We start from the raw sequence: 72,089 nt of genomic DNA, 5'->3' as shown, positions 1-72,089 counted from the left end.
ACCTTTGGGAAGTTAAATGAGACTCTGAAAGAAATTGACCCCAATGAAGGAAAAAAGACAAAAAAAACAAAAACAAAAAAAACAAAAAAAAAAAAAAAAAAAAACAAAAGATGGCTACAATTGCATATGCCATAGTAGTTAGTAGCTTGATGTATGTTATGGTGTGCATTATACTAGATATTGTTCATCTAGGAGTGTAAGTCAGTTTATGTCTAATCTAGAGAGAGAGAATTTAGGAAGGTGTAACACCCGCAGGTTCGGGTTAGTCAATTTAGAGATAATAAGCATCAAAAATAACTTTTTTGATATAAGATTATTTAGAATAAATAATCTTGACTAAGTTATAGTGTCACAAGGGTTACGTACATATAAAGAACGCTGAAATCCGAGTTATAACAAAGAAGTTATGACCCGTCGAAGTTTTACGGCAAAACCGGCACGACACCGGGAATCGTAAAAAGTAAATTTACGATAAAATACTTTATAGCCTTAGCGATCTAAACAAAAGTCGTAGTATATGGTAAACCGAGAGTGTGCATAAAAATAACGTCCAAATCTGACTTCGTATGAGGAAGTTATGATTTTTCTAAGATTTAGCATAGCAGTGCACAGCCCGAAATTTAAATTTTAGATCGATCGAATTTTGGCCAAAATAATCTAAACAAGAAATGAAGATATCATTAATAGGAGTTCAACGATAAAAAGACAGTCGAAAACAGAGCTCGTATGCGAAAGATATGGATGAAACTTAGTGTTTACTCTTCGAGCGCGGCGAATTCGATATAATTTTGTAAATCTTAGATAGAATCAGAATTAGCCGACATGATCTAAATGAAAGTTGTAGTAATCGTAAATACTAATGTGTGGGTGTAAAAACGTCGATAATAGAGCTCGTATGTTAAAGATATGCATGAAACTTAGTCCCTACTCTTCGAGCGCGATAAATTCGATACAGTTTTGCAAATCGGAGATAGAATGAGAATTAGCCGACAGGGTCTAAATGAAACTTGTAGTACTCGTAAATGGATATAAAGAACATAGAAAACGGATCTTTTACATGGAAGATACGGATGAAACTTAGGGCCTACTCTACGATAAAACCACTATAAATAAAGGGTGAATCATTTATATTTTCTTCGCGCTATAAGCCTTTCTTTCTCTTTCTAACTTCTCTAGACTCCCAGAATCCCTATGAACCCCTAGTAATCTCAAGTTGCTAGAGGAAAGACCCAGAGTGCCCAAAGGCTCCGAGAAAAAGAGCTTTTCGGCTCAGAAGCTCTACTCTAGCGGAACCTATTTTTCGCAAAACTCGTTGTAAGTGAGATACGCCTACCCTACTTTAAATATAGCTTATATTTAAATATAATATTGTTATTATGAACCTATAAATAATATTTATCAGTTATTCAAAGTCATTATACTGATTGATCTACTTACGGGGATGATGTCTAGGTTGTGATTTAGTGAGGTGTTTAAAGTGGGATTTCCAAACAGTATACTTCGTATACCAAACGGACCCTACCTCCGATATGATCCTACCTACTTGTTCCTTACTTGATAGATCATGAAGTAGACTTTGATTTAATGATGAATCTAGACTAATAATTAGTCGCAATAAATATTAGACTAAATCTTAGCGATAATAATCCTAGGTTTCGTCGAAGGAAAATAGAATCGTTAGAAGCGAAGCACTGTCCGAGTTTGGAATCATCACTTTGGCAAGTGGGTGCATAGTCCTTTTCATGAACATGATTTTAATACAAGTATTGATTGAAGTATTAAATATATTTTTATGTGCAACTTATTTGATGTTGCCTGAAATACGTGTTAAAGAACATACCTGATTATATATGATGATTTAGGATAAAGAGTAAACCTAAATTAATTATGGGGAATATTGGGTAGTATCTTCTTATGAGTACGAGGAAGTTATACACAGAGAATAGAACTTTAAATTATGTCATTGATCCGGGAGCATGGAATAGACATAGTCATTGTCCATAGTCCGAGAGTATGGATTGGACGTAGTCAATTTTCATTAATTCGGGACTATGGATTAAGACATAGTCAATTGTCATTTATCCGGGAGTATAGATTAAGACATAGTCAGTTGTGCTTAGTCCGTGAGTATGGATAGGACATAGTTATTTGACATTAATCTGGGAGTATGGATTTAGCCATTTGTCCCTAGTCCGAGAGTATGAAATGGACACAGAAACGCTAACGGAGATGTTAACGGAGATCGACATGGTAAGACCTCGAAGCGGGCTCAGAAACGCTAACGGAGATGTTAATCAGCGACCTATGATTGAACGTGCACCAGAGGAAACAGCTGCACCTGAACTAATCACAATGGCTGGAGTACAAGCCATGGTTCGAGCTATGATTGTCGAACAATGGGAAGAGATGAGGAAATTGTTGCTGAACAATAGGGATGAACCTACAATGCCTGTTGAACAACCATAACTGAATGACGGAAAGTTGGAGGAAGGGATCTACAGTAGGACTGTTGGTCAAGATAAACCGCCAGTGGTTAGGAGGAACAACCAAGACGACGAAATCGAGAGGAACGAATGCAAGTATAAGGACTTCACAACTTGCAAACCATCAACTTTCACTAGGAAAGAGGATCCAATCAGAATTATGGACTGTGTCTCGGAGATGGAGTTGGTTTTCATAACATGTGGATGCAAAGACATGCTACAAAACACATATGTGGTGCATCAGTTCAGTGGTGGCGCTGTTCGCTAGTGGAACACTTTGGGAAAGATCATGAACCCTAATGAACCACTGCAACTGGCTTGGGCAAAGTTCTTGTTGCATTTCAAACGAAAGTTCTGCTCGACCCAAAATCTATTAGAGTTAGAGAACCAATTCCTAACTTTGAAAAAGGGCAGCATGTCTATTGGCGAATACACCAATGCCTTCACTGACAAGATGGAATTTATTTTACGCATTGTACCTGAAGAGCTGACAAAAATCGATAAGTATACAAAGGGACTACCATGGGAATATGTTGTGCCAGTACGCCAATCACCTACTCTTGAGGCAGCTATCTGGGCTGCTAAGTCTGTTGAGGAAATGATCAAGAGTAGAGCCACCAACATGGTTGAAGTTGGCGAGAAAAGAAAGTTTTAAGGATCTTCAAGGTCCGATGAGAAGAGAAAATTCTTGAAGTCTGGTTCGAAGAAGTTCGAAGAAGGAGCACAACGGTGCAACAAGTGTAGAAGGAAACACATTGGGAGATGCTCTAAAGAGGTGACCTGCTTCAAATGCGTGAAGACTGGTCACTATACCGACGAATGCATGGCCAAGAAAGAAGTCTGCTTTAAGTGATGAAGAAGGACACTTCAAGCAAGACTGCCTGAATAAGGAAGGGGTTGCAAAGCCAAATGTGCCACCAAGGCTAAAGGCAAGAGCATTCCAAATGATCCTTGATGAAGCAGGTAGCAATGCAAGGGATCAGTAATAAGGATCTATGAAGTAACCATGTGGATAGTATCACATGGTGTAGCCTATTAGAGGCCAAGTATAGGTTGAACTTGAACATTTATGTAATCGTTTCAAGAAATAATATAAAGCTTTGTTATGTTATCTGTTGTGTTAAATGATTATGTGAAATTATTGAATGGTGACTTGGATAAACTACAGGACAATGCTTGGGACGAGTATAAGTAGGTGTGATTGGTAGTAGAGGCATATACTACCGGAAGCACAGGACTCACGCTTAGATCAAGGAAAGTCACAAGGTTACCAATGCACTAGTAATTTATTATGTTTTGTTCATGTCTGTCGTTACCATCGTTTCGGTAATGACGAAGAAGATGATTATTAATCTGAACCTAGTGGTCATATCAAATCGAGTCCGACTAAGATGAGTATGTTACGTGGTTCAAAGAACCAAGATCGATGTAGCATCTGACTTAAGTCAGAAGATTGAAGTGAAAGAGTGATCAATAGAAATATCGCAACCGTTGTTAAGGTTAGAAGCTTGTACCTAGAAGTGTTACATTCTAGAATGTGATTATATCATATTAGAACATGAAGGAAGGTATATTTCGTTCTGGAATTTGACTCTAAAACACCTGAGTCTAGGCGTTGCATCATACGACGAGATGTCATTAGAACATGTCCCATTGGTCTGTTACGGTAATCGAAGTAAAGATTGTTTCCGAAGGAGAGATAGTCTCTAATAAGGATTGAGATTGTGACTTGAAGGTCACGATTGAAAGTCCAACGTGAGATAGAGAGCGGGTGCAAGATCGAGCACCGCCTTTAGTCCAGAAGTCCAAGAGTTCGATACTCATTCGAATGAACATAGGAGTTACAGTTATTACCTAGTATGAAATGATAATGTATGGAGTCATTATACAAGCCATATTTCATTGATGATTCTAGGACATAATCATCTTAATGGGAAGATAATTGTAACACCCGCAGATTCGGGTTATTCATTTTAAAGACAATACACGTCAAAAATAACTTTTTTGATATAAGATTATTTATAATAAAGAATCTTGACCAAGTTATAGTATATGTTACAATGGTTTTGTACATATAAAGAATGATAAAATCCGAGTATTAACACAGAAGTTATGACATGTCGAAGTTTTACGGCAAAACCGGCACGACACCGAGAATCATAAAAAGTAAGTTTACGATAAAATACTTTCTAGCCTTATCGATATAAACGAAATTTGTATTATATGTTAAAATGAGAGTGTGCATAAAAAGAACGTCCAAATCTGACTTCGTATGAGGAAGTTATGATTTTTCTAAGATTTAACATAGCAGTGCACAACCTGAAATTTGAATTTTAGATCGATCGATTTTTGGCCAAAATAATCTAAACAAGAAATGAAGATATCGTTAATAGGAGTTCAACGATAAAAATACAGTCGAAAATGGAGCTCGTATGCAAAAGATATGGACGAAACTTAGTCCCTACTCTTCGAGCGCGGCGAATTCGATACAGTTTTGTAAATCTGAGATAGAATGAGAATTATTCGACAGGATCTAAACTAAAGTTGTAGTAATCATAAATACAAATGTGTGGATATAAAGAATGTTAATAATAGAGATCATATGTTAAAGATATGGATGAAACTTAGTCCTTACTCTTCGAGCGTGATAAATTCGATACAGTTTTGCAAATTAGAGATAGAATGAGAATTAGCCAACAGGGTCTAAATGAAAGTTGTAGTACTCGTAAATACCAACGTGTGGATATAAAGAACGTAGAAAACGGAGCTCGTACGCGGAAGATACGGATGAAACCTAGGGTCTACTCTACGATAAAACCCCTATAAATAATGGGTGAATCCTTTATATTTTCTTCACACCATAAGCCTTTCTTTCTCTCTCTAACTTCTCTCTAGACTCCCAGAACCCCTATGAACCCCTAGTAACCTCAAGTTGCTATAGGAAAGACCCGGAGTGCCCGAAGGCTCCGATAAAAAGAGCTTTTCGGCTCAGAAGCTCTACTCCAGCGGAACCCGGTTTTTAGCAAAACCCGGTGTAAGTGAGATACATCTATCATACTTTAAATATAGGTTATATTTAAATATAATATCGTTATTATGAACCTATAAATAATATTTATCAGTGATGCAAAGTCATTATACTGATTGATCTACTTACGAGAATGATGTCTAGGCTATGATTTAATAAGGTGTTTAAAGTGGGATTTCCAAACAGTATACTTTGTATACCAAACGGACCCTACCTCCGATATGATCCTACCTAGTTGTTCCTTACTTGATAGATCATTAAGTATACTTTAATTTAATGATGAATCTAGACTAATGATTAGTCGCAATAAATACTAGACTAAAACTTAGCGATAATAATGTTAGGTTTCGTCGAAGGAAAATAGAATCGTTAGAAGCGAAGCGCTGCCCAAGTTTGGAATCATCACTTTGACAAGTGGGTGCATAGTCCTTTTCATGAACATGATTTTAATACAAGTATTGATTGAAGTATTAAATATATGTTTATGTGCGAGTTATTTGATGTTGCCTTAAATACGTGTTAAAGAACATACCTGATTATATATGATGATTTAGGATAAAGAGTAAACTTAAATTAATTATGGGGAATATTGGGTGGTATCTTCTTATGAGTACGAGTGAGTTCTACACAGAGAATAGAACTTTAAACTATGTCATTGATCCAGGAGCATGGAATAGACACATTCATTGTCCCTAGTCCGAGAGTATGGATTGGACATAGTTAATTTTGATTAATCCGAGAGTATGGATTAAGACATAGTTAGTTGTCATTAGTCCAAGAGTATAGATTAAGACATAGTCAGTTTTCCTTAGTCCGGGAGTATGGATAGGATATAGTTATTTAACATTAATCCGGGAGTATGGATTTAGACATCTGTCCCTAGTCCAAGAGTATGGAATGGGCACAGTTATTGATCCGATAGCATGGATTAGATCCGGGAGTATGGATTAAGTAAAGATATAAATTTTAAGGTCCGAGAGTATGGATAGTGTCGTTGTGAGGATTAAAGGGGTGGGGTAAAAGTTGATTATATATATATATATATATATATATATATATATATATATATATATATATATGGTGAAATTGTATATTTTGAGTTCTCAATTATATATATGATATAACATTGTGGGATATAAACGCTTATGTACTCACCATGTTTCACAACCTAACCCACTCAGTTTATTTGTATCACAGGTGTCGATATGAAGCTACATTACACTGAGAGACTGAGGAGATGTAGATCACTAGTGTAAATGAATGTAAGGTCTGTTTATGCTTATGTTTCTGTATTGACGATGATATCCCAATGTTTTAAAAAGGAATAAAATACATTTCTTCGGAAATGCTTTGATAATATATTTATCATGTTTTTCTGGGAACAAATTTCACAACATATATCTTTAAAAGATACTCTGATTTTCAAAATAAAGCATAAACAAATTGGTCTTTTCAGACCCTGAAAATGGGGATGTCACAGAAGGTGTCAAGTGGTTTTTATGCTACTTGAAAGGTACCTCTTAGGCTACATTATTGTAACATCCCAAAAATACGGACCACAAATTTCATTTTTGATATAGCAATTTATAATACAATTTATAGAAAAACAACATCAAGTTATTTCATTTCATAAAAAGCCATAGATCATAAGTCTTAAAATCATGTCATAACATGGTGTCACACCCCCAAAACGGAACGCCGGAAAGGTTCGGGGGTGGTTGACGTCATGCGTAGTATCACAATAGTTGTATCATAGCAAGCATAGTAAACACAACCAAACATTGAATACATATATGAAAAAGGTTTACACTATCTTAATACAAAGATTTGGTCTTATCGAAAGTAAAATAGAAAGACGTGACTCTAACATGCCGACTTCTCCAAAAGTATTGGAAGTACCTGTCTACTAATTCCCCTTAGAATACAAGCAGTTTTGAAAGAATATCAGCATAAAGCTGGTGAGTTCATAAGCATCTAGTTTTGGTAGGAAAATGTTTCTTTGATCTTTTTGAAAAGTGTTACTCAAGAAAATCCTATATTTTCTTATGAAAAGCGTGTTTGAAAGCCCATTCCTTCCATGACTCCCATATTCATACAAGGTATGTACAATCCAAGGGGTCGTGGAATGAATATGAATATCCGTTAGTTTCATGTTAAACAATCTATTTATGAGAAGCCGAGTGATCCCGGGAAAATCCTATATTTTCCCTAAAAATTGATTGTTGGTTATCCATTCTAAACTGAGGTGTACAAGTATCTACCATACTTATATCAATAAACATAGTTTTCATTTAAAAGCCCTGGTTACTCCTAGTGAGGTATATTAGCCTTATTACATAAATAAAACTAATAAATATGTGGTGAACTAAATCCTGAAGGTATTATTAATACCCTCTAGTAATCAAATCGGTTATTACTTTGAGGTTAGTTCACTAGATTCATTATTACAAAAGTAAATCTCTACTATCTAAATCCTAATATTGGATTTATGGACTTTGGACTTATCAGGACCCACATTTGGGCCATTGGAATTGGACTATGTATTAAGCCCAATCACACCATATGATTTATCTAGTAGAGTGGTGGACTTAATGGATTAATTCCTTAATGGGTTAAGTGATAAACACTTAACCCTAATTATCATTTTATGTGAAACCCTAATTTCACTTGGGCTATGAGTTGGGCCTTTGTATTGGGCTTTACTGATTGGGATATTGATGGGCCATCCAGGAACAATCATATGGACTATAATAATTTAATGGGCTTTAGGGTAAGGCCCATGTGAAGGTTTGGGCCTAATTTGGAAAATTAGGCCACAGATGGGGCATAGCTTAGGCATTTATGATTATGCGATATTGGGCCATTAAAAATGCCAAATGTTTGGACTGGACTAAATGGTTGGGCCTTTAAATGATACCATGTAAAGGTTGGGCCCAATTTGGAAAATTGGGCCATATGTTGGTCTTTGGTCCATTTTTTGACTTTTGGGCCTTTGGATTGGGCCTTGGATTGAATAAGGTTGAGTTAGGGTAAAGTAGTCTTTTACCCTAAGTATGGAGTTGTGGTTATGCAATGGAACCTAATTATTAATTGGGTATTGTTTGATGTTGGCAGTTCGAGAATCTGTCAACCAGCAGCTAGAAGTTCATCCATCGGACTTTAGCAGTGTGAGGTGAGTCTTTTCACCATATTCATGGGTCTAAGGCACCAAGGCCGGCCCATTATGTGATTATGGTATATGTGTTGGTAATTTTGTGATTTGATATGCTATGTGATTGTGCGTTATTGCATCGAAGACCCCGGGGGGAGCCCGTGGCATTGGATGTAAGACCATGTGGGGTAGCCCATGGCATTCCTAGGTAAAGACCATGTGGGGTAGCCCATGGCACAATGGTGTAAGACCCTGGGGAGACCACGACATCCTTACAGGTTTATTTGTGTTATGTGTAGATATTTATGTGATATATGATATGTTTATGTGATGTGTGTTATGCTAGTTGTCTTTGTGATACTTGCATGGATGACCCCGGGGGGAGCCCGTGGCATTTGGCTATAATACCATGTGGGTACCCCATGGCATTCCCAAGTTAAGACCATGTGGGGTAGCCCATGGCACAATGGTGTAAGACCCTGGGGGAGCCCATGGCATCCTTACAAGTTTTTGTTTGCATGGCTTATGTGTTATAGGTAGCTTCTATAGCTAGCAGGATATGTGGTACAGGTAGCTTTTATAGCTAACAGGATATGTGATATGTGGATTGTGTGTATGGTATGCTCTGGGAAACTCACTAGGCTTCGTGCTTACAGGTTTTGTTTATAGTTTCAGGTATCATCATTTTGTAAAAAGAAGGGCTTGGATTGATCGCAATGCACACGCCTATGATTCCGCAATGTATGATTTTGGGATAAACTATGATAAAGGATTTACTTGACTATGAATTGAAATGTTTTAATTAAATGGTATCAATGTTTTAGTTATATTAAAAAAATGAAATTTTTACCCTTGATTTTGGGTTGTTACAAGTTGGTATCAGAGCCTTAGTTTGAGAGATTTGGACATACTTTTGGGTGTGCCTAAACTCAAACTGAGGATCTGTAAAATTTTCAAATGAAAAATGTTTGAAGTAAAGAATTTATAAGACAAGAAAGGGTGCGGTGCATGCAATCAGCCGAGCTCAAGTAAGTTTCCCAGAATACCCACATATGTTGTATGTTATGATTTGATTATGAGTATATGAACCGCATGCTTGTTAGGGCTAGGGAGATGTATGTGTATGTTGTATGAGTTGGTAGACTTGCATGCTAGTGTTGAGTAGCCAGCAATAGGTTGGCATGATATGTGATGCTTGTAGCCGCGAGAATATTGGATAATCCTAAAATTGATTTAATAAATTAATTAAAATTTTAATTAATAAATAATTATTAAATCATTTGGTTTGATTTTAAATTTAAATTAAAGATTTAATTTTCTAAATTTAAATAATTAAACCTAGTATTTTGAAATGTTGAAAATACACCTTATCCTATATGTAAGATTAAATGTTTAATATTTACTATATGTATAAGACAAGTCAGTCAAACTGCTAGTTCGCCTCATTCAAAAGCCAATCTATAAGGGGAGTTTAAGGAAGCGGTCTATAAAATGATCGTCATTGGGTACCCTCTCTTACCCACGGTTCCCTTGATTGGTGAAGGGTCGTTAGCCGAACGGGTTTTGATAGGAAAAAAAATTCTCATTAATTAGTATAATGAATTATAAAGTAACTAAAATGTTTTTTAAATTCCCAATTTTAGTTACTTTAGGAAAAATGTGAATTTGATGTTGATCCATGAAATTGTGTTGCACTTTATAAGTCATTAGTGGAGCGTGTGTGGTTAACTGGCACACTAATATGGACTAATAAAGTGTAACATCCCGGTTTCCAGGTATGAAATTTATTCCTTATTAAGCAAGTTTCCCTGGGAACTCGGTGAGTTGATGGCCTCAACTCGTCGTGTTGGAAGGTTTTGGGTCACACATCTTTTTGGACAAACTCGACGAGTTGGTAAGGAAAATTCGATGAGTTGGCGACTGGTTAAGAAACCCTAAATTTTAGGGTTTGCACCCTATATAACATCCTTAAGTCCTTGAGGTTGATCTTTTATCAGCCTCCAAACCGTATTATTGTCCTTGTAAACCATAATCTTCATTTCCATCTCATATTGTGAGTTAGTGTGGCTTTTTGCAGCAAAAGAAGGAGAAGAGTTAAAGAAGGAGGCGAGGATCTAGCAGGCTAAGCTCTCATCTTCAGTTTGGCACTCTTTTGGACCGTTGTAAGTATTCAAGATGTGATTTTTATCTATCTATGTAGCTAGATCTTGAGTTTGGTCCCTTTTTATCCATATTCTTGGATGTTGCAATGGACGGACTTCATAAAGTTTGCAACTTTATGAATCTCCAGGTCATGGAGTTTAAGTCATATTTTACCCTTTTAACCCATTTTGGGTTCAAGACATGCATTGTACATGCATGTTTATAAAGCACCAACCTTTGGGACGTTTTTGAGGCTTGAATCTCTTCTGGAAAAGGTTGGGTTCCAGATCGCAAGGCTTTGGTGCTTAACGGTTAAGTCTTTGAGTTTTCAAGCCTCATGGAAGGGTTCTTGAGCATTTGGAGTAGCCCTAAAGGATAAAGTTGGAAACTTTATCCTTTTAGACACATTTGGAGTTTAGATCTGAGCCTTAGAGTCCCTGGAATCGAAGAATCAGTTGTATATGTTAAGATGGGGAAAACCCAGCGAGTTGGCTAGGGTAATCCCCGATTTTTTGAGTACTATAGAACTCGATGAGTTCGAGAGGTGCAATCGATGAGTTGGGTCAACATGGACTGTTGACCTTGATCATTGACTTTGACTTTGACCATGGTTGACCAAGTTGGACTTTTGAGTGCATTTTGGGTATTTCGAGATTTTTATGGGTTAGTCATGATGGTTGTAGGCATTAAGTCAGGAGCTAAGATTCGGAGTTAGACCTTATCAGTTATGCACTACTTGTGAGGTGAGTTTTCCTCACTATACTTACGGGTCAAAGGCACTAAGGTCGGCCCTTTGGATTGTTATCCTGATTATCGTATGATTGAGTACTGTAGTGATCTGTTAGATCTAAATCCTAGTAGATAGGATGTTGTTATGCTTATTGACCTATATGGTATGTGCTTGCTTGTTGATTGATTATGTGTTATGAGTTATGTATATGTCGACATGTGAGTGGTTGGGTTGAGGTGGTCATGCTTTGTGTTGAAGGCCAATAGACCCAGGGCGGCCCAGATAGACTGAAGGTCTACGAGGCAGACCAGTCAGCCTGAAGGCGCGGATAACGGTCCAGACAAGCTGAAGGCCCAATGTGACAGTCCAGACATGCTGAAGGTTCTGCATGCGTGTTGTTGTGGGATAGTTACGATTATGTATTGTGGTGGTATTTCGGGGGAAGACTCACTAACCTTTGGGCTTACAGATTTTGATTATGTTTCAGATACCTAAGATGATCGCGGGAAGGCGAAGGCTTCATCGTGCACCTCCTCGTGTTTTATGTTATGATTTCTAGGAATAAAATTTGTGAAACTTATTTTGAAAACAAATTGTAATTAATGATGTTTTGTGGCTATTTAAAAAGTTCAAAATTTTCAAGAATTTTTCGAATGTTACAAGTTAGTATCAGAGCCTTAGTTTAAGTGAATTGGAGGAACACTTGTGTGAATTCAGTCTCAAACTAAGGAAAGAGTTTCAAAATGATATTTTTAAATGGTTTTCAAAATACTTAAGGAGGATGCGGTGTATACGATCAGTCGGAGCTAGTAAGTAGACCCCATACCATACTATTATTTGATATTGTGATATGTTAGAACAGAATGCTAGTGATAGGCTAGGGATCTTCAAGAATTGTATGATAGAATTACCTGATTATATGATGCATGATACAGGACCTTTCTTTTATGGAATTGACATCAACTATAGTTTCTTAGTGTATGCGTCATGGTTATATATAACTAAGATCTTATATCCTGAGAATGTCTGGTTTGGCTTTATTTCCTGTTCTTGTTTGATGAAGGCTTAGGGTAGGATCATGTATAGGGTCCAGTGTTATGTATGGTTAGCATACACGAGTGTTGCAGGGTTGGTGGAAGTTTCATGGGTGAGTCGTGTGAGGACAGTCGGCCAGTTGTGAGACATTTAACCTTTCCTCTAGGGAGTGAGGATTAAGTGTTCGTCTATGCTTATGAGTATTGTTAGGGCGTTTTGATGATCCTTGAGACAAATACGGGTATGTGTGGAAGGTAGTATGGGCTCGTACTACTGAAAGCACAGGACCCATACACGTAGAAAGGAAGTCACAACCCCTAGGGCTTCGTTGGGAGTTGGTTCCCCGTTATGATATGCGGATTATCTGATATCTTCCTGGTGTATTTTCAGTATGGTGACTACGAGACGAGTTGAGATTGGATCTGAATCAGGATTAGGAGCCAGCAGACATGGTGAGCTGGTATTATCAGAGGACCGCGTCAGGGAGATCATTCGCGAAGAGGTGGTTGCTATTATCCGGGGTCAGGTTCTGGAGATGGTCGGGTTTATCAAGACCACGATGATGGAGTTCTTTGATGATCGCTATGCAACCATTACGAAGACGACTGTTGTTGCAGCATCCGCAGCCGTGGCGGCTGCAGGTATTGGAACAGGGCGGGTCTTTCAGTATCAAAACTTCGATAATACAAAGCCCGCGACCTTCGATGGAGTTCAGGAACCGATCATAGCCATGAGGTGGCTATCTAATGTGGAGGGATGTTTCTTCACTTGTTCATGCCCTGCTGACTAGAAGGTCAGGTACGATCTGAACCTTCTGAGATCCGGAGCGAAGAATTGTCAGAGTCTTGTTACGGGATCGTATTCTACTAAGCAAAGGGTTGCTATATCTTGGGATCAGTTCATGGAGATCTTTCGTACTCGCTATGTTCCTTGGGTCGAGCGAGAAAGGTTGGCTCAGGAGTTTTTAGACCTGAGGCAGGGATCGGAGTCGATGACGGAGATCACCCGGATGTTTACTGAAAGGGATATGTTTTGCCCTGAGTTTGCTTCAGAGCAGGCTTAGATGACCCATTATCTGATCATGCTAAAGACGGACATCAGACACTTTTTTTTCTACTCAACGGTGTAATACTTTGCTAGAGTTGCAGGAGGCCTCCAGGCGGCGTAAGCTTGAGACAGAGCTTCAGTTGAGAGAGTAGAGGCAGGCCCCAACACAGCCGCAGCCAGCGCCGAAGAGGTTCGAGGCCGCTGATTTAAGAGGCATACCATTTGAGTTTTCCAAATAGCCTATTTGTCCCTGCCACTCAGCTTCACACTAATAAAGCTTGTTGCTGAAAGATTTGATGGGTATGGGTATAGGTATGTGTATGTGTGTGAGTATTCTTCTTCTTTAACTTCTATTGTGGCATACTTATTAGAGCTTGAGCTTGCCATCTTTGTATATTGTTTTTTGGTTTCTTGAATCCTCCTTTTAATTATCTTCTTACATATTTAAGCTACAAAGATGACGATTTATGGATTTGGTATGCTTTTTTCGGAGTTACGGGTTCGAACAACGACGTGAATGTTCCTGATCAATCACCAATATTAGACGATATTTTGTCAAGCACCAAATGCTCCTTTCAGGATGAATAGAAATGAATATAATTTTAGGTATTACCTTACAAATGGAATATATCCAACATATTCCACATTCGTGAAGTCGTTTCGACACCCACTAACACCGAGAGACAAATTTTTCAAGAGAAAACAAGGAGCACGTAAGGATGTGGAACGTGCTTTTGGAGTTCTAAATACATAGTTGAACATGCGGCACGACCATATCAGTTAGATGTTCTACAAGATATTAGGTATGCATGTATCATAATGCATAACATGGTGGTTGAAAATAAATGACGAAACATTGTGAAATATTCGGCTTCGGAGCCCAAACACATGCAATTTCAACCCGGGGCAACGCAATATTTACATAGGGTCGTAGATATTCAAGACGCATGAAAACACAGACAACTTCGAAAAGATTTGGCTGATTTTATGTACGATGGAAATGAAAATGAATAAATTATGGGCAAAATGTAATTTTTTTTAAATGTCAGCTTTTTGTAATCTTTTATATATGTTATGTTTAATTAAAAAAAATAGGTTTTATTTAAATAACATGTTTTAATTAATTTTATTTAAAAAATAAAAATTAAATCGAAAAAAGATGATGACATTGAGTGTTATAACTAGTTGCTTATTTCATTTATTTTGTATTAAAACACCATATTGACATTGTGTTATAACTAGTTGCTCATTTCCTCTATTTTGTGTTATAACACCACGTTAACAAAACATTTGAGGTAACAATTTTTGGGTGTGATAACACTACTTAACTAATTGTTCACTCACTGACCTAATCCAATTACATCAACGTATAAAGAAAGCTTTTCATATTAATAAAATATTCAAAAAATTATACTATTTGTCGCGATTCAAATGTGTTAAATTGAATATTTAGTCCTCATTTTCAAAAATTAATTTGAACTATCCTATAATATTATTTTTACTTGCCAGCGGACCATCCTGGCTCATTTAGTCTGTTTCTATTTTTTATATTATAAATAATAAACAAATCAAAAGAAATAGAAAATGACAACTATAGGTTTGACAAAAGAAAAATCTCCCATAAATCTCTATATTTTGAATTAGTTTTTGATTTAATCCAAACATTTATTTTTTGAGCCGAAAAGTCTCAATGATCAAATTTTATACGTTAAACTATCATTTTGTATTAAAAAAAAAATTATGGCTATTCTTTAATTTGAACAAAATATAAAATAATCAGAATTTTTATATTCAAAAAATAAAAATTATGATTAAACCATAAACTGACCCAAAATATTAAGATTTTATTGGAAATTTCCCTTTGCCAAAAACCAAACATGCAACTTTTAAACTTATACCAGAAATTAATTTTTCAAAATAGAAACTAAAGATGCAAATTTCATCACTTTGAACCAAAGACGAATCATATAATTTTCTCCAAAATATTTCTTAAACTAAACTCTCATAGCTTATCTTTCTACAAAACCCAAAAGATGAGATTAAATTAGCAAAACAAAAGAACAATCAAATCTTATAAAGTCATTACACATATTATCATGAATTCCAAATATGCAAATTATTAATTGATGCAAATTGCAACTGCATTTTTCATGCATCCTATCTCACCCTCAAAAATTTCCCAACAAACAAAACTTAGACATAGTAACCGGTGAATGTGAACCCCCTTCCAACAATCTCACCAGCACAAAACCATGCAAAGCATTCCAGCCCAAACAAAGCTGCAATTCCCGCTTGTTCCACATGCAATTCTTGTTTGTTTTTCCATAAACTCTTCACGTGCTCAAGTTCCTTCCAGAATGCTTCGTTACGCGTTGGAAGACTGCAAAAACCATGGATGAAATAGATATTTGAGGGTTTTCGAGGGTAGTTTGGTAATTTGTCACACTTGGAACCAAAACTTTGAATTACAAGAGTGTATCCTATTTCTACCTGAATTACTAGTTTAAATAAAGAAAATGTGTATTCCATTTCATTTCCATGTCTATGTATTGAAGTTGAAATAGATATTTTTCGAGGGTAGTTTGGTAATTTGTCACACTTGGAAGTTGGAACCAAAACTTTGAATTGAAAGAGTCAAGAGTGTATTCTATTTCTACCTGAATTACTAATTTAAATAAAGAAAATGTGTATTCCACTCCATGTCTATGTATTGAAGTTGAAATAGATATTTGAGGGTTTTCGAGGGTAGTTTGGTAATTTGGCACACTTGGAACCAAAACTTTGAATTGAAAGAGTGTATTTTTATTTCTACCTGAATTATATATTTAAATAAAGAAAATGTGTACCCCATTCCATGTCTATGTATTGAAGTTGAAATAGATATGTGAGGGTTTTGGAGGGTAGTTTGGTAATTTGTCACACTTGGAAGTTGGAACCAAAACTTTGAATTGCAAGTGTGTATAGTATTCTACATACATTAGTGATTTAAACAAAGAAAACATGTATTACATTCCAAGTCTTGTATGTATTGAAGTTGGAACTATTGTAATTTAAACAAAGATAATGTATATTTCTACACACATTTACAATTTTATGTTCTTTTATAAATTAAAAAACTTCAAATTTTTATAGATTAATGTTTACTATATGAATTGTTTTTTTAATAAAAGAAATAGTATGTTTAATATCATTACATAACTACAATAAAATTTCACAATGTAGTCCAAATATCATAACAATGGAACACTTATGAAACTTAGTTACACTAGTAAGTGATATATGAATTATCCCTTTAGTGCTTCAACATTTTCCAATGTGAACAAAACTAAAAAGTAGTTATTTATTGAGATTGTTTCAACAAATCTGACATGTCATAGATCCATGTCAGCAACAAGGCAATAAGCCATCACCACATCATCAAGAGTCAAGACATCACTAAAACTCAAAACTCCTTTTGTAAAAAAAATGGAACAAAAAGATACAAGAATTGAACAAAAATTGAAAGTTAAGTGATGGTTTTGGAGGGTAGTTTGGTAATTTGGCACACTTGGAAACATAGAGAAGAAACAGGAATAATAAGAAACAACAGAAGGTCAAGAAAGTAAACCTGGCAAGACGAGTGTAGAGCAACTGTTTGGACAGTTCATTGCATTTCTCAACAGTTGCAGGCTCCTGAATATATTGTTTGTTCTGCTCCAACATTTGCTTGTAGTAAGTGGTTCCATGTTTAGACAAGAACTGTGAAGCTTGGCATGCTTTTGATTGCAATTGCTTCAGTTTTGATGCCATTCTATCTGTAATCTCACACATTTATCAGTGAATTGAGGATCCAACATGAATAACAATCATACTAATCATCTGATGAATACAATTTAACTTTCTAATGCACCAAGAAATAAGTAATACATAGATGAAATATGAGATCACAGATTATTAATCTGTCAAAATTGAATTTTTTTTCATTACAGATTCAACGAAACCCTACATAGAAGCAAATTATACATATCAGATGGATAATTTATATAGTATGGTTTGTTGTAAGCTAAAATCTATGTTTAGTTGAATCCATTACGTAGTAGGTTGTACATTCTGTTCATATCGTTCAATCTAGCAAAAAATACAAATTGAGTTTGAGAAGTCGCGATTAAATTTGACTACGACTAAAACCCTAATTTGGAAGTAATAAGCCGCCAACAAAATCAGATGAGAAAACGAACAAGATATGGATGAAGTTCATACATTTAAGAATCGTAATAGTAAGTAGAATGAAAATCTAACATGTCGAAAAAGATCGAAGCAATATGAATCGAAAACCCAGCAAAAGACGCAAATACGAAAGGGGTTAAGGATAAGCGTGATAACATGTGAGATGACGAACAAGAAAATTACCTTAACACTCTGAATTGATGGGAGTGAAGCCGATCAGGGGCTTTTGCTTCTCTCGCCGATCGGAATTTTTTGCTCCAACAAGATAGAAGCTTTTGGACTAGGGTGAGATGTGTGTGTGAGCTGTGGAGGTGATTTTAAGCTCGTTTTCACATCAAATGTTTTTTCGATTTTGTTTATGATATGTAAAAATAAAAAATAAAGGTTAATGTTTTTTTTTCAAAGACTATGCATGTAGCATAAGCTATAACTAATAATAAAAATAATTTTTATTTTTAGTGGTGCAAAATTATATAAAATCAAAAGTTAAAACTTTATAAGTTTTTTGAATTTTTTGGATTAGTTTGGTCATCCGAGGGTAAATTGTTCGTTGCTTGCAAAGGGTACAGTGCAAGCTCTAACACCTATGACTCTAAGGATTACAGATGGTCGTTAGGGCAAAGCGAAGGTCTTGAGGGCCAATGGTCACTTTTTTAGTTTACAACTAAGGAGGCCAGAGCGGCGTCGGACGTTATGACTGGGACGTTCTTAGTTAATATCATGTATGGCTTAGTATTGTTTGATTCAGGAGTTAGTTGTAACAGCCAAAAAATAATAGTAAAAATTTTCTTTTAAAAAAACTAGTCAACTCGTTCATTAAGTTGTTTAGAATTAGCATCAAGTCATAACATCCAAAACATTAGAGTATAAATATATCAAATGCATAAATCGTAAGGGGAAGAAGTTGTATCATCATATTGGGTCCTTCCCTTTGTAACTGGATGTACCTGAAACCATAAACATAAACAATAAGAATAAAGCTCAGTGAGTTTTCCCAAGTACCACATGCCACACATGAAAGAAGATAATATTATAGACCAAAGCATAGTCATATAATCATTTCCTGCCATGGGCCAAAACCATGGTCTTTTCATTCAATACCGAAGGCCAAATCTCGGTCTTGCATACAAAAGCCAGGGGCCAGATCCTAGTCTTTCATATAACTATCAAGGGTCATACCCTGGTCTTTCATACAAATGTCAAGAGCCAGATCTGGTCTTCCATATAATTATCAAAAGGCATCCAACATTATATACAACAAACAATAGGTTGGCATTGGTGCCTTCGACCTATTGATCTAGTGAGGAAACTCACCTCAGCTGCTAAAAAACCAGATAAACGCTCGGGCTGCTAAACTCTAGAAATCCCCATGCTAACTAAACAAACAAAGCCCCAATTAATAATTGGTACATAATCCAAAGCTAAATACCTACATTACTTGCCTAATGTCCAAGGTAAAAAGGGACATGTTATCCTTTTATTTTAAGCCCAATAAAATCCTAGGCCCAACCCCGAAGATCAACCAAAGTCCAAGATAGGCCCAAAATCAGAAGTGGCCTATTACAATGAGAATCTATGATCCATCCCAACAAGCAAAGCCCAAATATTAAAGGCCCAAAATCACCCAAGTTGGACTAGGCCGTACGCCCAACATACCAACTGTTACGCACAACGTACTCGGCTAGAGCGGGAAAGGGTCGTGACTGAGGTGCAGTAGCCATGACGTAATGGGAGTTACGCCCAGCATATGCACCCCTAGGGCAAAACTCATTACAAGATCTTAATGACTTAAGACCTTACAACCAACATTTAGATATGAGCTTAATAAGACCCCTAAGGCCATAATGTTGCAAACTTTATGTCATTGTATGGCTACAAGAATCCCAACACTAAAAACCTAGCTTACTCAAACCTTTTCTTCACTATAACTCTTGTGTGGGGACAAATTAAGATCCAAGATTGCATTTGTATGACTTATAAGGGCTTAAAATGTCTAAAAGGACACCTTAAATGCTTTAGAGCACCTCCTACTCACCAAGTTGTTGGTTTTGGGACAAAAGGATGAAAATTAAGGCTTAACTAAGATCTAAAGAAACATAAGCCAATTATGGAGTTTTATACCTCTAAATGGTACACAATGAAGATAAGATGCTAATCCAAAGTCTTAAGAGCACCTTATTCACACACAAAGAAGCACACAACTCACTCAAAAGCTCAAAATGCTCAAAATGGACTAGAGTTTGCCTGGAGGGTCAATCTTGGGATGAAGGTTGATAAAGGGAAAGGTTTTGGGGCCATAATGGTGTTTAAATAGTGCACAAACCCTAAATATTAGGGTTTTTGTCTAGACCTCATATGCCCAATGTACTAGAGTATGCATAGCGTACTGACGTGGGGCTCAGTACACCCAGCGTACTCAAGCTGCATCCAAAAGTCACGGAATTGCCCTTGGGGACCTATTTTGCAAACAATTCATAACTCAATGGTCTAAAAGCAAATACCTAAAAAATAGATGTTACATTAGCCCACCCTCTTGTGGTTGAGATAGCCCATGATCGGAAGGTTAATGCATCGAGAGTCTACTGTGATTGCATTTTGGAGATTTACAATGTTTGGTTTCTAATTGATCTCATACCCATTCCTATGGTTGAGATAAGTATAGTGATGGGTATAAATTGGCTGAGTCATTTTGGGGTTCTAAGTGATTATGAGTAGTAATTTGTGCGAGCTCGAACTCCAAGTAAGGAAGAGCTGACTATTCAGAGCGAATGTGTCAAAGGTAGATCAACATTTTGCTCCACTGCAAAGGCAATGAGATGTTTGCATCATGGATACATGAGATACTTAGTTTATGCATTGGATACTTTATAATATAAGAATATTGTTTTAGATGTTTTAGTGATTCGGGAGTTTCTTGAGGATTTGTTGAGTGTACCTCTGGAAAGGTGGATTAAGTTCATGATTGAATATTTTCGGGGTGCAACTGTGATAACCAAGGCACTATACCGCCTTGCACCGCCAGAGGTGCAAGAGTTGTCCTCTCAACTTTAGGAGTTGTTGGAAAAGGGGGTTCATTTGATCGAGAAGTTCGCCTTGCAGAGCATCAATTTTGTTTGTCAAGAACAAGGATGGTTCGCACAAGGTGCTTACTGACTACATCGAGCTTAATAAGTCTGCGGTGAATAACCGTTATCCCTTAATGAGGATCGACAATTTATTTAACTAGCTTTATGGTGCATCTTGGTTTTCCAAGATTGATATGCGCTCGAGGTATCATCAGATGCGAGTGAGAGAGGATGGTGTATCGAAGATGACATCCAGGACTTGAGATGGTTGTTATGAGTTTGTAGTGATATCTTCAGGGCTTACTAATACACCCACATCATTCATGATCCTAATGAATTGTTTGTGCATGCCTATGTTAGATTGTTATGTGATTGTATTTATTGATGATATCTTAGTCATCTAAGATTAGGGAGCAACATGATGAGCATTTAAGGGATATACTTGAGGTTCTGAGAAGGGGAATGCTTTGTCCCAAATTCTCTAAGTGTGATTTTTGGTTACGAGAGGTCCAATTTATGGGGAATCTCATTAATCAATTTGGAATATTCGTTGACTCAACCAAGATTGAGGCAATGATGCAATTGGAGGTTCCGACGACTCCCTCTAACATTCAAAGTTTTCTTGGTCTTGTAGGGTATTATAGGAGGTGCATTCATGATTTTTCTAAGATTATAGTTTTGTTGACCATTTTAACTAAAATGAGTGTTGCTTTTTGATGGGGGACGGAGTAAAAGACGACATCTGAGTCTCTAAGGCAAAGACTTTGTGAGGCTCTTGTATTGACCCTATTGAGGCTTTGTATGATATGGTGATATATTGTGATGTGTCAATTATGGGTTTGAGAGTTGTACTTATGCAACAAAGGCGGTGTGATCACTTATGCCTCGAGACAGCTGAAGCCTCATGAGGCTAATTATCCGACACATAATTTCAGAGTTGGGAGCGTTCGTCTTTGTCCTCATATTTTGAGGCATTATTTGTATGGGTTTTGGTGTACCATTTACACAAACCACATGAGCTTGAGATGTTTTATGGATTAGGCAAAACTAAACATTCGACAACATAGATGGTTAGATGTAGTGAAAGATTATGATTGTGAGATTATTTATCATCCCGACAAGGCCAAAGTGGTGGTTGATGCATTGAGCTGGAAGTCGACCGGTGCACCCTTTTCAGGAGCTATGTTTGAGGACGAGTGCTCACATCACTGTTAGATTTGATTTGAGGGACGCATGTTGAGATGTTAAAAGAGGAAAACTAAAAGAGCGATTGAATAGTATAGACAATTTTAGCTTTTTATGTAAGTAATTGAAGGTTGTTAACCATATATAACATAGCTTGGGTTTTGTATTCGTATGGGGCCCAACATATATTGATGGTTGATGCCCATAAATCCAAGTTGTCGATCCATCCTGGTGCACCAAAGATGTTAAGAGACCTGAGACATAACTATTGATGGAAATCAAGGTCAAGCATCATAGGCCTCACGACAAGTTTCAGTCGTTAGATATCTTGTTGTGGAAATCATAGTAAATTACGATGGACTTTATAACAAAACTACCAAAGACTCCTCATGGTGTGGGTACTATATGGGTTATAGTGGATGGTTGAGCAATAGTGCATACTTTATACCAATTTAGGAGAGCTCTTCAGCCAAGAAGTTATAAGATATTTATGTTAAAGAAATGATTTCCCATCATGGAGTACAAGTTTCGGTGAACTACAACAGAGAAGTTTGTTTACTTTTATGTCCTGAATGAGATTCCATGATGATATCGAAACTTGATTACATTTCAACACAACTTATCATCCTCGTACTGATGGAGTGAGAGGACGATAAAGATTCTTGAGGATATGTTAATGGCATATGTGCTTAACTTTGGTGGAAGCTAGGATTCATATCTACCACTCGCAGAATTCTCCTACAAGAACAGTTTCCACTTCAACATTAGTATGTCTCCCTTTGAGATGCTTTATGGGAGTAAATGTCAAACCCTAATGTGATGGGAAGAGGGTGGCCAAATGGTTGTGGGGAGCACTAATGTGATGTTCAAGACTACTAAGCTTATTTAGCAGGTCTGTGGGAGACTGCAAACTGCGTAATGTTGGTAGAAACATTATAAATACTGGCTATGGTTTGGTCTTAAGTTCGAGGTTGGGGATTTTGTACTTCTAAATGTGTCGCATTGGAAAGGTGCCATCCACTTTCTGAAAGTGAGGAAAACTTGTCCCCAAATATATTGCATTTTTCACGGTAGCTATGCTTGTATGCAAGGTTGCAAACAATTTGGATTTGCCCAAGAGCTTAGCCAGATACACAACATTTTCCATGTTTCGCAGTTTCATATGTGCTTAATGGACGAGTCCGCAATCATTCCATTGGATGATATCCAGGTAGATCATTGATATTTGCATATTTAGCTATATTTTTATGTTGGATTTTTATCATTTATTGGCTAATTAATTGCATATTATGGACAAAAGATACTTAATATTGTTCAAATTAATTATATTTTCAGTCAAAAAAAGAAGCAAAAGGAAGCAGGAGATATGGACAGAAGCTCGGGAACAAAACAAAGAAGAAAAAGGCTTAATTTTGAAGCTACTTGGCGAGTAGGGTCGTCTACTCGACGAGTAGATGTGAAGGTTCACGAAGCAACACGTGGAATCCTTGTCGTACACGAATTTTAAGTGAAGAACTTGCCGAGTAGGTCACCGGACTCGGCGAGTATCCCCTGTTTTGAGAAAACTATAAATAGAACTCACAAACCCGAATTGAGGACTTTTCTGGAACCTTAGGAGGCTGCTGAACGATTAAGTGAAGAACTTGCCGAGTAGGTCACCGGACTCGGCAAGTAGCCCCTGTTTTGAGAAAACTATAAATAGAACTCACAAACCCGAATTGAGGACTTTTCTGGAACCTTAGGAGGCTGCTGAACGATTGGAGGTACTGCTAGGACGTGAGGAGCTGCAGAATCAACCCTATATTCATTTGTGAAGAGAATCAAGACAATTTTGGTTTATTCTTAATAACCTTTTGATTTGAATCATGTCTACATACTTTGATTTCGTTTTTTAGTTTATGTTTATTGCAATCATGAGCTAAAACTCATAACTTTTGTTTAGGGTAGATGAATTTGTGAACATTGATTGATTTGATTAGGATTAATTTTAATTGGTGATTATATTTTATTAAGCTTGTTAAAGAACCTTATGTGTTAGCAATAATTATTCTCATGTTAATAAATCAGTAATTAAGTTGTATGAACATCTCTTCATTATTAATTTCATATAATTTATGGTGACCACATATTTGTATGTCTAGGAATAGCGAACGTGAAACTAGAATTAACTAGAAGATAGTAAATTAATATGTGAGCTTGTTTGATGAACATCAACTAGAGGTTAATTGAAGGACCAATTTAATTAACCATTACAAATCTTATTTAACCCGAATCAATAACTAGCAAATTCGTTAATTTTGGTAACTGGCCAATGCTTGAGTTAATTTGTTTTCTAAAGATTAGTAATAGCGAACATGAATCTAATCATCTTAATCGGTAGCCAATAAAGAATTAATCCGATACATTGAAATCATCCATGGGAACAAATGAGTCGAACCTAAACATAAGTCCTCCTTATTATTGAATTTAGTTGGTAATTTCGTGTTCTAGTTGTTAGTTAGTTAATTTGAGTGTTAGTTGTTTTAATTAAGTTTCCAGTCTTGTAAAACTAGAGAAAACCTTTCATTTAATACTTGTTTTTAGATAATATTAGTTTTTAGTCTTAATTTTCCATTTCCTGTGTTCGATACCCTACTTATTTAACTACACCACAATTGATAGGTCCACTACCTTTGTGTGTCAATTTTATAAATAAAAGTAAGATTAAAACTAGTTGAGTTCAGACACATCAATCATGTATGAGCGCATGGACTATGTAGAAAGGCTAGTTGTGATATTGGATATGAAGATGAAGACCTTTTTCAACAAGATGGTTGGGTTAGTCAAGATGCAGTGGCAACACTCGAAGGGTTCCGAGGAGGAGATAGGAGAGCACAACCCTAAGTTATTTTTTAGCAATGGATTTCGGCAAAGAAATCTGATTCAAGTGGTGGAATGTTGTAACAATTCATTTATGGTATGCATTTATCAATATTGTTTGTCCTTTAAATCTTTTTTGGAATGATTTTGGAATGATCGCGACACGTGTCATCTTATTAAGTCGCGACACAACCATCTTTGAGTTGCGATGCAGAGCTGCATTCAACCCAGATCCTAATCTCACACTTTGAGCCATATTTTAAGGCACTAACTTCTAGGGTTTTGTCTTACATCGACATACATTCCCCTAAAATTTAGATAAAGAAACCCTAGCTCCATTGGCCTCCCTTATTAAGTGTTGGTACCCTTTTAATGTTCTTGAGCTTCCTTTAGTTTCATGTTTCATAATTGGGAGTCCATTAATGGTCCTTTTGAGGAATATCCGTGGAGTTTAAGCAACTCCAAAACCTTAGGACGAATTGGTGGTGATGTATGGACTTAAAATGATAGCAAAAGGTGTGTGCTTGGAGTTCGTTTGAGTTATGCACACATTATTGTCTTTAAGAGCTTTTAGAGAGTTAGGGTTATGAGTATTGAGTTTGTTTTGGTTGGGAAATGGATAAAGTTGTAAACTTTGTCCATCCATTCCATTAGAAAGATTAGATATGAAGTTTGGGCTTTGGACTTAAGGGGTTAAGAGCTTAACAAAAAGTTAGTTGAATACCCGAGAATCATGACACGACCATAATGGTGTCACGATGCGAGTCACAATGGTCAGTCACGACTATTTTGTCATTTAGTGACCGCCACACAATTTGGGCAGGGTTGCGACGTGTAGCTGTTTGGTGTGTCAAACCAACAAATAAAGGGATAAAAGTAATAACAATTTAACACAAGTCACTACCACTAAATACTAAAGATAGTATAGAGTAAGCAAAGTCGGTCCATAGGGATACGGGACTTAATGTTTGACCATGTTCTCACACAAATTCATTACCAATTTATAAAGTAAAAGGGGGGTTTGTCAACATGAAATTAAACTTTATAAATAAGCAAAATATAGATTAAAATTAAAGAACTAAAATGCATTTTTAGTTTCAAATCCTATTCAAACACTATGTTGAAAGATATTATATGACTTAGATTTATGTTTACTCTAGGTTAGTAATTAAAATATTAATAAGTTCTAATATCTTCAAGGGAAATCTCCGGAAAAGTCATAATATTTTACCCTAATTTACGAAAAAGTCCCAAAGTAAAATTGGTTTATGAAAAAGTCCAAAAAACTGGTAAAAATGACGATTTGACCCTATTTTCCCGGTTTACCGGTTTTGTTACTTACCCAGAAACATTAAAGTCCCATTATTTTACCATAATTTTCATTAAAGTCCTGTTATTTTACCATAATTTGGGACTTATTCGTAAATTATGGTAAAATAATGAGACTTTATTAAAACCGGTTAAGTAATGAAACCGGTAAATCAGGAAAATAGGGCAAAATCATCATTTTTACCGGTAATTAGGATTTTTTCATAAACAAATTTTAGTTTGAGACTTTTTCGTAAATTAGGGTAAAATATTGGGACTTTTCCGGAGATTTCTTTATATTCAAATTGACAAAAGTGTTTTACTTAAAATATGTTCTTTAAGTAAAACTTCATTTAGTTGATAAAATCCAAACAAACTCTTAGATTAAATCACTAAAAAGACTTTAAGTTCATGCAATTATTACCAATAATGTTCAATATTCCTCATATGCTTGGGAGTATGAACAATTAATATTCGATTACACTAATTTTGATTCCATTGAAACCAATTAAGTGTTTTTACCAACATCAAAACATAAAACATATACGGATTTCACAATTTGACTAACAAAAATGAAAGGAAAAGTTAGCCACACATGACTAAATTAAAACACAAATTCAACAAGTTTAATCTCCAAACAAACTTACAAATTCAAAATCGAAGAGTTTCGAAAGTGCTAAATGATGGTAAAATATGTGAAAATTGTCCCTTGCTTCCTCTTGGTCGAAGTTGTGTTTCAAATGGCTACAAAACCTATTTAAAACGGAAGTTGTAAAATCACATAAAACTATCGGCAACGAGTCCACACCCTCGGAATGATTCCACGCCCCTTATAATGACAAAATACTAAAACGCTAAAATCTCCATTCCACGGTCATGGAATGGTATAGGCATGACATTCCACGTCCGTGGAATCCCCTCAATAAGCCTTATTTTCCATTTTTCTCGTTTTCTTCGATCTTGCTCCGATTCTTCTGAAATTTTGCATACAACTTCCCTCGAACATCCTAAGAATGCCCAAATCCTCAAATGCCTCTGAAACATCCAAAAAAACAGTGAAAAGTATATTTATCCGCGAAAATGTCCCGAAAATGCAAAATGAATGCAAAGTTATACCAAAATGCAATGTAATGCTATGCATAAACATGATGTTGACCTATGAAAAGGGGAAATTTATGCACCTAACAGTGGCCATTCCATTGACCTTTGACTTATGGTCAATCTTAATGAAATTAAGTTGTAGCCCAAGGTTTGATGTTTGTTTGTTATCTAGGTGGTTCATGAGATTGATTTTTGCATGTTCGAGTGTGTAGCTATGTTTTGTTAGTTTTTAGTTTAGGTGATATCTTATCATACTATATGTTACAATATATATCATATGTAGGTTAGGGTGTAGAGGTATTATAGACTGCTGATTAGACAAGTATGCTAATATAGTCTTTTGCATGTTGATTGTATAATATGTTAACATACTATATTTAGTGGTTGATGGTAGATTAACTATGAAGTTGAGAGTTGAAGTTGAGAGTCTAGATACTCATGGTTGATGGTGGATCGATACTGAAGCCGAGAGTTGTTGATTAGGTGGGTTGACATTGGAGTCGAGGGCCTTGTTGGTATGCATTGTTTGTATATTATGGTATCTGGTATTTTGGGGAACTTAATAAACTTTATGCTTATGGTTGTTGATTTAATGTTTTTCAAGTAGTTCCTCTAATCAACGAAAAATTCTAACTTGACTATAGATCATACGCATCACTAGTTATTTATCATAGATATTCATTGTTATGTTATGATGATCTAATATATTTTGTTACTACAGCATGATGATGTTTTGAAACAATTTATCACCGAATCTTGGTATGAAAACACTTCGGAAATGTTTACTTATAACTTTAAATGTAAAAAATTGGCTTGAATTTCTAGAACATTATAATTTAGGACCAAGAAATAGAAACCAACTAATTGATTATACATGTATGTGTAACAATGGACATGTATGCATATACCTCACTTCAAAAAACACACATTCTAGATTTTTTTTATAACTCTTATAGTTAAAGTATTTCACATATTAACTGTTAATTGATCGAAAAATCTACCAAACGATCGATCATGTTCCTATTACCCGTTGATTTCAAGTCAAAGGGTGTGTGATATACATCCAACTATGATGCTTACAGGTTTTTTTCCCAATGATAGTGATTTTAAAGAAAAATAAGTATGATATTTTTAAAATAAAATATGTATAAGATTTTTTTTTTTTAAAAATTTTTTTATTTAGCTTTTTAAAAGAAAACTTAGTGATGGTCTCTTACTTTTAAAACGTATAAATCCCAAACAAGTAAACACCCCCTACATCGCACACAAAGTTATGTCGATGCAAGTCCCCGAACAATTATCTTTTAGTCATTATCTTTTAATTTTAAAACCCATAAATTGACACAAGTGGATGAATTGCACACAATAACAGCGAGCTCCATAAACCCTAAAACCGAGCTCTCTTTTCCTCAGCCCCTCTTTACCCTAAAACCCTAAAAAAAGAGCTCTGAAGAGCTATCAATCCAGAGCGAAACGCAGACAGCCAGACACTCGAAACTCAACTATGACCGAAGCCATTCCATCAAAGGTCATGTTTCCGTACGAAGACGCAGATGAAACCTTAGAAGAAGCAGCCACCGCCAGCTCCAACTTGGAGGAGGACTCCGCCATGTGCGAGCCCGAGGATGCTTCAGTGGCTGGTGGCGATAAGACCAGCGCTGATTATTACTTCGATTCCTACTCCCATTTCGGTAAATAACTGATAGTTAATTCTCTTACTTCTGTATTTGTTTTTGTCTATGATTTTACATATAACAGCAAAAGGAAAACGTATAATTTGGTTAGTTTTTGAGACTTTGTTTTAGCGTATTCAATGGTATGCCGATTGATTAGTTCTAAACTTGGGATAAGAAACATATCATGGTCTAGCTCTGTTTAGGTTGATGACCTCATGATATAACAAAGAACTGAGTATTTTTAACCTTTTATCTGTTTGATTCCATAACATTTTATGACAAATCTCTTTCTTTGCTTTGTGGTTGAAGGTATTCATGAGGAAATGCTGAAGGATGTGGTGAGAACCAAGACTTACCAGAATGTTATTTACAAGAACAAGTTTTTATTCAAGGACAAGATTGTTCTTGATGTTGGAGCTGGAACAGGAATACTATCCCTCTTCTGTGCAAAAGCTGGAGCAAAGCATGTTTATGCTGTAAGGATTTTGTTTTCTGTCATATAATCTAAATCAACATTCAAATGCTATTTGTTTCTCTAATATATCAATCAAACTACTTGTTTCCAGATTGAGTGCTCACAAATGGCTGATATGGCAAAAGAGATTGTTAAAGCAAATGGTTTTTCAGATGGTAATATGTCAAAGATCTTACATTTTTTAAAATCTTGAGTTGATTAGTCAAACTGATTCATCTTCTTTCTGTTTTAATATAACAGTTATAACTGTCTTAAAGGGTAAAGTTGAAGAAATTGACCTTCCTGTCCCTCAAGTGGATATTATAATTTCAGAATGGATGGGGTACTTTTTGTTATATGAGAACATGTTAAATACAGTTTTGTATGCTCGTGATAAATGGCTGGTAAGTTGCATCTTCCTGTTCGATTTGGTAGAATCATGTAATCACACTTGCATGTGAAATTCCTTTTTTACCCTTCTTAAAATTTTCTGTTTGTCCTTGACAGGTTAAGAATGGAATTGTGCTACCTGATAATGCATCTCTCCATCTCACAGCAATCGAGGATGCAGAGTACAAAGAAGACAAGATTGAATGTAAGATAGTAAGATACTATCATTTTTATACAAAAGGGTAAAATGGTCATTTACCATCTTCCATTCCAAACTAAAACTAAATTTGTTTTTTTTATGGCAACAGTTTGGAATAATGTATATGGATTCGACATGAGTTGTATCAGGAAGCAGTCAATGATGGAACCTCTTGTTGACACAGTTGACCAGAATCAAATTGTAACAAATTCTCAGTTACTTAAGGTATGACATAAATACCCTTTACACTTCCACTTCTGTCAATTTTTATTTTTTTTATTTTCTGACAAATGGTATAATAAATTATTTATACAGACAATGAACATTTCCAAAATGACATCAGGGGATGCATCATTTACAGCTCCTTTCAAGCTTGTGGCTGAACGTGATGATTACATTCATGCCCTTGTGGCATACTTTGATGTCTCCTTTAGTGTTTGTCACAAAATGACAGGCTTCTCTACAGGTTAGTGGTTGACTATTAGTCAAATACCTAAAATACCCCTAGGTCTATTACTCTTTGCACAAACAAGCTTTCTAGTGTTAATTTTGACAATGAGGATGACAAGGGTGTTCTCGTCTTTTTACCAAACCAAATTTTTTCTCCAAAACTTGGATTAATGTATTCATACACCAACCTTTTTACCTATTTGTCCTTTTTTTCTCCCAACTAACATTAAAACTGATGAATGTTGGAAATTTGTTTTTTGGAATCTAAGGGTAAAATGGTCATTTAACCGACTTTATCTAGACAGACATCATTACTCATTTAGCCACTTTATCCATACACCAACCTTTTACCTATTTGCCCTTTTTTTCTTCCCACCTAAAAAACCGAGAAATTTTGTTAAATTTGTTTTTTGAAGTGTAAGGGTAAAATGGTCATTTAGCAGACTTTATGTATACAACTTATTACTCATTTAGCCACTTTATCCATACACCAACCTTTTACCTATTTGCCCTTTTTTCCTCCCAACTCAAAAACCGATAAATATTGTGAAATTTGTTTTTTGGAGTGTAAGGGTAAAATGGTCATTTAGCAGATTTTATGTATACATTACTCATTTAGCCACTTTATCCATACACCAACCTTTTACCTATTTGCTCTTTTTTTCCTCCCAACTGACGATAAAAATTGATGAATGTTGTGTGAAAATTTGTTTTTTGCAATGTAAGGTTAAAATGGTCATTTAGCTGACTTTTTATGCATACAACAACTTTCTCCAGACAAACATCATTACTCATTTAGCCACTTTATCCATACATGAGTTGATGGAAAAAAGAAACATCTAATTTTTAATTTTTAATTATTGTTGGCATTGTTTTAATGTAAAAATTAGGGCCAAGGTCAAGAAACACACATTGGAAACAAACGGTTTTATATCTTGAAGACGTGTTGACTATTTGTCAAGGAGAGTTTGTTGTTGGGACAATGACAGTCACACAAAACAAGAAAAACCCGAGAGATGTTGACATCACTCTCAAGTACACGTTAAATGGACGTCGTTGCAATGTCTCAAAAACCCAACAATATAAAATGCGTTGAATGGACACAAGGGTATTTTGGTCATTTCTTGGGGTGTTTTTTGAAACTTGTTTAAGAATCCCGATTTATGTGACACGGTTATTGTAACATCTCAAATTGGTTTTTTTCATTAATGGTTTCTTGGCATTCTAAATTCTAATGGTGTGTCACCTCTTGATGTTTTTATATATAACATTTTTTGCTTGTTGGTGTATTGTTACTTATTATTTAATAGTCAATTGTGTCCATCTTTGAGTGCACATGATAGCTTAATTTGACTTATTATGCTCGAAGACATGATCTATGAAATCTGAAATTATGCAAACAAATTTTGAAATAAGAAATTAATAGTGGACTAAAGTAATCTGAAATTTGAAGTAAAAAATTTAGATAAGTAATATGTAAGATATGAAATATGATACTAATACCTCAGGACAAGTAAATGAAATCTAAAATCAATACTTAAATAAACTAATATAATAAATTAATGTATAACCTGTGGGAACTACGGTTATAGAATTAATTAAATTTTTATAGTAAAAATTCAACATTATTAATCAGTTATTTTAAATAAATTATTAATTTAAGAGATATTTTTTTAGTTATGTGAAGTTATAATTGTTGATTCAAATAAATATGTAAATTTAATTTTTAATATATATTAAACATTTTTTATATGTGAATTAATGAAAACATTAATATAAAATTTAAATTTTAAAATAGAAAATAAATATATTGATAAATACCATCACATTAATGAGGAGGTCTAAAAAACTTAAAATGAAGAATTAATATATTGAAAAGTAGCAACATATTAATTAAGAGGTCTAATATGATGACACATGGCAAAAGAACTACTATTTTATTAGTATAAGGAGGATATTAATACATACATTCATCCATTTTACAACAAACATGAAATCATACATAAATTTTACAGTAGAGACATCCATATGTGATTTGGCCTTGTTGGGATGAGATTAGTCCCAATTCTTAAAATAACCCTCATTTCATACTTTCAACTTCATGAAACCCTCTGTACTCGTTCTAATGGCTCAAAAGCATCATTATCTTGAAAACTTTGTCAGCTATATACTTATTTCACGTTTTAGTAGTGTTACATTAGGTTTTATACATTACGATAAGTTTATATATGATTTGTGATAAAGAATAGAAATGTTACATTTTTTTAGAGAAATTCTCAAATGGCTAGGAGGAAATCTTAGCCCATGGGGCCAACCAAATTTCATACTTTTTAGATGAGAACATACAACTCACTGATGCATAAGTCTTGCATTAGTGACTTGTACATTCACATGTAACTTTTTACCATCCACATGTCATTAATGTAGAACTTATGTATCGACAACTTGTACCTGCGGTTTATCATGTACCATATGAGAATGTACTAGTCATTGTTGCATACGTCCTGCTTTAGTGCCCTGGAAGCAACTAAGGTGCAATACCGAATGCAAAGTGATAAGGCCAACTTTATACATAAAGGCACTTGGAATGTTTGAAAGATGTCCCGTATTTCTAGGTTATAGTTTTTTTTGTTAGTTGTTGAATGTAATAATAAGTAATGATAATAATTGTCTATTTATCTAATTATGTATGTCCATTTTTAGCAATAGTTTTTGTAACGTCCCAAATTTTCAAACAAATTTCATTTTTAAAATAAGATTAGACATCCAAAACCATCCTTTGAGTAAACAATATAACAACCATTTGTTTCAAAATCATAATTTATAATGTTAAATCATAAAAACCAAGAAAAGTCTCAAAACAATATCATGACATTGATGTGAGTTTATAGTCATGTCAAACCATCATTTTCTTACCTGAACAACCTGAAAAACATTTAACTTTAAAACATAAGCACAAGACTTAGTAAATTCCCATTATACCACATATTCCATCACACATACGATGTATACAACCATAGGCTTACAGTCTAACACCTCAGTGGGTCATCATCTCATTAGACTCACAACATCCTCATACTGGGCCCAAAGGCTCTTGGCCAACCACCCATGTATAGTCTATGTATTGTAAAAGTCGAAGTAGTTGTTTCTTTTGAGTTTCGCATATTAGTTATGCAAAGCGTATTGTAATAGACTTAGTATATTTTTTGTACACTCAGGTCTCCTATAAAATAGGGACTGAGGATAGAAGTAGAAAGAACTTTTGGAACTCGAGTATTCTTTCTGCTTAAAGCTTTGTAATCAGTCTTCATCAATATAAGATCTGATTAATATTTACTCGTTGTGTTCTTACTTTTCAATCATTCAATCATAATTGCTTTCATAATCTCGATAACAATTCTCTTCAATTGATATCAGAGCAGGATTCAAACTGCATCGATTTGATTTTCGTGTTAGAATCATTTGTTTTTTGAGTTGTAACTTTACTCAAAATTTTCCGTGCATTTTGGTTTTGAAAATCAATTTTGATCTTCAGATTTGAATCGATTCTGCCTTTGGATTGTTTAGTCGAGTGATCGATTAGCAATTTGTGATCATTTTTGTTGATCAATTCTCAAATTCATCAAGTTTTTTAAGCTTTCTGAAATTTTCGTGTTCATCAATGGCGAACTTCAACATGAATACAATGGCTTCTTTCTCTCATTTGCTTGGTTCTTCAACCAAAATTATGATGTTAATCCCTGAATACTATGATCAATGGGCTGACAGAATGGAGGATTACTTAAATGGAATTGATGAAGAACTTTGGAATTGTATCAATGGAACAGTTCAAGTTCCTGTTAATGTTCAATCAATTGGACTGTCTACTACTTCTGCTGAAGTTGCTGAACAACAAAACCATCTGAAAAAGAATGAAAAGAGGTGCATGAGGGAACTAAGAGGTGCTCTACCTCCTGTAGTTTACAATTACATCCGTAGTTGTAAAACAACCAAGGAGATCTGGAACACTCTGAAAGAGAAGTATCAAGGTAGCGAAAAAACGAAGATCAACTCTGTGAAGCAATGTCTTGTTGATCTAAAGGAATTCAGACAAAAGGATGCTGAAACTCTTGAAAGTTATTATGATCGTCTGAATGAGCTTGTGTATCACTGCAATAGGTATGGAATCACTAGGTCTCTCATGGAGTTCAATTTAACATTTATCAAGGGTCTTCGCAAGGAATGGCGAAGTGTAAGTATGATGATAAAGAATCAACAAATCTTTGATACAACTAGCCTTTATGATCTCTACAATCAGCTGAAAACACAAGAAAGTGAAGTCTCAGAAATGTATAAAGAATCAAAACAAAGTATAGGAGGTCCTTTGGCTCTTGTTTCAAAGGTATCTGAAGTTGATACTAATGAAACAGATGGTTCAGAAAATGTTGGTTTCTTAATGAACTTTGATGATGAAGCTGTAGCATTCTACTCAAATAACAAAGTTAAGAAATTTTTCAAAAAGCCTTGTAATCCAAAAGGAAAGGCAAATGATGCGAAGAGTGGAGTTGCTAAAACTGGAGGTGAAGAGAAAAAGAAAATGGAAAAAGTTGATGAAAAGCAAAAAGATGCAAAAGATGTGAAGAAACTGAAAGGTGATTCGGGAATCTATTGACACTACTGCAATGGTGCGAATCACTTCGCAGCAGATTGTATGTTGCGAAAGAAAGAGGAGAAAAAGAACAAAGTGAAAGATGAAGCTTACTATTCCGAAAAGCTCGAAGAAGTGCGTGCGAAGGCGAAAGGAATGTCACTGGTTGCAAAGGCTGAGTCTGATGAGGAAGAAAGTGGAACATATCAGATCTAGTCTTCAGTATCTGATGATGAAGAAATGAGGCATCCAACTCATGAAGCAATGTTCGCAAACTTTGAAAATGATTGCGAAGAGAATGTTTCAGGTCGGTGCTTCGTATCCAAGTCCACAGACAAATCACCAATGACTACCAAGGTACGTGCTATTCTTGAATCTTTTAATATTCCTTTATCTGCTTATGATGCTGAAATTACTTCTTTTGATGATAATGTTGCTTATTTTGATTCTATTATTGTGTCTGTTAGTACTGAAGCTCAAAATTTAAATATGCAACTAGTTGAGACACGAAGAGAGTTAGAAATAAAACGAAGCAGAGTAGACAAACTTGAAATGCAAATCAAAAATGTAAATTGTGATAGGGAAAATCTTGGAAATGAAGTTAGGTTGTTACTAGCACAAAGAAACATATATTGTAACTCTGCTAAGCGTTTGTATGCAAAATTAACTGCTTTACATCATTCATCTGACATTAGCAAAGAACAACATAGGAAACTTTTACCTTTTCTTGAATATGATCGTGAAAAAGTTGATGTTGTGTCTTATGATTGCGAAAACACAATTGCTCAATTTGACAAAATACCTGATGATAGATTTGCATATGGTATTGTCAAAATTGATGAATACTTGAATGCTGATGAGTTGGTTAGTATTGTCAATGAAAGTTTGCCAAAGAATGAACTAGTGAAAATCTTAAAGAAAACTGAAACCTCAACTCTTGATTCTCAACTCAATTATGCTGATGTCGATGACAATTCAGATAATGTGAGTGAAATCAGTGAGATTGAAGAGGAAGAAGAGGTTGATTGTTCACAATTGTCAATCATTAATATCACATCTAAGATCAAAGATAAAGAAATTATAGTTGATTCGATAGTCAAAAATGACATTGAAAACCCCTCTACTTCGCAACATTGTAATTTTGATAATGTGGAAGTTGAAAGCTGGAAATCTGATGACACTGATGAAAACAAAGAAGATGTGAAGGATTCACATGAAATACCTCCACGAGTTGTGGTTGATCAAGTATTTGGTGATACAAAAGAATTCGACAAAATTCTATGTGACAAAGGTGCACATTATTTGGAAACTAACACTGTGGTTTATCCAAATTTTATATGCACAGATAACACAATTTTTCCAAATCAAGTATTTGTCACTACTGGGAATGCTGAGAAAACTAATCCTGAATTCAACAAAATTGTTGAAAATGATAATCAAAGGTCAACTACTGAAGGTTTCTTCGCAAATCAAAATACTGAAGAAAACAATTTGACTCAAAATTCTTATGTTTATCGAAATAAAAAATCATCACAAAAATGGGTGGTTAAAAAGGAAAAACCAAACAAAGTTTTTGAGAATGTTGCAAAACCAAAGATTGAAGTAAAATTAAATTCTCATGAATTTAAATTGATGGTTGGAAATTATTCAACATAAAATAATGTTTCAAAAAGAAAAGCAAGAAAAGAAATTTTTTGGCAAGTTGTGTCCAATGACAAATCAAAAGTTGAAAAAGAACAGATTTCAAAGTCAAAATCATCAAAATTTCAAAGAATGAATAAACAAAAAAGATACAAGTTTTCACAAACCAATATATTCTGTTAACAAAATTCCAATGACAAATAATTATAAATTTATTCGCAAATATGACAACAATCGAAAACCTGAGACTTCGCAAAAATTTGTGAACTATCATAAGTTTCATAATGTTGACAAATTCATGAATAATTCATCAACTTTGAATGTCACAAATCAAACCAAAATGAAATTTACACCTAAAAAACCAAATTTTCCAAATCCTTCAATTTCAAAACCGACCAAAGTTTTGTATACAAAAGGAAAATCTGATGTATGTATGATCAATCGTTGGCTTGAAGGGAAAGGAAGACAATATCAAAATGGAAAGTTTTCAGAGCAACAAATAAAGAATGTATTTGACAAGTTCGCAAATCACTCTTCCAATGCTAGTTCATCATCTTATAATTCGCAAGTTCAGGTACAAAAATGGAAACCAATTATCAAAGTTATGAATGTTGTGTTTTTATGCTTTTAACATGCCAAGGGAACTCAGATCTAACATTTCTGGCCTCTAGAGTTGCTCAAACTCACAAGAGAGGATCCATGGACCAAAAATGGACTTATAACCAAACCTTAACTTAAACTAACAAAAGGATAAGAAAGGTTTGGACTTTTTACCTCCAAAAGTTCCCCAAATTGAAGTAGATGCAGGATTTCAAAGCTCAACCACGTCCAAGACTTGATCACCACCTTCTCCTTCTTGCAAACCCACTAAAATGAACACCAAAATCACTTTTAAGATCAAGAATCACAATCTCTTGCAAACTAGGATTTAGGGACGACAAAGAGGCAATGGAGGCTGTTTAGGGTTAGGTCCAAATGACATAAGAGTGTTTAAATAGGGTTCATGGACCAAAAATTAGGGTTTTGTCTTAAGCCACATACGCCCCACGTATATGGTGCATGTCCGCGTCTAAACCACCCTAGTATGCTAAGTGTACACATATGTACGCCAATCGTACATAAGGACCTCATTTGCAAAAAAATTTTATTCCAAGGGTTAAAGGGTAAATATCAGCATTCCGAATGTTACATGAAAACCCTATTTTTCCGGGTTTGCTCCTTATTTAAAGGAATGAAGAGACTAGGGTTTGATCATCCTTAGCCTCCATCAACCCCCTCAATCCCTAAAAAAAACCCTAATCACTTTCCTCCATTATTGAGCTAATTTTGGTGTTCCTTGAAGCTAAAGAAAGAAGAAGTAGGAAGAAGGAAGAAAAGATCGAGAAAACAAGTCTCTATTCTTTACCTTGGCACACTATTAGACCTTTGTAAGTGTACAAGACTCGATTTTTATCATGCTAGGTTGCTAGATCCTGAGTTTTGTCCCATAAACTTCTTGTTCTTGTTTGTTGGGATGGTGAGATCTCATAAAGTTTGCAACTTTATGAATCTCTGGACATTTGGTGTAATTTGTGCCATGGATATGGAGTTTGGTTGAGTTTTCAATCCATGCATGTGATTTAGGTCATAAACCCTCATTTTGATCTAATATGGGTTCAAGACATGCATTAGACATGAATGTCTATAAAGCACCAACTTTTAGGTTAGTTTTGGTTCTAGAATCACTTTTGGGAAGGATAGATTTTAGACCTTATGCTATAAGTGCTTATTGGTTAAGTTCTTGCATTATTAAGCCTTTTGGGACTTAGAGATTTGGGTTTGGGACCTTTGGATGGTCCTAATGGATAAAGTTAGAAACTTTATCCTTCAAGATCACATTTTGGACCAAATCTGAGCTTTGGGGCTCTTGGAATCGAAGAAAACAACTTAATGCATTAAGTTGTTGGAACCTCCACAACCATGATGTGGTCCAAGGTTACCATGACATGGAGGCTGGGATTTTACCGACTGTTTGGTGGTATACGAACCATGGCGTAGCCAAGGAAGACCATGTCGTGTTGGTTGGCTGGAGTCAACATTGATCATTGATTTTGACCGTTGACCTTTAGGGTTGACTTTTGACTTATGGACTTTTGTCCAATTGTTAATAGGTGGATTAAGGTTTTGCCTTATGTGATTATCTGAGTGGCGTCTAGAACATGTTGTGGGATTTTAAGGGCGTGTTGACTTTCGAGCTGCTTTGCGAGGTAAGTTTGCTCGCTATACTATAGGACATTAGGGATTGTATCTGCTTGTAGTCTTTGTGACTCCTACTATATGTGTTGTATGCCTGTGTGTCTGTTTGCTATATATATATATATATATATATGTGTGTGTGTGTGTGTGTGTGTGCGTGTGTGCGTGTGTGTATATGTGTGTGTGTGTGTGGGGGGGTGGGGGGGGGGTGAAATAGATCCTGTATAGCCTTGTGATGACATATGAGTTGAAATAGGCCATGAGGTAAAGTAGACTTGGTACAAAAAATCTGGTTCTAAATTTTGGGATGTACAAGGATGATTGATAGGGATTGATGATATAAAAGGGAATACATAAAAATACCATGGCATGGGTGTTTTTCTTACTTATATGGATTACATAAATGGTATATAAAACAATAAAAAAGGCAAATTGATGATCATTCTACATACATATGAGGTTGTATTTTTAAAGACATTTGTCACAGAGACCAACCATGTAAGAAATTAAAACTATATAAATCACCTTTACTAAAAATAAATTCCAATGAGAACTATTTGTGGTATTTGTTGCTAACCATAGGGACCATTTATAGAATTTTGTGTAGAAACTTTATATATGCAAAATATTTAGTATTTTTTTAAAGAAAATTGGTTCATGAGAGTGTATTGATTTCACGTTTCAAGTCATCAATCGTCGCCGACCAAGCACAGGGTAACTCCGATCACCTTCATTAGTTCCCGTCTGTAGATTTAATTACTTTAACAGCAGGCATGCATTTCATTTATTTTCCACAAAATTATTTATATCTTGATTTGCAGTTAGATCACATATATGTATAGAGAGAGAAACCACAAATTCATTGAGAGAAAAAATGGGATCGAGAGGAAGACCCGCTTTGTTGTATATATATAAGCCACAAATGCTTGCTTCTTATAAGATGATTGAAAATTTTAGAGAGAGAAAATAGTACCCAACATAAGGACGAAGGTAGAGAGAGAGATCGAGAGAGGGAGAGGAAGGGCTTCTTGAGTTCCGTCGGACACAGAAGCCGTCGGCCATGGCCTATTCCCGTCCTTCCCTCTCCGTGGAAACGCCAACTATCCATCTTGACGGGAAGGTTTGTTTTATTCATTTTCTATTTAATTTTTGGAGTTCTAAATTCAAAGTTTGTGTGATATGATCAATTTATTGAATATCTTTTTTGAATATGAACTCACATATTACACAATTTCCTAATCGCATTTTGTCAAATACCTATTGGATACCTTTTTGAATATGAACTCACATATTACACAATTTCTCAATCGCACCATTTCTTCTTTGAGGTCTGCCTTAACTAAGATTTGATACCACTTGTCACGGGGTGAAAATTTGACCCGTGCGACAATCGTCAAGGTTCAACTAAGCTGTTTTCCAGTCCCGTTGTGGACATGTGTGAAATTAAGAACTAGTTTAAGAGTAGGTTAGATTTGCTGTTAAAAAAAAATAGAACACACTAGTTATTAGAGAAATATATATAATTCTATTCTTGTAATTATCTAGTTATAGCGATAGCATTAGATTAGGACTTTATTTTCCTTATATTTATCTTACCCTCTTTATATATAGGGATGTTGAGAATTCAATTAGGCATGAGAAATTATTAATCCTTTCGTTGTATTAGAGCATCCATCGACCTACAACTTCGACTGCGGGGGACTATTAGATAATTATATATAATTCTATTTTTGTAATTATGTAGTTATAATTGTAGCACTCTATTAGGAATATATTTTCCTTGTGTTTATCTTACCCTCTTGTATATATAGGGTAGTTGAGAATTCTTTAAGGCATGGAAATTACTTATCCTTTCACTAGTGCTAATATGGCCCCATTTGAGCGATCAAGTAGGTTAACCAAATGACACTTCTTCATTACTCGATCAACACGATAATGGAAAATCTAGGCACTCCTCATTTTCATATCCCTCCTCCAAATTCTACCTTCCTTTGTTGTAAATTTTGTCATCAACTCCTTGAAATCTACCTCCATATCACTCTTGTTAATGCTGCCATCCAATCCAACAGCCTTATTAACTCCACTCGTGTTCATCAAACAAGAATTTTGAGATATTAATTATAATCTTTCCCTTGTTTTCTAGATGAAATGTATGTTTCCCCTTGAATCTTTATGATGTTTTGAAAGATGGCAGTGGGCTTCAGTGCTGGGCACTGAGGCATTGACTCAAAGTCACTAAACCAACCAAAATATAATTCTTTGATTGGAAAAAAATAGTAGTACTAGTTAAGCCATAAAACAACTCAAGATTTATTTATTTGTAATTTTCCCTAGAAAAGTGAATAATTCTGGTAATCTGTATCCAAAACGGATTGACTTGGATATCAATTCGATTTAATCTACTTTTTTGAGCCCTATCTAAATAAAAACGGTAATTTGTACCACTAAACCAACAACTAGGGTATCTGAAGTTCTAAATCCTATGTATGTGTTGGTATATATGGATAGAGCACAAATTGAGTTTCCTTATCATATATACATCTGATAACATCTTTGAGCTATTTGAACTCTCGAAATCAAACTTGCATTATCGAGCAGAGATCTTATAGTTCTTATCGAGCTTCAGAGTGCGTCAAGAAGATATTTCAATCTATTAAAAAGAGTTTGGGATTAATCTTACACAATCAAGAGTGTTCACACCATGAAAATGCAACATACTTTGGGTCAGGGTTTATCTTGGAATCATACTCTGAAAACATACATATAAGAGGCAGCGGTTTGAAAAATGCCTGTTTTGGGGATACAAAAACTACTGGATCTCCAAAACAGGCAACCTTCAAACCATGACCCCTTATATCTAAGTAAGTCTTACAGTAAGGTCCCAAAAATGAAACCTGACTTCGCATTAGTTACATTTCCATGTTATTTTCCCTTTATTATAACCCATTTTGTGTTTTTGGAACATTTTGTTGGACATTTCAGTTTTATATGCAAAAATACTAGGTATTTATTGTATTTCCATTTATATTCGGATCTTGTTTTCACGTTGTTTCTTTCATTCATTCTTATAATCTTTCAAGTATTTGGGATACTGGAGTTGATGTGTTGAAGTCAAATGTTACAATTTTATAGGAGGCAGCAGCATATAAGTTGTTTCCATTAATAAAATAGATAACATGAAAATAGTAGAATCTTATATTGTCTATAATAATCGACAATAAAGTTAGACCAAATTATTATTATGTCAATTTTTATTGTGGTGGAATCTTAATGCAGGAACATATCATTCAGACTGGCTGCGGTTCTGTGTCTGTTACCGTGTATGGAGATCAAGAAAAGCCACCATTGATTACCTATCCTGATTTAGCTCTAAATCGTAACCAACACTAAATCTTCTCATTTTTTTCTTGTCTTTTGTTGCTTTATTTACTTTTGATTGATCTTTATTATTATTATTTTTTTTGTGCAGACTCGTCATGTTTCCAAGCACTATTTTTCTGTCAACATTCAGCTTCGTTGCTACTCCAAAATTTCTGCATATATCACATTACTCCACCCGGTCATGAGGTCTGTTTCTCAATCTTTTGTAATGTCTGGATTAATGATGTTTAAAAAGTATTTGAGAAAATATGGCACACGAAGGAAAATGTAAAGGGAAAATTTGTAAAAGCTTACCACTTATTGTTGCATTTTCATAACTTCCTCTATTAATTCGTTCTTTATGTATTTACATATTGTTAACATAAATGGGGTTTGTACAAGAGTTGTTGCAGTTAGGAGCTGCAACGATTTGTATGGATGATCCGGTGCCTTCTGTTGAGGATCTTAGTGATCAAATTCTTGTGGTCCTCAATCATTTTAGGTAATCACAATGTTAAATCTTGGTGCTTGTATTTTATCAAAACACGTTAGAGCAACTCATTTAGAGGTTTCTCAAAGGTTATTAATATTAAAATTAGCTATTAAAGTGTTTTTTTAATCCTTGGGAGCTTGTTTTTGTTTTGGTAATATCCGTTAACCATTTATTATTTACTATTTTCTTTTTTCTTTTTTCCGGTCACCCGTCATTCAATAATATTATATATTCCTCTAATTATATTCAAACTTCAAATCTCTATTATTTTTCGAATATTAAATTATGGCCAAATTCCATAAAAACCATTGTTGTTTGAAAATTTTCCCGACTAACCACGGGAGGTATTATTTTGATGTAACTATTAAAAATTTGACTTTCTCTTCTTAAAAACCACTATATAAAACTTTGAATTTTATAAATACAATTGTAGTTTGGAACTTGTTCCCTTTAACCGCCGGAATATACATATATATATTTTTAAAGATTTAACCATCAAAGCTTTGAAACTTAAAAAAGGCAAACCAGAAAAATATTTGTGCTATGGTTTTTTTGCAGTCATTACCAAGCAACCCTTATAGTGGTTTTTATGGAAAAAAACAATCTGTCAGTGGTTAAATCTGAACTTATTTTATTAAATATTCTTTAATATTTGGTTTTAATATCCAATATCCAATATTAAATTTGTAATGATTATATAATATTTATATTGGTTTTTTATTTTATGACTATATATATAATAATTTTGTAATCTTTTATATTTTCAGAAGAAAAGCCCGATTAAATTCTTCCAGTATTGTAAAAAACTGCAAAAAAAGTCCTTATATATTGGTTTAATCATCGATTTAGTCCCTATATCTTTTTTTATTCAATTAAGTTCCAAAATCAGGTAATCATATTCAATTTAACCTTTTTAAGTGGTCAACAGGTCATCCAACTTTCAAAAATTATACTTTTAACCTATATTTCAAATTTTATTACAAATTTGTTCCAAAATTTACACTTTTGGCAAAGATTTTAAATTTTATTACAAATTTGATCCAAAATTGACTCATTTGGCCTAGATTTTAGAATTTTGTTATGAATTCATTATAACTTTAGTTTTTTACAACATTTTTTCTCAAAAAAAAAAAATGAACATGTTTTTTCTTTAAAAAATCATATTTATACAAAAAAAGAACATATTTTCACATAAATAATCTTATATTTTCTATATAAAAACTTTTTTGTATACGAAATACATGTTTATAAAAATAGGTATTTATTAAGCACATAAATATATACAAATCCATTTTTATAAAAAAAATTGTATACAAACGCATATTTTACGAAAAAAAATCTATACAAACACCTATTTTGTTATAAATACATTTGTATACAAACACCTATTTATAAAAAAATGTATACCAACAACTATTTCATAGTAAATGTGTATGTGTTGGGTGTATACATATACACTAGCCTTTTATCTGCGTCAAGCGATGGGTGCAAATAGTTTCTTTCGGTATTATCTCTATTCGGTAACAAGTATGATTGGACACCCAACTTTGACACGAAGGTAATGAAAAGGTAAACTCCTAACAGTGAAATCTAATTTGTTTTGGAAGATGGTAACTTATAACTTGGAAATTAACTCTTTTTGATAGATTATTTTGGGTTTAAAACAAAAGCATGTATATATATATATATATATATATATATATATATATATATATATATATATATATATATATATATATACACACACACATTTATTTATAAAACGTGTTTGAATATATTTTTATAAAATACGTGTTTGTATAAATTTTATATATAAACGTGTTTGAATATAAATGCGTTTATTATAAAATAGGTGTTTATAAAAAAATATAAATATGTTTTTGCAAAAGAAATGTATATAGACACTTATTTTGGTGCGTATAAATATGTTTTTTTACAAACTATATTTATAATAAAATAGATGTTTGTATACATTCTTTTTTGTAAAATACGTGTTTGTATATTTTTTTTTTATAATAATGGATTTGTATATATTTATTTACTTAATAAATACCTATTTTTATAAATAGGTATTTCGTATACAAAATTGTTTTTAAATATTTTTTATCTAGAAAACATAAGATTTTTTATGTGAAATTGTTTTTTTTTTTTTTTTTTTTTTTTTTTTGGTATAAATATGCTTTTATAAAGAAAAATCATATTCAAATTTTTTTTTGAGAAAAAAAACTTGTAAAAAAAAAATTAAAGTTAGGATGGATTTATAAAAAAATTTGAAATTTGGGCTAAAAGGGTAAATTTTGGACCAAATTTGTAATAAAATTTAAAATCTAGGCCAAAAGTATAAATTTTGAATCAAATTTGTAATAGAATTTGAAATCTGGGCAAAAAGTGTAATTTTTAAAAATTAGATGACCTGTTGACCCGGTAAAAAAGTTAAATTGAATACGATTACCGGTTTTTGGGATTTTATTGAATAAAAAAAAAGATATAAGGACTAAATCAATTATGAAGCCAATATGTAAGGATTCTTTTGCAGTTTTCCCGTATATCTATGTAACTAATAAACTTTCATGATGTTAAGCATTTTGAGTTTCCCAGGCTCGGTTCAGTGATGTGTATGGGAGCAATGGCGGGTGCATACATACTTACACAATTTGCGGTATGATTTCTTGTTAAGTTATTGATACTTACAAAACTGATTTTTAATTTGTTTTCCATGTCTGAGGATTTTATTTATTTTTTTATTATTTTTTTTTGCAGATAAAGTATAGTGAAAGAGTTACCGGTTTGATACTTATATCCCCTATATGCCGAGCACCCTCTTGGAATGAATGGTTTTACAATAAGGTTAGTTTTTTTTACAACCCATAATGACTTCTGACCATGGTTGTAAGTATAGACTGATGGACCATGTTTCATCAATCAACAACTATGTTTAAAAATTCTTTTATTTGTAGTTCATGTCAAATTTGCTCTATTATCACGGTATAAGTGATTTGTTGAAGGAGTTATTGATTCACAGATACTTCAGTAAGGTATACTCAGACTTCTTTCCTTACGATATTTTTGCTCAAATATCTTTCTTTATCTTATATGATCTCGATCACGAGATACTTTTTGAATAAAATCAGGAAGTTTGCGGTAATATTAATCTAGAAGTCCCAGAATCAGATATAGTTCGATCATGCAGAAAGGTTAGTTTTCTGACGTTGCTTTGATTCTAAAGGTTAATTATGGTTCTTCTTTGGTAAATTTGAAGATTCAGGTAAAAAACACCACTCTCAACTTCACGATTGATATAAAATCTTCGATTTTTTGAGTAAAAATGAGAATCCTGCGAGAATTGCATTGTTTGACTTTGTATAAATGCAAAGAAATAGCAAACCACTTTCAGTTATTTTTTTTATTATAACATCTTATTTTCATTTCATTTTATTATAGCATTGCACTTCATTTTTGTTTCTTATTACAACATTTTACATTGAAAAATCTATCGAATCACAGCATTGTATTTTTCTAATATACTAAACTGTAGCAGTGACAACTGCTTTGTATTTGGATGACATGGCTATAATTGGGAAATCATTCTTGAAAGTACAACGTAGAACAGAAAGAAATGAAAGTAAGATGCTATAATAAACAAATAAATAAAAGTATGTTGCTACTTCTTGTAATTACTCGTTTATATAGTAGTAAAATACCTTAGCTGCCTCCGATAAGTATCATTGATAAAGTAGTAAATAAGCTTATGGTTGAATGGGTAATTTACAATTTTTTTTTTGAAATGCTTCAATTCTCATGGGACGAAGAAAGTAGACATTGTGCTATTTGTTCTACCGATTTTGCGGTTCCCATCTTCACCACTTCAATTAGACGGACAATCATATCTTTATTCTTTGTGTGATCATATAAATTAGATTCTTCATTTTCGACCCATTTACCTAAACACAAGTGGATTTGAAACATCCTAAATTGTTTTATCTTTATAATATGGTTCTATAATCATATTTAATACACTAACCGGACTCCATATAATTTTTTTCCCTACAGTCATTGAATGAGAGAGATAGCATTAACGTATGGCGGTTTCTTCAAGCAATCAGCAGGTAGTAGATACATAATGAGTCACTAATCTTTATCACACTTTACAAAAGTATTTGTTCTTCAATTTTTAAGATGCTAACTTTATTTAAATTTGGTAGGAGACGAGACATCACCGAAAATTTAAAGAGTCTTGAATGCCGAACGATCATCTTTGTTGGCGACAGCTCTCCGTTCCATAATGAAGCTCTTCACATGAATGCAAACTTGGGTAAAACATGTTCTTCTTTTGTTGAGGTACGATTCTTTCAAAAATAAATGTAAATATTCATAATTATGCAAATAATTATTTATGGATAATAAAAAAGATAGACGAAAGTTCATAAATTAAGCCTCGAGGTTCAAGGTGAACACATTGTGATTTACCTTCCCATGTTGGCTGTGTGACTGGTTGATGGGGGATGATAAAAGGGTGGTAATTTGGTAAAATATGAATTCATACCGAATGATTTTGGTTGGAACCGATCATTTCCATCCATTTCGCGAAGGAACAATGGATTCCTCTATGTAAGAGAATTGATCTTTCATAAGAGGAGGACAAGGGCATTTATTTCTTTTGCATAGACGAGATACCTATGACGAATCCTCTTCCTCCTTATTCAACCTTTTTGGGAAATGCAAGTTGTTTAAAAGTACATCACTGTGACTTAGTCCAATGTACACCAAACTCAGTACAACCTATATTATGTGTGCTGCCCTTTTGTGTGTAACAAATTAGACCCGTAAATTGTGATGAAGGTACATGCTTGTGGATCAATGGTGAATGAAGAACAGCCTCATGCAATGCTGATCCCGCTGGACTCTTTTCTGATGGGATATAAATGGTACAAACCATACCGGTTCATGGGCATCCCGAGGAGCCCTATTGGTCCGCGCTGCATTGCTCCCGAGCTTCTTTACCCTGAAAATATGGGAGTGAAGCTTAAACCAATAAAAACACGTGTATCTCCTCTCCGTCCTCGTACCCAAAAAAGTTGACACTTCCTTCCTTTCTTTCGTCCAACATAAAATAAATGAGAAAAAAACAACATATACGGCCGCTGTATACATTATGGGTATTTTTATATATATGGAAGGGTAGGGAATTACATGTATAGATACAGAGTAGAGGATATTTCATTTATAGATTTTATGAATCTTAAACTCTGTATTTTGTGAAGATGAAAATAAAATCATGCCTTCCTAATTGCAATTGTTACAAGATGTTGTAATGCTGATTTGTGTGTCACGCATTTTCTATTTCTTTTTGGTCCAGGACAACATAAAACTAACTGTTACCAAAAGACAGGCAAAATACACACTTAAATGGAATCAATCTTTGGACTTTGGCTAAGGAAAATATACTTGATAACACATAATTATAAGTACATATTAAAAAAATCTATATTCTTTGTGGATACCCTGAGGCCGGAACTTGTGTTATAGGTTGATTGCATATGGTAAATAATAATGGAAAAAACTATTATAGGTAAAAAGCATAAGTACATTGTTGTTATAGGTAAAATATAAAGTATATTGCCATTTTAATAACGAGAGTAAACAGTTGCTGTTTTTTGCAGTTTACCCTATTTTCTAAAGCATAAAACCCCAATATTTTTTAAACCTAGATAAATAATTATAAACCACGTATGCTTTTGAGATACCTTGAACGATTTTTACGTCGATTCTAATTTTAGGTGATGGAATAACATCATTTTTAGTTTTCATAGGTTTTAGGCGGTGTGTATCCGTCGTCTTATGCAAAATAGCAACACACTTTACATACTAAAATTAATTAACTTACAACGTAGTGCCATCATGTTCGTTTTAATTTTACTCATAAACATATATTTCCTTGAATTTATAATCTAGAATAAGTTTCTTTATAAAAAAAAATCGATTGATATATAGGTGAAAATTTGTAAGCTATGTTTTTAATTACAATAAACATTTTGTTGTACGAATAACTTATTCGGTACAAGAAAAAGTGCAAAACTAATATAGTACAATACTGTGAGTTGGTCTGTATTATACAAAATCAAAGAATTTAATGTCTAGCAGTATAAGAGTAGTTGGTAAAGTGCCCAAGGTGAGAGTTCAAGTCACGTTTGGGATGTAGATTTAGTGGTTATATATATATATATATATATATATATATATATATATATATATATATATATATATATGACGATTGGATTTGGAAGAGGGAGACCTTCACCAACACCAATGAAGGTTGGAATGGCAAATGGTAGGATCCAATTTGTTTTCTGGAAGGTCAAGAGGGTATAACAGTAAGGTAGCAGCATCACTATATTGACATATATACCCCTTTGGTTAATCTGCTTGTGAAAAGGGTCTTGTATTGTGTGTGCTGGGGTTAAAGGTCAAATCTGGAAATAAGTGGATTGGTCTTTATGTTTTTGAAAATTTGAACAGTTTTAACAATGTGTCTTTAATGTGGTTCACTCTAAACCAAAATAAATTTAATATGTTTTTTTTTCAATCTTGCTGACTTCTTAGTAGCAAGTATTTTTATGCGATTTTCAAGATATTATTGCATGCAACCAAACAAGAGATGCAATAACGAAAAATTGGCACCCTTCTTATCCATTCAATAAAACATCATATCCAAATCTGGTTTGTATGCTTCTTGGATATCTCTTAATAAGTTGCAATAACACTCCCAGGGTTCATCATCAGCCAAAATAAAAAACGATTAGTAATTGAACAAATCCATATCATTATTAGTGGATCTTGGTTAGGAAAGCTTCAAACTGGACATATTGATTCACATTAGGTGTTTGAGCCAAGCATTTGACCAACATATTGAAACAAATCTCTTATATGAATGGACCCACTATACAATAATGGAATACATATTTCCAAGAAAAAATCAGTTCATCACGATTCTACTGTGAATTATATTTGTTTTCTTGATGAATTGTGTGTGTATTTTCATTGAAATTGAAACAAATTTAATACATCATCATTGTTGGTGGTGTATAAAATGTTACAATAACATTATTGTGTTTTTGCATATTAATCATGAGTCTTGTCTTTGTGACTTTCTTCACCCCTTTAAAGATCCGATTCCCGGTTTTAAAATTTATATAATCACATATATTTCGTTTAGTTTCTGTAAGCAAACAATGATGTTTAATGTAAATAATTGTATTTATCAAGTAAATAATATTTATTTTACCTCACAATGTATGAGGTTCATTGAAATCAAAAATATTTAAAAACTTTCATTCATCTACAGTTTTATATAATTCTTACTAATTTTTCATGTTTCAACTTTATTTTTTCTTATTGATATACATAGTTCATCAAAAAAAAAAAAAAAAAAAGAACTTTGTAGGCCATAAACGAAAGTGACAAAGAGAGTTATCTTGTACAAGCTACCCTAATTCATACCAATTAATAACAACATTAAAACAATGAACTCTTATCCTCACATATGGATGATCACTCAAGCAAAAAATAATACTTCATTTTTGAACTACATATAAGAAATTGCAATGAAGGGAACATTAACAAGAAAAAACAAAAATTTACAATAGAGAAATCAAGTTTAACACTTGGACCAATTAACCCTTTACCGGATTGATTACTAGAAAAAATATCAGATTGACTAATTATTAATAGAAAAAGTATAAGACTGATTCATACTTTCATAATAATTAGAAGCTTCTAATTTAAGTGTAGCAACGTAAATTTTCAAAACAATTTTTCATTTTTAAAACATACATTTACTCATCAAATAATTTCAAAACATAATGTATCAAATGTTATCATCACAAAACATATTTCAGAATCTCAAAACATAAACTCCACGAGTGTGTACGGATCATGTCGGCACCTTCCCGCGATCATCACTAGGACCTGAAACACATAACATAACAACTGTAAGCATAAATGCGTAGTGAGTTCCCCTAAATACCACATACAACACATACGCCACTCAAGGCCACAGTACGACCCTCCGGTCCGTGTGTCTCAGCGGGACCCTCCAGTCCTGTAGCTGGTCTAGTCGGATCCTCTGGTCCGGTTATAGCTCGTTGGACCCTTCGGTCCGATCTATATCGTTGGACCCTCCGGTTTGGTCTACACAATTCATAGCATACATATATCAAAGCACATAATCTCAAACATACACATAGCACACAAGACCCTCCAGTCATACTTAGATACCACTCTAGGTAATGTATAGTGAGAAGACTCACCTCAGATATCTTGGATAATCTCGCACACGTATACACTGATCTAGCCTCCGCCTAAACACATAAACAATTATCTAAAATCAGTAACCACTCTCCAAGCTAGACTAGTCTCTTCCATATCCTCTAAGAAGGCTAAAAGACCATTTTAACCTTCAAATGGTCTACAAGTCCAATTGCTGACCAAACCCTAAAAGTCAACAAAAGTCAACGGTCAAACTTTGACCAGACTCGTCGAGTGCACTCGTGTTACTTGGTGATTCCATGCATGTTCTCTTCGCCCTTGGTCCTCACTCGACTCGCTGAGTCAAACCTACACTCAATGGGTTATCACAAGTTGCGAATCGCGGGGCAACCCGACTCGACTCGTCGAGTCCCCTTATGGGCTCGACGAGTTCTTCCCTTATGGGCAACCCGACTCGACTCGTCGAGTCCCGTTGGGGACTGCCTATCACCTAGTCATAAAAGACGAACACCAAAGAGTGATCTCAAGCATAAGAAAAAAAGTATACGATGTTGCTGCCTTACAAAGCTTCACTTCTAACAAGCAAGAAATAACAAATAATAAAGGACCCGCCGAGGAAACAAAGATAGTCAACAACCAAGAGTTGGGATAGTGCACCTTCTGTGGCAAAAGTGGTCACAATAAAGAGGAATGCTTCAAAAGGATCGGTTATCTAGATTGGTGGACCGTGAATGAAAAGAAAGAGAAAGAAAAAACCCAAGTCTGTGTAGGCTGATGCACGTTTAAATTCTATACCAGGCTTGACAAGTGAATAATACCAAATGCTCGTCAAACACTTCTCGGGTTTGGCAAATAATAAAGTAAAAGATGATATTGGTTCAAGTGTTAACATGGCTGGTAAGAACTTTAAAAACTAATTATGGATTATCGATATAGGAGCAACATAGCACATGACTTGCGATCGTGACATATCACTATTCCTAAGGGTAATTCCATTCCTATTGAAGGAAAAGGAAATTGTGCCTTAACTAATGGAATGAAAGTTGATTGGGTTTTATGAATTCCACTTTTTATGTGTAGTTTGTTATCCGTTAGTCACCTAACAAAAGAACTTAATTATGATGTGACTTTATTTTCGGACTTTTGTATCGCAGAGGGCTTAGAAACAAGGAGCTTTATTGGTGTAGGTAAGTGCAAAGTAGGACTATATAGAATGGATTTTGTGGCAAAGAAGAGGAATACCACTACAAGAAATTTGGGTCTTTAAGTACATATATTAGGTGTGGGTAAGAGCATCATATGTGATGGTATTCATTATTACCTACACACACATTAAATGTAGCTATGTGTAGGCTCATGCCTGTGGATACAGATCATCCACAGATCATTGCCGACACATAATTTATGTGTAGATATAAGATTATCTATACCTACACATATATATGTGGCTAATAGTAGTAAATATGTGTAGGTAGATGCATTCTGATTTGTTTGGGATGTCGATGATGTGGCTGGCGATGTGGACACTGACGTGGCTGATGATGTGGTTGATGGCGTGGTCAATGATGTGGACTACACATGTCATTAAAATATGTGTGGGTAAGAGTATTTTTATGTGTAGGCATTGGTTTTGATATGTGTTGGTAAAAATATATTTATATGTGGGTATTAAAAACGATATGTGTAGGTAAATACAGACATTTGTATAAATAGAAACATATGCATTCGAAATAGCATTATAAATTGAAAATTGTCTAACATAATATTTCAAAGCAAAAAAATTACAAGTCTCAAAACTTGAAATACTTAAACTACCAAAAGATCGACTAGTCATGAGTAGCTACTTGAAAATACTAAAAATTCTAGAATGTTCATTGCGTATCATCATATATATCAGTATCATCATATATATATCGGTATTTTCATCATGAGACTGTCCCGAATGAGTGTAGTTAGATGTACCACACTCGGATGTATCACCATGTGATCGTCTTGATGATGTGCTAAGAGGAGGAGGCATGATGTCTTTCTCAATCAATATTTGCTTCATAGCTTCATGTTCTCTTTTCATTGTTTCCAATTCATCCACCAATTCATTGTAACTAGGATGCTTAGATTTCTCAGTAGAACCTGCGATGTTACCAACGACAACATGATCACGTCCCCACCGAACAAACGAACAAAGCTTCGTCCAAGTACCTTCTCTAGAATCAACTTGTCACTCATTGATTCCAAGGAATGCTCGTTTCTCATATTTTTCATTTCTTCCTATTAGCATATAAAAATAAGACGAGTACATTAAATAAATTATTTACCAAATAATTTATATTAAACGGTAGAAATGAGCAACTACACTTACATATTTTGCAGCCATATCTATAGATTTCCAATCTTTTTCTTCATCCCAATGTGTAAACTGCCAAGTCTCAATATGACCCGATGAAGAATCCACATCATGTCCAAGCTCAACAAGATAGCGTATTGTACTCTTCGATCCATTTCTTGTCTCCATTTTTCGCTTTCCGTGAGCAACAACCTTCTTTTTTGCAATCTCCTTCAAGGAGATACAACCAAATAATACTAACAAATATTATACTAAATTCAATTAATTAATTCAATAGCTCAAATATTTTTACAACATTACCATGTATTTTAGCTCACACCACATGTCACATAGATACTCCCAATCTTCTTTGCTACGAATATTTGAAGGGGGTTTAGTCTTTGCCTTTATTGGGTCTTCTGGTCCTCCAATCTCTTTAAAGTATTTATGCAAATCAACTCGAAAATTTCTCCATGACCTTGCCATATAGCTATCGATAACTTTGCAAACATTTTCATTTTCCACATCAATATCAAAATTCGTCTTCAAATAACAAACACAATTAACTAGTTAGTAATGATGATGTTAAAGTCATACTAAAAAAACTTACAGTTAGCTTGTGGCGTAATGGAAACTTCTCTTCCTTCGATACAAGCCTCCACTCTTTGTGTTGTAAGCTACAATTCTTATGTAAAATATAGCCACACTCATATGTGAAAGCTGATTCATTGTTACATATTACTCGTCTTGCTACAAAATTAAATTTTATGGGCAATATCTTCTTAGACGCTTTCATTGCCTTCCGAGCACCTTTGCCACAAGTGATGCCACGCTTTGCAATTGTAGCATTACTATCACTTTCTTGCTCGGTCTCAAAAACTGTGTCTATAAGCAAGTACAAGTAGATTTACATTAACAATATCACATACTGCAATATATTAACGAGTAATTTATACATACTAACCCGATTGTTGCTCTCTTTAATATTGTTCAACATTAGTAACTACGTTTGTTGTAGATGGGCTTGTTTAAAAAAATTGAAAATGTAGTAAGGATCAACACCAATGACATCAGGGTAAGTATCTTAAGATTAAGAGAAAAGAAAAAAAAAGTTCTTACTTGTACCCGAGATTGGAGAGATTAGATCTTGCCGATTGTTTGATATTAAGGGGTTTGTATCTGGTGATAGTGGTAATCAAAGTAATTAATAAAAAAAAGAAAAGAATTATTGGTTAAGGGGTTTGCATAGAAGGTCCCTATTTAAGAATAACTGCATATATGGTCATGGTTTACAAAAATGCATGAATAGTACCTGTTTCAAATTTACTGCACAAATGGACTTTGTTTAAAATCTGAAATAATGGTCCCACTTTTTCAAAATACTGCATAAATGGTCCCTATTTAATAAAAGTGCATAAATGGTCCCTGTTTAAAAAATCGTATAAATGGTCCCTGTTAAAAGAAAAACTACATAAATGACCCATGTTTTAAAAAAACCACATAAAGGTCCCTGTTTAAAAAAAAAACCACGTAAATGGTTTTAATGTCTTAAAAAACTGCATTAATGGTCTCTATTTTTAAAAATATTACATCAATAGTCCTTGTTTACAAAAATTGCATTAATTGTCATGTTAATTTTTTTTTTCATAAATGATCCTTGTCTAAAAAATCTGCATTAATGATCCTTGTATAAAAAAAACTGCAGAAATGGTCCCTATTTTTTTCAAAAATAAAAATGTACATTTTTTTTAATCAAAAATATTGATTTATGAAATTATAACAAAATCTTACCCAGAACTGATGTATTGTAGGGAGTGTTACGTCGTCCATCTTCTCTTGCTAGTCCACCTCGTTTACCACGTTCACCTCTTTTTGATATTATGCTTTTTGCAACTATAAAAAACACATTTATAACTCAGCACGATAATACTAAATTTAACAGAAAAAAGCTTTCTGTAGCTATAAAAAACACATTTATAACTCAACATGATAACACTAAATTTAACAAAAAAAGGTTTTTGCAACTATAAAAAACACATTTATAACTCAACACAATAATACTAAATTTAACAGAAAAAGCTTGTTACTAAAAACTAACCTATATGTATCAATTAAATCATGCAAAACAATCGTTGTCCTCACTATTAGGATTTGGATTATCAGAATCATTGTCAGTCTCCGAATCAAGAATAGCTTTGTTATTTAAAAAAAATTCTACCATCATCATCAAATTCATCATCAACATCATCTAAGTTATCGGCAACGACATTTATAGTACGTACTGCTAGCACCGCCTCAAGTGGTAATGTTTCAGGTTCTACATGATTTCGAACTATGAAAGAGGTGTTAGGTAACTCTTCGGATGGTTGAAAAGGTGGTAGTTCACTAGATTCCTCTTCTTGAAATATATCATTCATCAATACTTCATCTTCAACATGCTCTGGTATATCATAAATATTACGATTGTTTACTCTTTGGACCAGCATCTAGTTCTTCCCACATGCTAAATTATTCAAATAGAAAACTAGTTGAGCTTGACTGGCCAAAATAAATGGTTCTTCTACATACCACTTAGATGTAATTTCAATTGATGTCAAATTGTGATCAACAACCATCTTTTTTCCCTTTGGATCGATATGATACCACTTGCAACGAAACACAAATACCTTTCTCCCAAGTATGAAATCCAACTCTAAAACTTCAAGTAAAACACCATAATAAATCAATTCATCATTCTCATCCCCTACACACACTCCACTACATTGTGTTTTAAACTTGTCATCACACTCCTTGCGACGAAATCTAACACTATTCATGATACAACTTTGCCAACCTGTGTAGCGATCATCAAGAAATTGTGACAAGGCGTACAAATCATCGGTTGCTTTAGGATCACCATTAGCCCTAAGGAAAGCCATCTATAAACTCCTTATTTTAGTTATAAATGTACTTAAAATCAATTACTAAAAGTAATAAATTTGTAGTTCTACCTTTTTCTTGAACCAAGAGGGAAATTCATTTTTTTTGTATGGTATCTATATTTGCTTGTTGTATATTTCTCGAGTATAAAGATTCTTTGTGCTCCCTAAATTTAATAACAAGTTAGTTGATATTTTTGCATTAATTAGTAAATACAAAATAAAAGTATGGCTAAAATATAGGTAACTTACTCTATGTAAACATCAAGTTCATTTCCACAATTATTAATGATGTACCATTACACCACATCAACATACTCCCCTAGTTGTCCGAATTTTGAAGCACCCAATGTACGAACTTTATTGATGAATACCTCCAACCCATGTTGAGTAGTTGATATATCCCAATTGCATTCATGGTTGAATCTTGTCTCGATATCATCTACATAACGAGATACAAATGTGACAGCCTCATCGACAACATATGCTTGAGTAATGGATCCATCAGGATGAGCAAAGTTACGAACATATCCCTTGTATGTACCCATACGGTGTTCGATCCCAAACATCCATCAGGACGAGAAGTAAGTCATGAAGTTAAGATTGCAGTTACAGTTGGGAAGGAAGTTACTGCGAGAAAGATGATAGGAGAAGTGAGAAAGATGATGGGAGAAGTGAAATTTCAAAAATACCCATGATCGTTAAACTAGTAAAAGTCTAGATTAAGGGGGAATGATGGAAATGTAATCTAGACTTAGGGTTATTTTAGTAATTTTAAGAAGTAAGTCATGCAGTTAAGATGGCTGTTACAGTTGGGAAAGAAGTTATTATTAGAATCATTATATTTTTAACTATTACAATAGGTGGGAATCTCTGTCATGTCAGAGGCTCATATGAACAATGAACAAATCTTCTAAAACTAAAATAGAAGAAGTTTACAACAGTTTTTCAAGATTTGTAATTTTTATGGCAAAGTGTTATGTTAAGTATAGGTTATTCTAATAGAAAAAATGCTAAAATTTTGCAAAAGGAAGGCGTATGAAGTTTTTTAACATATCTTTATAGTTTCAGGAGTGATATTGAACACCAAAGAGATTGCCGATGCAGATTATAAGGTGAAACTATAGATTCTTTAATGTAGTATTTCTTACTTATGCTATTTTTATGCAGGCTCCCCAATAAACAATGAACAATGAGGTATTTTTTTTTTGAGCAACTTTAGGTGAAGTTTGGTTGATCATTCTCTATTCTTTTTTTTATGACAAAGAGCTAAAACTACATATTTAAAGGGCTACATTACTTCTCATTAGAAAACTTGAAATTATTAATCTTATCAAATAATCTTATAAATTAGGAGTTAACACCATGATATTGGGTTAATTAGTTTTAAAATGTTTCTTGGCTTTCTTATGCTATATTACATGTGCTATTTTCTTAATACAATAGCTTGGCTATATACATGTGCTTGATTCTTATGTCATCTCATTCTTGAATTGTTTAGTATATCGTTGAACTAAGATAAGAGCCACCTAAAAGTGATATTCTAAAAAGCTTTGTATTTAAAGGCTCAATACATGAGGAACAAAGCCTTCTTAAAGTGATTGTCTGTGATTATTCTGTTGATATTTTTATATTGACTCAATTGATTCATTGTTGATTTTGCATCATGTATTGAAGGTATATGTATTAATACGGTCTATTTTTTTAATACGGTCAGAAAAAAGTGAGCAATATTTTATCCTTGTTATACAATACAATTATTTGACTGTATTATATTTAGATTTTATAGTAGTGAAAGAAACAACAAAATCAAAGACTTATTTGCAGTAAACAAATTCATATGAAAAAAAAATGGGAAACAAGAAAGTGCCTGAACAGATAAACTAGACTATAGATCAGAATTGATGATGAATGGAGAAGAAATACGAGGACGTTGATGCATGATATGAAACAAGAAGTAATTAATTAGTTTGATGGAGTATTTGATTACATCAATACAAGATCCAACAATCAATTTCTGTACCTTACCTGAAGCCTTTTCCGCACCTTGTTCTGTCGATGCTTCCCCTGCGTATTAGGGTTTTATCGATCGTTTGTGGAAGAATGTCAACATAACAACATACGTAGAAAACTATAAAACCCATGATTCGTGATTTTCGGATATGATCCCGAGTTCAAAGCTTCCGATTGTTCTAAAGATACGTGATTGATTTGATCAAAGTATGCATTTTTGTTTTATTTCAACATTATTTTTTTCTATTTTGTTTTACTTTTATTTTTTTACCACATGAAATTTTTCATTAATTAATTTCTTTTTACGTTTTGATTTTTTATATTTTTGTTTCTTTTATAACAACTTATCCAAATGGTATTTTGTAGTTAAGCTTTGGTCATATGTTTTCACATATCCATTTATATTTTTGATTTTCAGTTACTTGATTTATAATTTTTAGTTTCAAATTAAGTTATTTAAAAAAGATATATATATATATATATATATATATATATATATATATATATATATATATATATATATATATAGGAATGAGTTCTATGGAAAACAAATAACTAGGGCAACATCTACCGGAACCAATAATCAAATGACACATGTCCATTTCTTTCTTCACAAGTAATGTATTGTGGAAGTTATTGTGGAAGTGATGTGTTGTTATGTTTTCATTGGTTCAAATATGTGTTGCCCTAGTCATTCATTTTCCATATAACTCTTCCCAATATATATATATATATATATATATATATATATATATATATATATATATACACTTTAGTTTTTTGTTTTTTTTTTACAATATGTGTGGCTATATCAATCAACAATTTTGGAGGGAAATTTCCCTCAAAAAACATAAAAAATTCTTGCTAAACAATTCAAAAAACATAAAAAATATTAAGAAATAACAACACATATAGAAAATATATGTAGGTATTTGATTTGCCTAATATATTTACGTTCACATAAAATATGTGAAGACATTTTATTTGCTAGTTATTTATGAAATAATAATAATAATAACAATTGTGTAATATATTTATCGTACACATAAAATATGTGTATTTATTTGATTTGCCACGTCATTTATGAAATAATAATAACAATTGTCTAATATATTTACCTACACATAAAATATGTGTATCTATTCGATTTACCATGTTATTTATGAAATAATAATAATAACAATTATCTAATAAATTTACTTACACATAAATATATTGATGTTATGTGTTGATATTTACTTTGCCACGTCATTTATTTAAATATTATATGTTATTATTAGTTAATTTATTTATTTGCATATGTGTGAAATAAAAGTATGTGTTGGTAATATCAAATGAATCACCTACACATCGATTTAATCTATATATATATATATATATATATATATATATATATATATATATATATATATATATATATATATATATATATATATATATATATATATATGGGTGTGTGTGTATGTATAGGCACATTACCTACACATAAGGAATTTTTTTAATATGTGTGGGTAATTTCACATTCCGTAAATCACAAATGTTGGAGGGAAACGTTTCCCGCCATTACCAGTAGAACTGTGTTGGTATATCTTTTTAAACATAAACATGAAGCAAGTAAATCTCTCATTAACTTTTGTAAAATGGTGAAAAATCAATTTGGGAAAGGAATAAAAAGAGTTAGAAGTGACAAAAAGGGAGATTTCACTTCTAATTCCATGAATGAGTTTTATACATAAGAAGAAATTATCTTGGAAACCAGTTATGCTCATACACCTCAACAAAACGGTGTTGTGGAAAGAAAGCACCCACATTTTCTTGAGGTTGCTAGAGCCTTAACGTTTGAAACTATGCTACCAATCAGTTTAGTTATAGGGAGAATGTATTTTAACAACGTATATCATCAGTAGACTACCTTCTAAGGTCATTGGATACAAATACCCTTTGGAATTCTCTTCCAACAAAACCAAACAATGAATATATGAAGGTCTTTTTTGGATGTTTAGCCTATTCCAGGAACACCGAAACAAAAGGAAATAAGTTTGAAGTAAAGGGGAGACCGTGTGTCTTAGTTGGATACCCATAAGCACAAAAAGGTTATTAGATATATCATCTTTAAAGAAAAATGGTGATTCTGTCAAGGGATATTAGATTTGTTGAACAACATTACCCATTTGATAAAATAGAGAATCAACAAGAAAAAAATTGAGAAAACCTTCACTTTCAATGGACCATTGTAATATGATGATGTCTTTGAGGTTTTTCGCGGTCAACCTGATGTAGTTGTTACCGAGAAGGAGGTTGACAGTGTACCTCATTTTAATAAAAAATCCCATGAAGAAATCAAAGAGATAGATTGTTCTATCGAAACTGAGTAAGAAATGGAAGTGGGCAGCGAAAACGATAATGAAACCCCACATGAACAAAGAGATAAAAAAAGTTAGATCGCAACCAAACTGATTTGATGACTTTCAAGTCAAGCTTCCTCCTTTGATAGATAATGCATGACCCTCACTCTGTTTGTAACACCCTGTTTATTTATTTATTAAATAAATAAATAAATAAATGATTGTATAATAGCCCTAAGACCAATAATTATGTAGCAAGGTGTTGGTTTTCGGGAGCCAAAAGTTACGACTTTAGAAGTCGGGGGTTAAAGGTGTCAGTTCCGGATTAGTTTTGTAAATAATTATGAAGGCAGGGGCTATATGGTAACTTTTGGGACATCATGTGAAGAGATTTTGGAGGCTAAGGGACCGTTTGGTAATTATTGTATCTAAATTATAATGGGTTTTAATATTGAGGGTTGTTTAGTAATTTGTGGGCTGAATTTAAAAGGAATTCATGAACCGGGGTATATTTGGTAAATTATGGACTTAAGTTGAAGGAAATTTAGATGACAAGGGTTAAAAAGGTAAATTTGGGATCTATTTCGAATTTAATTGGAGCTGGAGGGACCCTTTTGGTCATTATGGCAAATTTTTATACTAAGATCGAGTATATAAGGTTATGTAACCCTAACCCTAGCAAAACCCTTGCAGCCATCATCTCCTTATGCCCCCTCCTCCAGTCGCCGCTCTCGCTTCTTCGTCCTCCAGCGCTGCACCACCACCTCTGTTGAGGTCGTCAACCACCGTTTCCGATCCGCCAACGCGTCATAACCCCTAGCTTCTGGCGAGTGCAAGTTGATGACAGTTTCCGGGTGTGTTCGTTACCACCGTCACGCACCATCAGTTGAAGATGAAAGCGCTGCTAGTTCTACTTCTGCCCGTCGCCGCCATGTGCTCTCTAGTGGCTGTGAGTTATGTGGGTGTGTGATTGTGCTTCAAGTGTGTGTTTAGGTGTGTGTGGCTGTGTTTCCATTTTTTATAAGTGTGTTTGGGATGTTTGTGTCGCCGGAGAGCAAGTGCACCACCATGGTAGCGAACCATGGTGGTTGCCGTCGGTTGTAGCTTTTCTGCTGCCATGCGCCACCGTCGGCCACCATTAGGTGGTTGTGTGTGTGTGTTAGTATTAGTGTGAGTGTGTGTTATTTCGATATTTTGCATTGTAAACTGTAATAGTGTCAGAATAATGAAATGAAATCTCAAAACCACCACCGTAGGGTGGTGGCTGCCGTCACCGACCATTGTGTCGTATGGCGGTGTGCTTGCCTTGTTGAGTTTGGTCTGTTTGGGATGCTTGAAACCCTAATGGGCCCAATGAAGTCCTAATGGGCCCTGTGAAACCCTAATTGGTATATTGGACCCTAGTTGACCTTGAAAGCCCAAACATGTGACTAATGGTCTTAGCGAGCCCTAATGGATCTAATGACCTAGCTATTGGGCCTACTGGGCTAAGATGGGTTGGAAACCCTAATGCCATGAAACCCTGATTTGGTATTTATCGGGACCGCATCAGAATTATTTAATGAATTTAATATATTAATTAACAATCATTTTCAATCAAGCTAAGTTAGTATTGGACTTAATGGATTAAATCCTTAATGGGTTAAGTGAGAAACACTTAACCGTAATCGTCATTTTATGTGAAACCTTAATTTCACTTGGGCCTTGAGTTGGGCCTTTCCATTGGGCTTTTGTAATTGGATTATTAATGGGTCATCCAAGAATAATCTTATGGACTAGAATATATTGATGGGCTTAGGATAAGACCCATATGAGGGTTTAGGCCCAATTTGGAAAATTAGGCCATAAATGGGCCATAGTTTGGGACTTTGCGATTATGAGATATTGGTCCAATAAAAATACCAAGTGATGGACTAGACTTTTGGTTGGGCATTAGAATGAGACCATGCAAAGGTTTGGGCCCAATTTGGAAAATTGGTCCATATGTTGGGCTTTGATTCATAGTGAACTTTGGGCCTATGGATTGGGCCTTGGGCTTCAATAAATCCAACCTAGGGGTAAAGTAGTCATTATCCAAGTATGTATTTATGGTTATGTGTTGGGACCCAATTATTAATTGGGTGTTATTTTGGTGTTGACAGTTCGGGAATCTGTCAGCTAGCAGTTGGGGTTGAGTCTGCAGGACTTCAACAATATAGGGTTGAGTCTCCGGGACTTCAGCAGTGTAAGGTTAGTTCCCTTCCAGTAGGGGTGGGTCTAAGGCACCAATGCCGGCCCACCAGTAAGTGATTATGTTTGAGATGATTGTCTTTGTGATAATTATTTGGTTGCCATTAATTGATATGCTTATTGTACTTGGATGCTATGAGATATGTGATAGTGATAGTGTTGGGTTTTGAGCAATCTAACACTTCCTAAGTGTGCATGCAACCCTAATAAACCTTGGATCTATGTTTGTCTAAATACATGCAAAATAATAATTTTCCAAGGTTTATAACCTATCTAACATGGCTTGGGGAACATTTCAACATAAAAGAGTTATAAGAGATTACATACCTTTTGGTGAGTTTGGTTCTAAGGAGTTTGAGGGCCAAGCACCAATAGTGTGAATGCCTCAAATGGAATCACAAACACCACAAACTCTTGGAAAACTTTGAGAGAGTATACACACTTGTATAAAATCGGCCACACACATGCACACACACACACTAGTTCACTAGTTTTCTCTTAGGCTCCATTTCATGCTCCATAAGCATGCTTATATAGTGTGCATGGTTAGGGTGAAACCCTAATAACCCATGTCTTTTCCTTTCCAAGGATCCATGGGTTAAAAGCTCCATGGATCATCCATGGACTTCCATATAAGCCTAGCCCTTTAACAAATGTGTATTAGCCCACACTATATAAAACAAATAGCCCATAATCTAATTAGTCTTCCTTTTAATCTCTAAATTAATTCATAATTAATTTAAGACTAAAACTAATTAAATAACATAACTTCATATTAATATATTATAACTCATAATATATTAATAAACATATGTGTATAACTCTCATAAAATTATCCATAATAGTTTGGATGAGATGCAACCCAAATGGACCATGCCGGTCGGGTCAAGTATATACCAAATAAGTTATGGACTTAGACACCTTATCCAACAGACACCCACTTGGATAAGTCTAATAACTGTATTTGCCTATAACTTCAGGAACCAACCGGCAATCGTAGCTCTCGAAAACTCCCTTGAACTATGAAGACTCTGTTGAACTATGAAGCGCCATTTTAGATAAGTGATCACATAATCCTCTGTTCTCATGATATCAACCGGACAAACACATGGAACTATGTCTTGCTTATTGTCTAGCAGTTGTTTCTCGATTTTCCAATTTGTTTGACGAAGAACTTCACTGAACACATCGGTTTAGTTCTGACCAGGCCTGGTACATGGGTCAACACAAAATCATCGAGGGGCCCAGATATCACTTCTATTTCTAGAAGGAACAGATAAACTTCGACTGATATGCTTGTTCTACTACTTATTGAATTGTACACAAAGGCACGTTTTATAACATCAAGTTACTGATGCGTTTACGTGCAATCAATGCACAACCAACTCATATGTAATAACTCATATCTCTAGGTTTAAAGATTTATATGATGTTATCGTCTCACGATCACTCGAGATAAATTCCATGAAGTGATACAAGTGAGCGTGGGTTTATACCAATACTCATAACTTATGAGTACTCATGAATGTTGCAGCAACCATTGCCATGTCTAAACACCTTTAAGGCATCTACAAACCCAATTCATGACAATCTTGATTCATACCTACTTCCGACGTATGATCGATTGTGGAGGTTTGAATAAATTAATTATTCTGGAAGTTAAAACATGCAAAACTGAAACAATAGTAAATAATTGACAATGATAGTAACACTTTACTCATAAATAAATCACAAATTTTATTCATCATCAAACGTCGATTACATTTTACAAGTTTCAGTAAAACTATCTAATCTGTAAAACTAATATCGTCCCTCAGCCCGATGCGTCTCGCATGCTGAAAATGCTTAACCCTCGTCAGTCCCTTCGTAAGGGGATCTGCAGGATTCTCATCTGACGATATCCTCCTTGTCACAACGAGTCCTTCTTCAATCTTGTGTCTTATGAAGTGATATTTTCTGTCAATGTGTCGGGATCTGCCATGATCTCTTGGTTCCTTGGCTAAGGTAACCGCACCATTGTTGTCACAGAAAATCTCTATAGGTTCCTTAATAGCTGGTACAACTCCAAGGTCTCCGATGAAGTTCTTTAGCCATATCGCCTCCTTCGCTGCTTCACTCGCTGCTATATACTCTGATTCACAAGTCGAATCAGCCACCGTCTCCTGCTTGGAACTCTTCCAAGAAATTGCCCCTCCATTTAAGGTAAAGATCCAGCCCGACTGAGAGCGGAAATTATCCCTATCAGTCTGAAAACCAGCATCACTATACCCTAATACTCTCAAGTCATCACTGCCACCAAGGGTAAGGATCCAATCCTTAGTCCTTCGCAGGTACTTGAGAATGTTCTTTACTGCAGTCCAATGAGCCTTGCCAGGGTTCCCCTGATACCTGCTGACCATGCTCAAAGCAAATGCCACATCAGGACGGGTACAAGTCATAGCATACATGATCGAGCCAACTGCGGAAGCATACGGTAATTGGCTCAGCTCAGCTATGTCTGCCTCTGTACTCGGACTCTGAGTCTTACTCAGTTTGGTATTGCTTTGGATCGGTAAATCTCCTTTCTTGGAATTCTCCATGCTGAACATTTTCAACACCTTATCCAAGTAGATACTCTGACTAAGTCCAATTAGTCTTCTACTCCTTTCTCTTAATATCCTTATCCCTAGGATATAGGTAGCCTCCCCTAGGTCCTTCATAGCAAAGCACTTCCCAAGCCAGGACTTAACCTCCTGCAAGGTTGGGATGTCATTTCCTATGAGTAGTATGTCATCCACATACAGTACCAAGAAGCTAACTATACTCCCACTAGCTCTGACATACACGCAAGACTCATCTTCGCTTCTTGAGAAGCCAAACTCTTTTACCTTCTCATCAAAACAAAGATTCCAGCTACGAGATGCTTGTTTTAATCCATAAATGGATTTCTCAAGCTTGCATACTCTATTAGGGTACTCTGCACTGACAAAACCCTCTGGCTGATTCATGTACACATCCTCAGCCAACTTTCCATTAAGGAAAGCGGTTTTGACATCCATTTGCCATATTTCATAATCATGAAATGCTGCAATGGCTAACATAACCCTAATATAAATGGATTTCTCAAGCTTGCATACTCTATTAGGGTACTCTGCACTGACAAAACCCTCTGGCTGATTCATGTACACATCCTCAGCCAACTTTCCATTAAGGAAAGCGGTTTTGACATCCATTTTCCATATTTCATAATCATGAAATGCTGCAATGGCTAACATAACCCTAATAGACTTAATCTTTGCTACCGGCGAGAAGGTTTCATCATAATCAATACCTTGAGTTTGAGTAAAACCCTTCGCAACCAGTCGAGCCTTATAAGTATGCACTTTTCCTTCCATTTCGGTCTTCTTCTTGAAGATCCATTTGCACCCGACTGTTTTACGGCCTGGTACATTGTCAACCAAGTTCCAAACTTGATTGTCATACATGGACTGTATCTCGCTGTCCATAGCCTCCTTCCATTTAGCAGACTCCGGGCCTGCCATGGCTTCCTTAACACTGCTGGGTTCATCCAAATTTACCAGTGTACTATCACTAATAAACGTATCACCTTCCGTAGTAATATGAAGGCCATAATAAAACGAAGGTGTGTTCCTAACCCGTGTGGAACGCCTCGGAGGTACAGACTCGTCAGCTGGATCAACAGGAGTTTCCTCCTCAGGTTGATTGCTAGTGTCTGAGGTTCCTTCACCAATTGATTCTTGAATTTCTTCAAGATCAATCTGCCTCCCACTGTCTCCTTGGCTTATAAATTCTTTCTCGCGAAAGATCCCTCTTCGTGCTACAAAGACCACATTCTCACTGGGTCTGTAGAATAGGTAACCGAAGGATTTCTGTGGGTAGCCGATGAAAATACACCTTTCACTTCGGGGTTCAAGCTTATCATGAGTTTCATGCCTCACGAAAGCTTCGCAACGCCAAATTTTGATGTGGTCCAAATTGGGAACCTTCCCAGTCCACATCTCATGAGGTGTTTTGGTAACCTTCTTTGTAGGGACTAGATTAAGGATATGGGCGGCAGTCTCTAAGGCATACCCCCAAAAAGAGATTGGTAACGAAACTCGACACATCATAGAGCGAACCATGTCCAACAAGGTTCGATTACGACTCTCAGCTACACCATTCAGCTGTGCTGTCCTGGGAGGAGTCAATTGTGAGACAATCCCACACTCCTTAAGATAGTCAAGGAACTCGGTACTAAGATACTCACCACCTCGATCGGATCGAAGCATCTTAATGTTCCTGCCCAATTGATTTTCTACTTCCTGTTTGAATTCCTTAAACCTTTCAAAGGTTTCTGACTTATGTTTGATTAAGTAGACATACCCATATCTACTAAAATCATCAATAAAAGTCACATAATACCGATTAACATCCCTTGTGGCGGTTTTGAATGGCCCACACACATCAATATGTACTAGGTCCAATAAACCCTCACCCCTCTCACAAGTTCCAGTGAAGGGTGATTTTGTCATCTTTCCAAGTAGACAAGATTCACAATTATCATCCGATTTAAGGTCAAATGATTCCAAGACTCCACTCTTTTGGAGTTGGCCTATGCGTTTCTTGTTTACATGTCCAAGACGACAATGCCACAATGATGCTTTATCTAGGCTAGTAGAAGAATCAATATACAACACATTATTTCCTAATTTGTCTACAATCGACACAGTTTCATACACACCATCACAAGGTAATGCTTTAAAATAAAACACATTATTAAAGAAAGCATTAATACCACCACATTCATTATCAAACGAAAAGGTAAAACCTTGTTTGTACAAAGCATGAAAAGAAATAATATTCCTCGCCATTTCAGACGAGTACACACATTTATTCAAATCTAATTTTAACCCATTATTAAGCAACAAAGTATAAACTCCAATCTTGGAAACAGGTGAAGCCTTCCTATTCCCCATGATTAAGTTTATCTTTCCGTGCTCCACATCCTCACTTCTTCTTAGGCCCTGCAAATCAGAACATATGTGAATACCACATCCTGTATCAAGCACCCAAGAGTTAGAATATGTTGAGTAATTAGACAATATAGTGTAAATACCTGCATGGGTGGGTTTCACTTTCCCATCCTTTAGATCCTGCAAGTACTTAGGGCAGTTTCGCTTCCAGTGTGCCTTTTCATGGCAATAAAAGCATTCAGCATCCTTGGGAATGGCAGAAGGAGTGGCAGAACCGCTCTTGGTCTTTGATGAGGAGCCTTCAAGAGACTTTCCCTTGGTACCCTTCGAAGGGTGCTTCCTCTTCTTCCCTTTTCCTTGACCAATAGCTAAAATAGGGGTAGATGTTGGAGTAGGAGTAGTAGAGGTAACAACCGCCTTACCCTTAAGACCGGATTCCACGGTCTTCAAGAGTCCTTGAAGCTCGCTGAGGGTAACTTCCTCCTTGTTCATATGATATGTCATTCGAAAATGATCATAACAAGAAGGCAAGGAGTGCAAAATGATGTCAATTGCCAACTCCTCAGGGATGTTAACATTCAGCTTTAGCAAACGGTCCACATACCTTTGCATCTTTTGCATGTGGCCCATGACGGATTCACCGTCCTTCATGCAGGTAGTTATTATGGAGGAGATTATTTCATACCGCTCCTGACGAGCACTCTGATGGTACCTTTCCATCAGGTCTTGGTGCATCTCAAAAGGGTAGAAATCTTCATATGACTTTTGGAGCTCAGCTGTCATCGTGGCCATCATGATACACGCCACCTTAGTAGCATCTCTCTCATGAGTCCTGAATTCAGCGATCTCCTCAGGAGTAGCAGTAGACTCATCAATTTCTTTTAACTCCTTATCGAGGACATATTCTTTGTCCTCATAACGAGTAACCATCCTGATGTTCCTAATCCAATCCATGAAGTTGGAACCATCAAAGATGACCCTCCCACAAAGATTCATGAGAGAGAAAGAACCAGTTGGGTTAGAGCCTGAAGCATTAGTGTTGGAAGACATCTGAAAGAAGAAAGTAAGTTTAGATTAGATATTTAGGATCCTTAATAAGACACCCAAATATAATATTAAGGCTAGGATCCAATCACAATATATTACACTTAGAAGAGGGATGCCGTAATCTAAGTAATAATATATTTGAAAGGTAGGTGAATGAAGATTCACCAATTTCCACCATGAAAACGAAATGATTTATTAGGTTTAATTGGATTTGAAATTCCTAGATTCTTTTGAGATTCATTGAACTTTTCAATGGCATGTTTCAATCTCGATTGTGCCCTTCAAGTTTTGTGACTAGGATGCCGAGGATCACAAAACAAGGTGTGAATAACCATGCTAATTCACTTGGTACTCTTAATATTATCACCTAATCAATGTGCCGGTTAACCACACACGCTCCATTGATCTATGACAAACATTAAGTCACCCTTCGTGATCCTTACTAGTCCTAGTTAGTGTGCCGGTTAACCACACACGCTCCACCAACGACTTGGTAAGGTACAAAGTGTGAATTCCATGGACTAGCACCATGTTCACATTTTTCCTAAAATAACTAAGATTGGGAATTAAAGGAGTTTAGTTATTTTATAATATTCATTATACTTTTAATGAGGATTTAAAGTCATTGTTCTACCCGTTCGGCTAACGACCCTCCACCGATCAAGCAAGCGGTTGGTGAGAGTATACACCCATTAAGTCGCCATTTTATAGGCAACAACCTTATACCCACCTTATAGACCGACTTCGTGAATGAGGCCTACTAACGGTAAAACGACTTATTCTTATACATATATATAATAATTAACCATTAATGTTATAAATAGTATAAGGGTTGAATTTTAACTATTAAAACTCTAAGGGATGGAATTAAAGTTTATTAAAGTGTGTGAAACTTTACAAATTCCAAAACTTGAGGGCAAGTTTTGTAACTTTGCAAAACTCTTCATTTTATAACTTATGAATTAAAGGTTCATAAAAATGAAGACTCTTCATTTTCATGTAACTTATGTGTTTTAAGTGTGTGTTAAATAAGAGTGACCTTTGGAAATCCATAACTTGAGGAAAAATTATGGACTCCATTAAAACACATAAATGATCAAGAATTAATTCTAAACAATTCAGCAAATAATTCCTATCATTTTCTAAATTCATAAGAACATGAACATGATCATCAAAAATTCAAGAATTATATGAACACATAAAATCATGGAATTTTGATATATGCTATTGTAAATGGATTAGAACAACCATTATACCAACTAAAATAAGTTTTATAACACCAAAACAGTTTAGGGTAATGTTTCTAGTCCATTTCCAGTAGCAAAAGTCGAAAAACTGCACTCTTTCGATCCTACTCGTCGAGTGCATGAACTGACTCGTCGAGTAGGTTGAAGTTTGCCTTGGACGCGTCGAGTCCCCCCAATGGACTCGGCGAGTCCACCATGCAGACAACAACGATTTCGACTTTTTTCACTATTTTGCATCAAGTATCAAACAAGCAAGCCTAGGCTCTGATACCACTGTTGGGTTTTGAGCAATCTAACACTTCCTAAGTGTGCATGCAACCCTAATAAACCTTGGATCTATGTTTGTCTAAATACATGCAAAATAATAATTTTCCAAGGTTTATAACCTATCTAACATGGCATGGGGAACATTTCAACATAAAAGAGTTAGAAGAGATTACATACCTTTTGGTGAGTTTGGTTCTAAGGAGTTTGAGGGCCAAGCACCAATAGTGTGAATGCCTCAAATGGAATCACAAACACCACAAACTCTTGGAAAACTTTGAGAGAGTATACACACTTGTATAAAATCGGCCACACACATGCACACATACACACTAGTTCACTAGTTTTCTCTTAGGCTCCATTTCATGCTCCATAAGCATGCTTATATAGTGTGCATGGTTAGGGTGAAACCCTAATAACCCATGTCTTTTCCTTTCCAAGGATCCATGGGTTAAAAGCTCCATGGATCATCCATGGACTTCCATATAATCCTAGCCCTTTAACAAATGAGTATTAGCCCACACTATATAAAACAAATAGCCCATAATCTAATTAGTCTTCCTTTTAATCTCTAAATTAATTCATAATTAATTTAAGACTAAAACTAATTAAATAACATAACTTCATATTAATATATTATAACTCATAATATATTAATAAACATATGTGTATAACTCTCATAAAATTATCCATAATAGTTTGGATGAGATGCAACCCAAATGGACCATGCCGGTCGGGTCAAGTATATACCAAATAAGTTATGGACTTAGACACCTTATCCAACAGATAGAGGGTGAAATAGTTCCCGGATACTGGTTGAAGGATATCGAAGGGGAGGTTAGCTCCTGGTTACAGGTTGAAAGATACCGAAGGGGAGGTTAGTTCCCGGATACCGGTTGAAAGATACCGAAGGGGAGGTTAGGTCCCGGTTACCAATTGAAAGATACCAAGGGGAGGTTAGTTCCCGAGTATCGGTTGAAAGATACCGAAGGGGAGTCTACCTACCAATTATTCCAGATGGATACCGATTAAAAGATATCGAGGGATAGGCATGATGTGGTATGTGGTATGATGGGGGAACTCACTAAGCTTCGTGCTTAGGATTTACAATTTTGGTTTCAGGTACTTGTTTTCAAAAGAAAGGAGCCGGCTTGATTGCAACGCATCACACTGTGTTTTCTGCACATGAGATCTTTGGGATTACACTCGAATATGGTTTTAAGATAATATGTTTTGATTATTAACACTATGGTTTTGACAGGAGATATTAATAACATATTTTAAAAATGAAAATTTTGGCCTGTATTTTTGGGATGTTACAAGTTGGTATCAAATCCTTGGTTTGAGGGATTCAGACACACTCTCGGGTGTGTCTGAACTCAAACTAAGGACTTGGTATGAAAAATTTCCAAAGTAAAACCCTTTTATAAAAAGAAGTGAAAAGAATTTGAGAAAGGAACAGAACTTTGAAAAGAACAAAGTGCATGATGCATGCAATCAACTGAACTCAAGTAAGTTTACCCCAAGATACCCGTTATGATATGATTATGAGAACTGCATGCTAGATTAGGGCTGAGGATCTGGGACGATGCCTTATATGCCTATTGTATGTGCTTGTAGA

The 72,089-nt window shown here is 34.7% G+C and overlaps 3 protein-coding genes across 3 annotated transcripts; 2 read left to right on the top strand and 1 right to left on the bottom strand.

Moving 5' to 3' along the window:
* Window positions 1-15,660: 15,660 nt before the first annotated feature.
* LOC145006144 (uncharacterized) lies at window positions 15,661-18,164 on the bottom strand. The gene is made up of 3 exons (XM_078965241.1): window positions 18,006-18,164; window positions 17,224-17,410; window positions 15,661-15,996 (listed from the first exon to the last, which is right to left on the bottom strand). The coding sequence occupies exons 2-3, from the start codon at window positions 17,403-17,405 to the stop codon at window positions 15,810-15,812; spliced, it is 369 nt and encodes a 122-aa protein (XP_078821367.1). The 5' UTR covers window positions 17,406-17,410; window positions 18,006-18,164; the 3' UTR covers window positions 15,661-15,809.
* Window positions 18,165-28,701: 10,537 nt separating this feature from the next.
* LOC145005509 (protein arginine N-methyltransferase 1.1-like) lies at window positions 28,702-31,788 on the top strand. Its single transcript, XM_078964592.1, has 8 exons — window positions 28,702-29,031; window positions 29,326-29,492; window positions 29,583-29,646; window positions 29,732-29,874; window positions 29,978-30,065; window positions 30,169-30,284; window positions 30,375-30,525; window positions 31,400-31,788. Exons 1-8 carry the CDS (start codon window positions 28,845-28,847, stop codon window positions 31,603-31,605), a joined length of 1,122 nt encoding a protein of 373 aa, XP_078820718.1. The 5' UTR covers window positions 28,702-28,844; the 3' UTR covers window positions 31,606-31,788.
* Window positions 31,789-39,899: 8,111 nt separating this feature from the next.
* Window positions 39,900-48,138, top strand: LOC145004731 (pollen-specific protein SF21-like). Its single transcript, XM_078963712.1, has 11 exons — window positions 39,900-40,132; window positions 42,289-42,388; window positions 42,482-42,579; window positions 42,786-42,874; window positions 45,464-45,524; window positions 45,626-45,712; window positions 45,823-45,900; window positions 45,997-46,059; window positions 46,916-46,971; window positions 47,068-47,203; window positions 47,705-48,138. The coding sequence occupies exons 1-11, from the start codon at window positions 40,073-40,075 to the stop codon at window positions 47,942-47,944; spliced, it is 1,068 nt and encodes a 355-aa protein (XP_078819838.1). The 5' UTR covers window positions 39,900-40,072; the 3' UTR covers window positions 47,945-48,138.
* Window positions 48,139-72,089: the final 23,951 nt, after the last annotated feature.

The sequence above is a fragment of the Lactuca saligna genome, chromosome 7, assembly GCF_052625555.1.
Source record: "Lactuca saligna cultivar CGN05327 chromosome 7, ASM5262555v1, whole genome shotgun sequence".
NCBI classification, from domain to species: Eukaryota; Viridiplantae; Streptophyta; class Magnoliopsida; order Asterales; family Asteraceae; genus Lactuca; species Lactuca saligna.
The sequence above is the reverse complement of the archived record's forward strand: the minus strand, read 5'-3'. Positions and strand labels throughout refer to the sequence as shown.

Excerpts from the sequence above, each read along its gene's own strand:
- LOC145004731 (XM_078963712.1), top strand. The coding sequence starts at position 40,073 with ATGGCCTATTCCCGTCCTTCCCTCTCCGTGGAAACGCCAACTATCCAT. Across the intron at positions 42,580-42,785 it reads TTACTCCACCCGGTCATGAG|TTAGGAGCTGCAACGATTTG; the intron begins GTCTGTTTCTCA and ends GAGTTGTTGCAG. Across the intron at positions 45,713-45,822 it reads ATGAATGGTTTTACAATAAG|TTCATGTCAAATTTGCTCTA; the intron begins GTTAGTTTTTTT and ends TTTTATTTGTAG.
- LOC145005509 (XM_078964592.1), top strand. The coding sequence starts at position 28,845 with ATGACCGAAGCCATTCCATCAAAGGTCATGTTTCCGTACGAAGACGCA. Across the intron at positions 29,032-29,325 it reads CGATTCCTACTCCCATTTCG|GTATTCATGAGGAAATGCTG; the intron begins GTAAATAACTGA and ends TTGTGGTTGAAG. Across the intron at positions 30,285-30,374 it reads CAAATTCTCAGTTACTTAAG|ACAATGAACATTTCCAAAAT; the intron begins GTATGACATAAA and ends TTATTTATACAG.
- LOC145006144 (XM_078965241.1), bottom strand. The coding sequence starts at position 17,405 with ATGGCATCAAAACTGAAGCAATTGCAATCAAAAGCATGCCAAGCTTCA. Across the intron at positions 15,997-17,223 it reads CTCTACACTCGTCTTGCCAG|TCTTCCAACGCGTAACGAAG; the intron begins GTTTACTTTCTT and ends TGGTTTTTGCAG.